This window comes from Daucus carota, chromosome 6 (assembly GCF_001625215.2).
Source record: "Daucus carota subsp. sativus chromosome 6, DH1 v3.0, whole genome shotgun sequence".
Taxonomy (NCBI): domain Eukaryota; kingdom Viridiplantae; phylum Streptophyta; class Magnoliopsida; order Apiales; family Apiaceae; genus Daucus; species Daucus carota.
The window spans coordinates 12,409,042-12,481,130 of record NC_030386.2 but is presented as its reverse complement, the minus strand read 5'-3'; the positions used below and the strand labels follow the sequence as shown (position 1 = coordinate 12,481,130).

Below are 72,089 nucleotides of genomic sequence, written 5' to 3'. Positions count from 1 at the left end.
TTTGATACTACACGCTCACTTCAGTGACCAATTTGAGATTTTTCCCTTTTGTAATATGTTTTATAATTTTTATTTGTAAAGTATTCTATTCACTTATATTAAACTAACATTAAAAATATATCATAAAAGAAAATTAAATTTAAAACAAATGCATTCAGGAGGCCTGTATAATCAATGTATATCTATAACCTACCTTTAGGGTTTGGTAAAATGAAAAGAATACATCCAAAAGCTAAATAATAATGATATAACAAGAGTAGGATTTAAAGACATCAAATTAGCACTAACGTAGCAAGCAATAGTACTAAATAGACATGCAAACTGACGGAGAAAGAATAACCAATGCCTAAACCACCAAACTTCCCAATGAGTAACCCTCCTACTCTCTCCTCTCATCTCCACACGGAAATCAGCTACTCTGGTCTTAAACTACAGCTCTGACTACTAAAAGCAAATAAGTTCGAATATATATTGCTGACTAATGTAAGGTTGTCTTCAGAGATATAAGACAGCGGTTAATATAGTATAACCACTATTGGCTCCATGCATACTACTTTGTCAAATTGGGTTGAATGTTGTCATCTATGACTATTCATTATGATTTCTAAATGACATAATCCCAACCATTTTCTTAAGAAGGTGAACACAGTCAACATGCATACTTGAAACTGATAGTCCTAAATGACATATATACATTAAGGAGATGAACTTGACCTTGATGACAGGAGTAGAACCACTTCTTGTATCCCACAAGATAAGGCAGGAATCATCACCAACACTGCAAAACTCCTGAGCACTTTGGGATAGAACAGTTACAGTCAAGTGAAGAAGCATTAGACAGATAGCTTAATAATAAGATTTACAGGGCTACTGAAAGTAGCAGACCAACAATCATTATTTCCTGCTCACCATATATTTCGAAAGTGTACTTTCTATTATGAGTTATGACGCTCAAAAGAACAAATCATGATTCTTTTTTTCCTTTATTGATGTAATTCAGAGTGATCATGCCAAATACCTTGAGGGGCAAAACTGCACATCTTCTACAGTATCTTCATGCCCTTGGAAAGTTCCTCGAGCTTGTACATAGGGGCTGGAGGATGGCATGTCATCACTTCTATCACCCTTGGAGGTCTTGATGCTACCTGTTTTAGAAGATTTTGCCGATTTTGGATCTCCTGCTAGAGTGGATATGTGATCATGTATACTCCATAGTATCACAGACCTGTCCTTCCCTGAAACAGAAATCAATACTAAGATACATATAAACACACACACACACACACACACACTCACACACAAACGTAATAGGACGGTAATACTAGTTAATAGCTTCGCTCGAAATTGCGGGCTATATAGTTTTTATACTCTTAGTTTTAGAACATATTTTTATGCGTAATGGTTATTTCAATGTCAACAGTTTTAAAATTTTAAACTTGGGAAGTAAACATGTCAATGCACATATTAAGCTAATGGATGTATAATAATACAAATCTAATTTTATGTGGCAGACATAGTAAATAGTTCAGGTGTAAAAAGAGACAGGTATGCACATAGCCATGTGCAAATTCAGGTTTGTGTTCTCTGTCCATTGCAACGATTTTGGAACATTTAAAAGTAATACGAGCTGCAAGGGTAGGAGATTTAGTCTCAGCATAGTTTCTTGCACATTGTTGATGTAAAGGGTTAGTCTGTACTTCTTCAATATGCAACATAAAGTCTTACTAAAATAAAATACCATATAGTAATAGCATATACTTGTCAAAATTGACAGGACATGTAATTAAATAAAATTTTAAAATTTGTGTAAACCAGATACGACACTAATTAATATCTGTCGGCTGTAGGGGCTCCGCAATAAATTATATCATGTGACTGGAAACAGGACTTTTGGAGTAGTAAAAATTATTTACCTCCAGAAAGCACAAATGGTTCAGTTGGACACATAGCTAGTGCATATTCAGCATTATCCTTATGCCCAGTCAGTATCTGAAGAACGACAACTAAGAGGTAAGGCAAGAAACACCAAACAAAGGGGAGTACATATTTAGGCGGTATCATATTCAATAAATTTGCACAATTAGAGTTATAGCAAACCCCCAACAGACCATAACTATAGAAAGGAAACTGAGCTGGCAGCAAAAGTGCTGCTATTGAGTGAATTGAAGATATTTGCGCACCAGATCTGGACGAGAGATGGGGCTTGCCAGGTTAGCTTGACGATTAGGTTGACTTTCAATATCCCAAACGAGGACCTAATTAGGTATTCAAGAATTATAAATGACAATATGGTATCTCAATTATCAATAGCTGTGTAAGCATCATGTCTTAGAAACTGCAACTTCACTGAAAATAGTATATGGGAAAACTAATTTCATACATCAGGACTATCAGTGTGCGTAGCCACGATGTTGCTGTTATGAGGAAGTTCTCTAATCCGATTCACCTGAAATAATGTTGTGGAATGCTTATCATAATACCAATTACATATGAGCAAACAGAATATCGTAAAATGCCAGTACAACCATAGGTGACTCTTCTAAGACCAACAGAATTGATTTGCAAATGACAACGTAAAGAAGTCCAAGTGTGAGAAACATATGCAGACTTCTAAGTTGTAACAAAGTCCTTATTTGTAGGACACCAAAACACTTAGATAGGTATACTCAATGTTGTAGATAAAACATATTTTCCGTAATTATTATTCAGTTGTAATTTATACTTATCATGTAACTCTACCTTTCTATAAATAGTGAAAATCAGAGAAATCTCAGCAAGTTCCTGGAGGTTCGGTTGTGGTTGCGGTTTTCAAATTTAAAAACCGAACACTTGCGGTTTCGGTTGTGGTTTTACCCTAAAACCGCACCGATCCGCACCGTGCTCTCCCCTAGTTATACTGAATAAAATAAAGGGCATTAATATGATAAAGAGTTGTATAAGTGGTAGATACCTCGCCTGGATGCAAAATGGTCTTAAACTTCTTTATAAAGGGAGAACGCGACTCTTCATTGAACTATAAATTGAAGCGAATTAACATAATAAGATAAAAAGATACTTAACATAAAATTATAAAGAAGCAAATTACATTGATACAAAACTAACCTGAGAAATGTGTTCTGCAGCTGCAACCCTAGGTTTCACAATTTCACAATTTGCAATAACAAGTGTATTAGGGACAGTGCCGTCTGTCTGGCAGACCGACGAAATCAAGTAATTAATAAATTAATACAAAAAAAAACACAAAGGATCATCAAACAAAACAATTAAGGAAAGCATAATAAAGTCATTACTACCGTAAAATCTCGATAAATGAATAAATTTACCCGTTCGGAGAGGTAAAGACGTTGACGAGTCTTGTAAGTGGCTTGTTCAATGACAGGGCCCCATCTAAAGTAAATTAAACAATATTAGTAAGAGAAATTAAGTGAAATGAAGTGATGAGATTGAGAGAGAAGAGAGAAGAGAGAAGACCGGCAAGATTGGCAAGGCCAGAGAAGACTGTGATTGGCGAGCCAGTCATAGAGAACGGGTACTAGTGATTTCCACTGAGTGTATCTTCTCTCTCTCTCCTCCTCCGTCGTCTCGGTATCCTTCATATCTCTCTCGTCTCTCTCTCTCTCTCTCTCTCTCTCTCTGGTCTCTTCCCCGCCTTCTTTCTTTTCCGTATTCCCGCCCTCCAACCAACGCTTTTCACTGTTTTCTGTACTATCAGGGTCATTTCTGGTAAAATATAAAAATTGACTTCTTAGGTAGGAATTAGGTCATTTTCTTAATAACAAAAATATTTTCTTTAGAAAAAAATAAATTTTTATTTCTAAGATTTTTTTTGAATAGTTAATATATTAATTTTTATAAGATATGCATGTAATATTTCATACACCAATGAGTATATGTGTTAGACGGTATTTAAATGAAATTTTTCCTGAAAATATGTAATACAATTTCGAAAATAATTTACTATTTTCAGTTAATATGACCTATCTATATTAATTGATAAAAAAAAAAGTCCAGATGTAACATATGTTTGTTTACCAAAATTGATTTTCTTAACTAATATTATATATTATGTATGTAATATTTATATTTATACGATACGTGTATTGTATATTTGATATAATATGTGTGTTATATTCGTAATAGAATAAAAAGAATGTCTTGGATATTGTTAGATACAAGCGACTGTAAATTATTATTTATTTTATAATGTTTGAATATAATAACATCATATCCAGGTCGGTACTTTATTTTTTTAATAGACAACGATATGTGTTATGGTTCTCATAATAAGTCAAATATTGTAAAAGTTCAAATATTTATTTAAAGTTTTCATTATAATAGTAAAGAATTGTTATCATAACATAACAAAAGACAACATCATGAAATTCGTGAAATATAAATAAAGTTAGAAATTTTGGCGCTGCATAAGATATTGACAATAAAATTGTTAACAGACACTACGTAAATATTAACTGTAAAACTATTAACAACGGAGTTGAAGTTCATGATGATATAATTGACAAAAATTGTGACTGTAAGATCTACGTTATTGACAACAGACTTGAAAGGAAAGTTTTGAAATAATACTCAGACCTTGACTAGCATAATATGCGGATTGAATTTATTACTACTTGAATGAAGGCATAGTAGTTACTATCATATAATTTCAGCTACATCAGATAGAGACGTTCAAAAATTATGGTCTTGTTATATTGAAATTACACGTGATATGTGATTTAGACAAATCTGCATGACTATGACTAGTACTGAACGAGATACAAGACAATTATTACCCTCTCGAGGGCCACGAGCACTCAGCATCAAGAAGATAAAATAGAATGAATCTGTGTTGCTTTAAAAAATTTAAAAAAATTGTCGGGTTACATTATCAAAAAAAATTATAAGTGATTACATGTGAACTTAGATGTTGTCAGTCGAGTATATAAATAGTATCATCGCACACTTGTAAACAATCAATCAACCAATCAAGTCAAGCATTTCATTTATTCATACACTCCAATCTCCTGAGTAGAATTTGTAATTATAAATTTATTTTTTAAATAAGTTCTCGCGACTGAAATGGATGAAAAATTAATTATGGTACGTAATTACTATTTCTGGATTATTCTTTTCGTTGTGATTAACTGCATAAAAAATTGTATTCAACCTCTTTAAAAACATGACCTAAGAAATATAATCATATGTTTTTTTTTGTTACTAGTATCATTACTTTATTTATTTGTATTTATTCCTGGGTGACTATGTACATAATGATAATACGGTCAAAAACTGTTGGCTCTTGATACTAACGAAGATAGAATTTTAGTGTAATTGATTGTAATAATGAGTTTTTTTGAAGTAAGTTCATCATTTAATGAAACGAGTAAAATATCTTATTGAGAGAAAATTGAGTACTTTACGCTTCTCTTCACAATGATTAAAATATATGATGTCTTCCTTATATGTGTGTGTGGAGGGAGATAGAGTGAAATTCCGGCGAAAACTGAGTTATCAAGAAAACCAGGTAACCATATTAGATACTATTAATTATTTATGCAATATATAACCATTTCCAAAATTGAAATCAATCAAATATATTTCTTAATCTAACATACACAGTGGCAAAATCACAAATATCTATTATTGACTAATTAAAAATTCCTATTTTTCGAATCTGTTAGAATTCAATCGAAGAACAAAATAAATTGAAATCATTATATATATCTTCGTCTAAGAAGAATCTTTATAATTGTTAGAACAAAACAGTCACGAGGTCGTTAAAGCACCGAGAAATATATATCGATTTCATCGATTGAAACAAGGTTTATACTGCTCAACTCATTATCGTAATTATTCATCAATTTTTTAAAATTTAATTTGTTAACACATTCATATAACCTCCAAAATCAAATATTCTTTTCAGAGATTCAATAGAGGAGAGCACCAGCCGTTTGTTGGTTCGAGTGAAACCTATTTATCTCTGCAAAGAGAGTCCTGGACAATCTTTCAGTTGCACAAATGCAGTGGTTTGTGGAAACTGGATTCTCTCTCTCTCTCTCTCTCCATAGAACTTATATATATATATATATATATATATATATATATATATATATATATATATGTTAGGTCCTATAAATTCACTATATAATCTGATATAGTGATCACAATCTGTAACACAGTAAGACAATATAAGAGATTGAAAGTAATAAACTCTTATATTCACAAAGCTTTAATGGTTACAAAAACTCTCTCAGTGATTTATAATGTATCACTAAGAGCTGCTAGGGTTCTTAACAATGTACTCGATAACTCAACTCATCTAGAGTAACCCTAATCTGTGTTTATATAGACACAGTTACAAAATCAATCTATGATTTGATATCCTATAAATCTGCTATGAATTCTATCAATCAAAGATTGCTCCAATTTTCTGTTTAGTTTCCATAGCCAGTAAATCACTCCTCCGCTTCTATCCTTCCTTGAAGTATATCCGCTTCTGAGCTCTTTCCACGTGTAAACTCTGATGAATCTTGACTATGTAAACTCTGGTCAGACTTTATTAAACTCTGTCAGACTTTATCAAACTCTGTCAGACTTTACTAAACTCTGATCAGCTTCCAGATTAAACTCTGATGATCCCTGTTCTAAAACAAACTTTAAGAACATTAGTAATCATCAATTATATCTAACAATCTCCCCCAACTTGTGCATAAATAAGTTATGTGCAAGTTAACAGATAATTGATGATGTCAAAACATTTAAGTCAAAAGCAACAGAGTTTAACTATATAACAGAAAACTTTTAAAACTTACAGATACTTTACTCCTTAGCTGCATAGACACCATTTGCTGTCTGTAGATACCCTCTGAGGAGTTCTCTTTCAGCTTCTTCAAGCACTGTAATCATTTGTCTCTTGATCTCTCTCAGCTCTGGATCTGAAACTCCAGTTTGATAAATTGCAGCTCTGAGATCATAAATCTTGTTCTTCTTCAAGTCCCTATCCAGCCTGATATTGTAAGCTTTATCAGACTCTTCATTAAATGCAAGAGTTCTGATTCCACCTATTGTTTCAATTTTTGCTGAATTTTTCTTCATCTCCACCAGCTGTCCTTTATGATTGAGGTATTTAGGAATAAAAGGTCCAGCATTTTTATTTCCTGTAATCCCCATCTTTCTTCTGATTTGATCCTTAAGCAGGTTGGAGATGTGTTGGCATGACTTGTTCTTTACTTGAAATATGTGTGATACATATCTCAATTCCTCCCAGTGTTTAGCATAGAGATCTGCTTCAAGTACTCTAAACACTGTTCCATCAGACATGAAGTAGATAAGAATATTATCTCCTCTGTCATTCTTCACCAACTGGACTGAATCTAATTTGTCCATTTTATGTTGCAATACTCCAGTCTTGGGAGCACAGAGAGATGAGGGGTCATCTGGTCTTGATCCTATACTCTGATCAAATTTTTCATATTTGGATCCCAGCCCTCCTTTATCTCTTCCTGCCTTACGATGAGAGATTGGTTGAATTGAGCCCTTTTCAAAGCTTATCTCAGTCATCAGAGTAGGCTTTGCAAATCCAGCCAGTGGAGTAGTTGTTGGTTTGAACACAGCTTGAGCCTTGTCAGAGGTTGTGTCCTTCTTTGCATCCTTATTAACATGAGCTATGTCAGAGGTTAATCTTTCTTTTTGAGGTTCTGCAACATGAGCTTTGTCAGAGATTGCAGCTTCCAATTTCTTTTCCTTTACAACTTGATCCTTGTCAGAGGTTGTAGACTTCTTCTTTTCCCAGCCTTTTTCCAGACGTTCATCTACTTTGCTCTTGCCCTTGGAAGTATATTCATCTTCAGAGTATACCTTTTTGACTGGTAAACTCTGATCAGCAACAGTAGGTTCCTTAATCAATATCCCTTTCTCTTTTGGCTTGGTAGTTGACTTTGCAGGCTTTTGGATCTTTCCAGAGTTTATAGCTTCAACATGTTCCTTTTTCAGCTCAGCTTCCTCTGCAGCAATCAACTCCAAATCCAAATTTGCTTCTGGATTTTCTTGTTCAAAAATCAATCTAGCAAGCTCTTCATCAGTCATGGGTTTATCTGATCCAGCCACTGGTCTGTGCTTGGATCCAGATGTAACATTATGTGCTAGAGCAGACTTTGTGCTTTGCTTAGATTGTTTTTGACTGTCAGAGTTTGAAACTCTTCCACCAGTCCCTGCTTGAAATCTCTTGTGCTTGGTGAAATCATCAGCATCATCAGCATCATCATCATCCTTCTTCTTCCTCTTCAGAGTTTGAGTAGTAGACTTGCATTTGACTTGAGCTACTCTCTCCCCCTTTTTGACATCATCCTCATCAGGAATCAGTATGGATGTGATCAGAGAAAGTGAAGATTGGATGGCTTCAAGCTGTTTGGACATCTTCTCCTGAGTTGATTCAATGATAGTCATCCTCTTGTCCAGAGATTCATTGGCAGTCACCAGCTTCTGTACATTCTCTTTCAGAGGAAGCATGGTCCTTTTCTTTTCCAGATCATTTGTCTCCTTGACTTTTGCCACCTCTGTTCTTAGACTATCTATTGATTTAGATGTCTGAGTATGAGCAGGATGAAATGTCTTCAGATAGAGAATTGTGCCTTTGAGGCTTGACATAACATCAGAGTTTGAAATTTTATTCTCTGCCATAGATAAGAATTCTTCAGCTTTAGTTGGCTCCAGAGAATGCTGATGGCTAAGCCAGAGTTTATCCCATACTTCATTTGGAGGATCAACCTGAAGATCCCTGGGAAGTGGCTCAGAGTCTGTATTCAGAGTTTGTAGCCTTGCATTGTACTGGCTAGTAGACTCCCACTTTTGTTGTGTCAGAGGGACTCCATCATCTTCATCCTTGTCAGTATCTGAACTGTCATCATCATCAGTATCAGCATCAGAGTTTGCTTTGTCAGTTTCAGGAATAGGATCAGCAACTTTTTCCACAGTATCTTGAGCAGATTGTACTTGAGCTTCAGACTGTGATTTGATAGACTCTTCACCAGTCTGAGCAAGAGACTGTAGAGCTTCCATAGCTACCCTGTCAGATTCATCAACTACATCAGACCTGTAGTTGTCTGGAGCTGTATCATGAACTATGGCACCCTCTGGAATTTTCATTGGAGAAGTAGGAATTGGATTGGAGGGTCCATGATCAGATACTGGAGTATGAAGATCAGACATATCTGCTCCAGCTTCAGCTGTGGTTGGCTCCTTGCAAATAATTTCTTCATCTACTTCAGATGAAGTTGAAGATGCTGTAGGAGATGTCAGAGGAACAGCTTTGATAGGAAGCACCATCAGAGCTTGAGAACTTTCAGCTACTGGAGTTGATGGTGTTTGTTCTTCCTCAACTGTGAAATCTGTGATTTCAGTAACTGGGACTTTTGCTCTTGCAGGCTTTTGAGCCCTCTTCTTGAATCTGGCTGGTTTCTGAGGACTGGCTTGAACAGGTTCAGGTTCAGAGTTTACAGCATGTGCAGGTTCAAGATCATCGTAGTCATAAGCTGCAACCAGTCTTCTTCTTTTCTGCTTTTGAAGAGTTGCAGCTGCAGTGTTTTCTGGGATCTCAGAGTTTGGAGCTTCAGAGTTTAAGTGAGCCTCAGAGTTTACTGGCTCATCAGTGTTTGTCGGCACTTCAGAGTTTGATTTCAGAACATGTGTAGCAACAGAGGTTCTTGTCCTTTTGGCAGTATAGGGGGCTGCATCAGACTTTGCAGCCCTTTTGGACTTAGATGCAGAAGTTCTGGGTTGTTTGGGGATTGTAGGAGAGACTGGAGGTTGAGGTTGTTGTGGTTGTGGTTGTGGGTGTACTGGGGGCATATCCATCCTAGCTCTAACTTGAGCTGGAATTAAAAGAGGTCTTTGCATTGGATACTTCTCATCCTTGGAGATGAGGTCCTTAAACACTCTTTTATGAAGCCTGAATGGCTTGATCTCATCATCAACATCAAAATCTACCTCACCAACAGTAGCATTAAACAATAATTGACAGAATCTTGAGAAATATATGACGTTTATATTCTCATGCATTCTTTCACCAATATTTCTAAGAACTAATCTACCAAAATCAAAATTAGTAGAGTAGATCAGAGAATACCCAATCTGCAGCATGTCCATTGGAATGGCATCCCAGTTTGTAGACTTCTTTTGAAATGCCCTGGTGATGCAGTCGAAAAAGAAACTCCATTCTCTTCTAAGCCCTGGGCGCTTTAGTTGTCCCAATTTGTCAAGCGATTCACTGTAGCCCAAATCAGTCATCATTGTTCTCAGATTTGCATCCCCATTTGTGATATAAGCAGTGTCGAGTTCTGGCAGATTGAAAGCAGTTCTGACTGTGGCTGGAGTAACAAAATACTCCTCCCCTTCATATGAAAACACAATCGATGGTGATCCATCTTCACCACCATTGTCATACTTACCCGTCCTCCAGAAGTTTATGATCTGGCTTCCTGAGAGTCTGGCAGGAGCTGTGAGAGCGGTAGCAATGGCACTTTGTGCCAGAAATTGCTGCATAGGATGATAATCCCTTGGAGCGTCAGCAGTGTTTAGGATAGCAGCATGGTTATTGGTGACAAATTCCACACCTGCAAAGATGAATGCTGTAGTGGCCATTATAACAGAGTTTGTGAGTAGAGAAAAGTGTTTGAGAAAATGTGTGTGAGAAGATTTGAATTTCAGAGAGAAGAGAGTAAGAGTTTGTTTAGAGAGTGTGTGTGGAGATTAGGTGTAAAAGTGAAGAAAAGAGAAACAATAAAATCTGATGATAAACTCTTCAGATTTTGTGTAGCTGTACACGCTTGGACTCTTTGTTCACTTGGACACCTGTCAGATTTTAACTGGTAGTTGAATGTTAGTGGGATAGAGAAACGAGAGTAATAATCATGAGCGCAGTAAAACATGTGCAGTAATAAATGCTGATTACACGTTCTCCTATTAAAATGTTTTTCATGTAAGCCCACTAACAATACATCCGTTTGAAATACTCCCTTCATATTCTCTGAATATTTTGTACTCCTGAAATGTACAAGATTTAAAAATCAAGATTAAATCTCTCGAATTTTAAACTCTGAGATTTACATCAAAGAAAATAAATTTCTAAGTACCTCAGAATAAAGACATGATTTTTAGAAAATTCATCAGAAAATCAGAGTTTGTCACAAAATCCATAGCTCAATAATGTGCTTGTGACAGTATGTGTGTGATTTAACATATTAAATCAGAGACTAGGGAATTTCACAATTTCGTAATTATAAGGTAGACAAGAATAATTTATTTAAACTCTCAAGACATAGACAAAAGATATACTCTGCTGGAGAAGTATATAAAATAACCCAACCCCCCCCCCCCCTTTTTTTTTTTATCAAGGACGCTTTTCAGTGTAAATGAATCACGACCTTTAAATATTCTTTTTGCAACAGTATTTCTCCAGTAATCAGAGATTGTGACTGGTCACCATAGATTACAAAATCTTGGCAATTACTTAATACCAGTAAGTGTTTGGGTCTTTCCAGTCACTGTCATATAGACATCTAAGATCTCAAAGGAGTACCATGCTTATTTGCAGGGGTGTATATATCATCAGAGTTTATAATCACTGTCTAATTTACTGAGAGAAAATGCAAATTAGTCAGTCTCACTTATAATTAAGATATGTGAAGTAATAGAGTCTCAATGATATCAATATGCATATAGTGTTAAGTAGTAGCACAAAATTGAGATCAAGATTAAAGAACTGAACTGAGATTCATGATTACTAATTCATATCATGCTTCATAGTATCTTCACAGGTTTGTTTTCTCAGAGAAATAAAAATGAAATCATTAATCAAGATTCAGAGTTTACAAAATCAGAGAATGACGATCAGAGAATATCATCAGAGTATAGCACACAGAGTATATCATCAGAGAATGTCATCAGATTTTAACAATCAGAGTATAGCATGGCAAATTTGTGAGCAATACATATGGTAATTTGAAAGATCTGACCAGTATGTTTACTCAGTTCCTGATATCATTCCTAGCTCATTCACCAGTCTAGTGAAGGTTGCTTCACTTAGTGGTTTGGTGAATATGTCTGCTAGCTGCTGTTCTGTGGGAACAAAGTGAAGTTCAATGGTTCCTTCCTCCACATGCTCCCTTATAAAATGATATCTTATACTGATGTGCTTTGTCAGAGAATGTTGAACTGGATTTCCTGTCATAGCAATAGCACTTTGGTTATCACAATAAATAGGAATTTTAGAAAAGGATAACCCATAGTCCAACAGTTGATTCTTCATCCAAAGAATCTGAGCACAGCAGCTGCCTGCAGCTATATACTCTGACTCTGCTGTTGATGTTGAAATAGACTTCTGCTTCTTGCTGTACCAAGAAACTAGTCTTCCACCTAGAAATTGACAACTCCCACTTGTGCTTTTTCTGTCAATTTTGCAACCTGCAAAATCTGCATCAGAGTATCCAATTAGACTAAAATCTGATTCTCTAGGATACCATAATCCCAATGATGTGGTTCCCTTGAGATATCTGAATATCCTCTTTACTGCAATCAGATGAGGCTCTCTTGGATCTGCCTGAAATCTTGCACATAGACATGTGGCATACATGATGTCTGGTCTACTTGCAGTCAGATAAAGCAAAGATCCAATCATTCCTCTATAGTTTGTGATATCCACTGATGCACCAGTGTCTTTGTCTAGTTTGGTTGCTGTTGCCATAGGAGTAGTTGCAGCTGAACTGTCTTGCATACCAAATTTCTTCAAAAGATTTCTGGTATACTTTGCTTGATTTATAAAAATCCCATCTTCAGTCTGTTTAACTTGTAAACCCAGAAAATAACTGAGTTCCCCCATCATGCTCATTTGGTACCTAGACTGCATGAGCTTGGCAAATCTTTGACAGAGTTTAGCATTAGTGGAGCCAAAAATAATGTCATCAACATAGATTTGAACTAAAAGCAGATCATTACCATGATTCAAATAAAACAAGGTTTTATCTATGGTACCTCTAGTAAATCCATTCTCAAGAAAAAATTGAGCCAGAGTTTCATACCATGCCCTTGGAGCCTGCTTTAGTCCATAAAGTGCCTTGTCCAATCTATAGACATAGTCTGGATGCTTTGGATCCACAAAGCCTGGAGGTTGTTCAACATATACCTCTTCATCCAGTTTCCCATTTAGAAAAGCACTTTTGACATCCATCTGAAATACCTTGAATTTCTTGTGAGCAGCATAGGCCAGAAAGATTCTGATTGCCTCCAATCTTGCAACTGGAGCAAATGTCTCATCATAATCAATACCTTCCTGTTGTGAATACCCTTTTGCCACAAGCCTTGCTTTATTTCTTGTAATGACACCCTCACTGTCAGTTTTGTTTCTGAATACCCATTTTGTACCAACTATAGATCTGTCTTTAGGTCTTGGTACTAGGGTCCATACTTTGTTTCTCTCAAACTCATTCAGCTCTTCTTGCATTGCTTGTATCCAGTCAGCATCTTGAAGAGCTTCCTCCACCTTTTTAGGTTCTGTTTGTGACAGAAAGCAATGATGTAAACACTCATTTGCTGTAGCTGTCCTTGTTTGCACACCTGCTTCTGGATTGCCAATTATTAAATCAGGTGTGTGAGATTTTGTCCACTTCCTAGCATGTGGAAGTTGACCATTTTCATCATTGGATCCTCCCCCTTGATCCATGCTCTCCTGATTCTGTTGATTATTCTCTGTAGCTCCCCCTAAGTTTGTGCTATCAGAGTTTGAATCAGTATTCTCTGATGAGTTTGAGTCAGCATTCTCTGATGAGTCTTGGATAGAGTCTGAAACATTCTGATGCTCCCCCTCAGCAAGTGCTTCATCATCATGAACTTGTAAATTTTCATCAGAGTTTGCTGTATCTTGTTCACAGTCAGATTTGACTGTTCATCAGAGTTTATCGAATCAGAGAATATTTCTTCATTTTCAAAATGCAGTTTTTCATGATCATCCATATCTGTTAAGCCCATGATTTTCTTGTCATCAAATGACACATGTATGGATTCCATGATCACCTTGGTTCTTAGATTGTAGACTCTGAAGGCCTTTGTTATCAGAGGATAACCTACAAAGATGCCTTCATCAGCTTTTAAATCAAACTTGGTAAGCTGTTCTGGATGAGTCTTCAAGACAAAGCATTTGCACCCAAATATATGAAAATACTTCAGATTTGGCTTCTTTTTCTTCACCATCTCATATGGGGTCTTGCCATGCTTATTAATCAAGGTTGCATTTTGAGTGAAACAAGCTGTTTGAACAGCTTCTGCCCAGAAATAAGTAGGCAATTTAGCCTCATCAAGCATAGTTCTGGCAGCTTCTATAAGGGTCCTGTTTTTCCTTTCAACTACACCATTTTGCTGTGGTGTACCAGGTGCAGAGAATTGTTGCACTACACCTCTTTCTTTGCAGAACTCTTCCATTGTTGAATTTCTGAACTCAGTTCCATTATCACTTCTAATGATCTTCACTTTGTCTTCAGATCCATGGTCCAGTTGTGTCACATGATCCATCAGATGCAAGGCTGTTTCATCTTTAGAGTGAAGAAAATATACCCAAGTGTATCTGGTATACTCATCAACAATGACAAGAGCATATTTCTTCCTTGCAATGGATGGTACATTAACTGGTCCAAATAGATCAACATGTAGAAGATGATATGGTTTCTTTATTGAGAATTCAGTCTTACTCTTGAAGGATGTCTTTCTCTGCTTGGCCTTTTGACATGAATCACATAGTCCATCAGATGTGAGTAGTGATTCAGGGAGTCCTCTCACAAGCTTTTTCTTTATAAGCTCATTTATAGAGTTGAAATTCAGATGTGAGAGCTTCTTATGCCACTTCCAGCTTTCTTCTGCAGAGATCCTTGTAGACAAGCAGATTGCTTTTCCTTCAGAGTTTGTAGGCAAGTGGATTTCATAAATATTCCCATGTCTGTGAGCAATCACTGCCACTTTGCCTGTTGACTTGCTTACTATCTCACTGTGTTCTTCATAGAAATCAACATGATATCCTCTGTCACAGATTTGACTGACAGAGAGTAAATTGTGTTTTAGCCCTTGAACAAGAGCTACATTTGATATGATGACATTTCCAAGATTGATGTTGCCATATCCCAGAGTCCTTCCTATGTTGCCATCTCCATAAGAAACACTTGGGCCAGCCTTTTCCACAAACTCTGACAGCAGGGCCTTATTTCCAGTCATGTGTCCTGAACAGCCACTGTCCAAGACTAGAATATTCTTCCTGTTGCCCTGCAATCACAAAGACCACTAATTGTTAGTTTTAAGGACCCAGACTTGCTTGGATCCCTTGGCCTTATTAAGTTTGTTAGCTTTTGCAGCGGTATTATTATCAGAGTTTGAGCTAACAGACTTTGCAACAGAGTTTGTACTAGAAACAGATTTTGTACTTGCAGAGCTTTTATTAAACTTCTTCAAAGAAGGTTTCAATTGATAATAATCATAATACAAACTATGATATTCTTTGCAAGTATAAATAGAATGCCATAAACTACCACAATGAAAACATGGATCTTGTGGTTTATATCTAATACTACTTTTTCTAACTCCAGACTTTGTAGGTAAAGAGTTAATGTCCTTGTTCTTCCTGCAAAAATTAGCAAGATGATTAGTATTACCACAGTTATGGCATGTCTTCCTAGGTGCATTTGGAACAGGCATGTAGTTATTACTCTTGTCTATTCCAATCTTGCCATTTCTGTTTTTCCTAGGCTCCTTGTTTTTGTCATCAGACTTTACTTCTTTAAGCTTGTGTTTAAGCTGTTTCTGGGTCATCAGTCCTATGTTAACCTGTTTGGGCTTATCAGATTTTAAATTTTTGTTAATCTCTGATTTTGGTCTACTCTGTTTAGACTTAGAGGATTCAACAACAAATTTGACAGGTTTAACCTTAGGTTTTTGAGTTTTAACAAACTCTGTTTTTGATGACTCAGCTTCAGAGTTATCAGTGTAACCTAGTCCTTTCTTCCAGTTTCCACTACCTAAGATATCTTGAGTAGTTTTGCCTGAATTAGTCCATGTCTTTATGATCTCCCTTTCCTTAGCAAGTTCTGATTGAAGAGATGCATACCTCTTTAATAATTCATCTTTGACAATGACAGCATCATCTCTTTCTTTCTGAACTTCCAACATCTGAACTAATTCTTTTTCTAGAAAATCATTCCTTTTCTTTACACTCAGAGTTTCAGATTTTAATCTTTCATTTTCTAAAGTCTGATCTCTAAAGCTGATATGCAAAGTTTTAAGAAACAATCTTAACTCAGTTATATCTTCAGTATCAAAGGCAAGAGTAGAATGAGGTACCTTAGCAGGAGATTCAGAGTTGTTGTCAGTGTTTGCCATCAGAGCATAATTGACTTCTTCTTCTGAATCAGATGTATCTGTCCAGTTTCCTTTCTTGGTGATAAAGGCTTTTTCTTTTTCCTTCTTGGCTTTCTTGCATTCAGATGCAAAGTGTCCCTTTTCACCACAGTTGAAACAGGTATACTTGTCAGCTTTTCCAGCTTTTCCTTCTTTGCCCTCATTCTTCTTAAAGTTCTTCTTGTCATAAACTCTGTCAGAGTTTCTGTCTTTCCTTGAAAAACTTTTGCCTTTGTTGAACTTTTTGTAGGCCAACTTCTTGAAGCTTTTCACCATCAATGCTGCTAACTGCATCATCTCATCATCACTTTCTTCAGAGTCTGAGGGAACATCAGAGTTTGAGTCATCAGAGTTTGATGACTCAATGTCAGACTTTGTGACATGAGCTTTTCCTTTGCTCTTAGCAGCTTCCTCTTGAACTTTCAGAGCAACAGACTTTGATTTTCCTCCATGACGTTTGCTCCTTTGCTCCATTTCAAGTTCATGAGTCTTCAGTCTTCCATAAACATCATCAAGAGACATTTCTCCAAGATCAAGATTGTCTCTTATTGTGGTGACTTTCAAATCCCATTTTTCAGGAAGAGCCAGAAGGAATTTGAGATTTGAGTCTTCAAGATCATATTCCTTGTTTACCAGAGATAAGTCATTCAACAGTTTGACAAATCTGTCATACAGATCTGTCAAGGACTCACCAGATTTTGAGTCAAAGTGCTCATACTCCTGTGTAAGGATTGTTTTTCTGTTTTTCTTTATGGCCTGACTTCCCTGACATCTGGTTTCTAGAGCATCCCAGATTTGTTTAGCAGTTTTGCACCCAATCACCCTATTGGACATTGCATTATCAAGGGCACTGTGCAGAAGGTGTTTCACCTTAGAGTCTTTACCAATTGACAAGATGTCCTCAGGGGTGTAATCTTTCTTTTCTTTTGGAACCATCTTCTGAGGTTCATCTGCAATCCCAACAGAGAGCTTGGTGGGCATATGTGGTCCATCAAAGATCCTGTCAAGGTATTCTGGATCAACAGAGTCTAAGAATATTATCATTCTTTCTTTCCAGACTGGATATTCAGATGCCTTAAGGATTGGAACTCTAAAGGATGAAGCTTGTGATTTTTCAGACATGATTGTGTTTAAGATCTCACTGTAGTAATCTTAACAGAGCTGGCTCTGATACCACTTGTTAGGTCCTATAAATTCACTATATAATCTGATATAGTGATCACAATCTGTAACACAGTAAGACAATATAAGAGATTGAAAGTAATAAACTCTTATATTCACAAAGCTTTAATGGTTACAAAAACTCTCTCAGTGATTTATAATGTATCACTAAGAGCTGCTAGGGTTCTTAACAATGTACTCGATAACTCAACTCATCTAGAGTAACCCTAATCTGTGTTTATATAGACACAGTTACAAAATCAATCTATGATTTGATATCCTATAAATCTGCTATGAATTCTATCAATCAAAGATTGCTCCAATTTTCTGTTTAGTTTCCATAGCCAGTAAATCACTCCTCCGCTTCTATCCTTCCTTGAAGTATATCCGCTTCTGAGCTCTTTCCACGTGTAAACTCTGATGAATCTTGACTATGTAAACTCTGGTCAGACTTTATTAAACTCTGTCAGACTTTATCAAACTCTGTCAGACTTTACTAAACTCTGATCAGCTTCCAGATTAAACTCTGATGATCCCTGTTCTAAAACAAACTTTAAGAACATTAGTAATCATCAATTATATCTAACAATATATATATATATATATATATATATATATATATATATATATATAGTTTTACTCCAATAGAAACCTCTTTAGTCTAGGAACTAAAAACCAAACTGAAATATCACTAAATCCTAAAACAGATACCACTAAATTCTTAAACAACCCCATCTCCATCTCCATCTTCACCAACCCCACCTCCATCTTCACCAACCCCACCTCCACATCCGCCACTGCCACCACCTCCGTCTCACCTCCTCCATAACCACCACCACCTTTATGCCGCCCGCCCCCTCCATCTCCACCTCCATTATTTCTCTAACAACACAATCTCCACCTCCATCTTCACCAACCCCATCTTGGTCGATGCTTCAACCTTCTTCAGCCCCGTTCATACTTCTTTCTCCACCTCGGCTCAACTTCAAAACACGGCGGAGCCGCCACTATTCCGGCAATGCTCCAACCCCTACTTCAAGCCACCCACACCTTCGCTACAATCATCCTTCCTCCATCTCCACCTTCACCTCCACCATCTCCACCACCGTCACCACCATCTGAATCGAAAACGTGAACAGATCTGAAGATTTGAGCAGTTTTTGAAACATATATGGAGATTCTGGGCTGTTCTGCAAGTTTTCACTAATTCTTGCAACACAGATCACTAAATTCTAAAGAGAATATCACTAAATTGTACTGCGAATATCACTAACTTGTATTGCTTTCTAGTTTTTATTTTAAATGTGGTTTCTATTTGATCATGAGCCTATATATATACATAGGCAATTTTTAAAATACAAACCACTAAAATAAAAATCAAGAGAAACTAAACTTAATTGACATCACCCCCTCCCTATATATCATCACTCACCCCCTATATGTCATCACCCACCTAGGGCCCACCCTCGGCCCCACCCAATCTACCCGGGGCCCGTTAGGGCCTTACTAGGACTCTAGACAGGCTCCAGACAACTTTAAGAGCCAAAACTTGGCCCCACTTTGCCCCGCCCCGACTCTACTAGGCCTCACTCAGACCCCTTCTAGGCCCATCTTGGGGTGTATTCCCAAAACCCTTACCATTCTACTTAATCGCGTTGGTTTATATTAAGTTTGTATCTTAGTAGTTTGTATTGGAGTAGGATCCTATATATATACACATGTATTTATATTCAGAGGTTTTCAGATTTCGGATTCTGATCAGGTTCGGATAAGATTTTAAATTTCCAATCGGCATATCTAATATCCAAATCTAAAAAATCGGGTTCCGCATCTAAGATCCGGGATTATTTGAGATCATGCGTGAGAGGGTGAATTTTGGGGCCGTTTGGGTGAGCTTAAAATAAGTGCTTCTTGCTTAAAATAAATAAGTGGAGTAGAAGTTAGAAGCAAGATAAGACTTATAAGTGATTAAAGTGTTTGAGAAATAAGTAAAAGCCCTGAAACAAAAGCTAGCATTCCTAGCTTTTTATAAGTGCTTCTTGACTTATTAAACAAACGGTACGAATAAGTGCTCATAACTTATAATCCAGAAGCTGGACTTATAAATCCTAAACAAAGACTCAATTTAATTGTTGACTTCTACATCTATGACCCTAGATTAAATTTGTAATTTTTAGTCTAATTTGATTTGTACCTGAATAATATATATTAAATATATACAACATGTATGAACTATTTTAATAAAAAAAAATAAAAAATACACAAGTTGTATTTTTTTCAGAACCACGGTGCAACAATCTCAATTATAACTGTTACAACATGAAAAACAACCGTCTTTAATCAACACTAAAACCACATATGCATTTTTGACAGATAATATAAACATTTTTGTAAATCTCTATTTAATAAATATAAATTTGTAAAAATATTCATGATTTCAGTTTTTTCAAAAATATGATTAAAATTATATATGTAGCTGTCATGAATTTTTCTTTTTCAAAGTTAGAAATATATGTTTATGACATACAGGAAGTGTGTGTAATCAGAAAAACTACAGAAATGTACATGACACTCCTAAATTATAGTACAATTACCAATCAAAACAAAATTTCGATCATTCACTTTTAGAAAATTAGTACAAGGAGAAGTTGATGCATGTTTGGAAATAATACTGCTACTACTTTTTCATCATTTCCCAGATAGCCTCTATCCATGGCCGGTACGTCATCATTCCGTCATGCCCTTAAATTCGATCCCACATTTACATGAACACATTGCATGCATACGTATAATTGTTCCTTTTTAAACACATAATTTATTTTATTGTCCCAAATTCGAATTGGGTCATATGATCCGCTTTTATTAGGATTCTTGTCTATTATTAATGTGCATTGTTGTTGGGATTGTTAGTTTATGTAATGTGATCTTGAACCTGTAATAACCTGTGGATCTCTGACGATATATTCGGGGAAAAAGTATACTAGACATGGCTAAAAGGTTCTTGGCAGTGGCGAAAATAATGAAATGAAGTGTGTGATCAGGCACTTTGAATTGCTATTGGTGATTTAATCACAAGTGTACATAGTTATTATTAGGAATGACCAATGTCATGATATGCTTTCTCTATGATTTTTTTTCCCGCAGATTGTTGTACTAGCTATGAAATGAGGTTTGAAGAAATTTCAGATTTTTAATGATATTGGTCCTTTGGGATTAAGTCTTGTAAATTTAAAGATATTGATCAGCTCGCACGTGTTTACAATTTCAGATAGCGAGGACTGTTGTTCAACTCACCTCATAGATGGGGATGGTACTTTTAATACTTCTGGACTTGAGGCTTTCATGAAATCAGTGAAACTGTCGGAATGCGGACTTTCATATGCTGTAGTTTCCATTATGGGTCCTCAAAGCAGTGGTATGCTGGCATTTCTCTGCAAGTGTATTGTTTGTAATTTTTATGTTTAAACGTGAAGAAGTATTGTTCTAAGTGGCTCAACTTTCATGATCACGACGATATACTGTAACAAATTGTCATAATTCACCTCCTATTAAACATTGTCGTTAGCCTTGTATAAATGTTGTAAATGATCCTGATCTATGCAAGCTCATCCATCAGTTTTTTCTAGCCTAGAGACTTTGAAACATTTCTTCCTTTTTACGGTTCACTTGACAAGAATAGCTGCTCTCATCTGAAAATACTATTTGTCAGATGTTTCTTTAATACATTACTAGACCTATGAACTTGTTTCTTCAGTTCATGCTTGCTGACTTCTCTGTTTCTTCCAGGAAAAAGCACATTGCTTAATCATTTATTTCACACCGACTTCAAAGAGATGGATGCTTTCAAAGGAAGGCACGTAATAATAATAATAAATTAGTACTGTTATTTTTCCAATTACTGTCCAAGGAACTGACACTATGCAGTTCTAAACAGGACTCAAACCACAAAAGGTATTTGGATGGCAAGATGTACTGGTATAGAACCTTGTACTATTGTAATGGATCTAGAGGGTACTGATGGAAGAGAGCGAGGAGAGGTGCTTTGCCAAATATCTTTGTGGCTAACTCATTTCATAATCTCCGGAAGTACCTATTGTTATTTTATTATAAATTTGTTGTATTGATGTTCAGTTGTCAGAATCCCAGGATAGTTAACTGTGCTCTGCCTAAACATGTTTTCTCCTCCTTAGTTATTTTTTTTTTATATTAGCAATATATTGTTTCTGAAAAAGTCGGTCAAAATTTGATCCCTCTATCACTCTACTAGCTCATTGCTTGTCCAGCCCTGTCATTAGGTATTGCATTTCCTTTAGGTGTACATTGATGCTATGTATTTAAATGAGGGGGTAATATAAATTTTAACACTTATCAACTAGACCTCGTTTCCCTTGGCAATTAATATGTGCAAATCATTCATGAAGTATGTGTCCAGATGCTCCAAAGTCTCGATATCCGGCTGTCGACTTATAGTAGGTCAAAGCACTATGACGATTTAAACCAGCCTTAACCATTTTATGCCTCTTTCATCTATGTTCGCTGATAATTTGAATAATATAGTACCTAGCCATGTGTTTTTCATCTCTTCATCTTGCCTTTCTTATATCTCTTACATTCTTATCTGGTTTTATTATCTAATATGTTGTTATGAAGATCACTGTAGTTCACTTCTGTCTCCTTCAATATCTTTCTATGCTGATTTTTTGATTTCAATACCAAACAACACACACCGTTACCTCACTGGAAAGGTACGGGGGTCACTTAGAAGTGCATATAATTATATAAAATAGCAGAAATTCATAGTTCTAACTCTACTGGTTTTATCTCGAGGCTTACATGGTTGTATCAATCAATAGGATCTAGGAATTCTGTAAATTATTTTCGTTGTTTTATCATTTTTACCAACTTATCAAGTCTTCTTCCATTTATCTTATGAACAATTGTTTGCAGTTGCATGTTTCTTACAATGAGTCTTGCATGCTTGCGTTGATCTTAAGCTCTCCAGATCCCGTTGCTACTTGATGATCAGTTTACTATCCATCCTCTTTTTTCTCTTTAAAAATGCATTATTTCACCATTGACCTGAAACAATTATGTAGCTTGAAATAATTAGTAGTCAAAGGGATGATGATAAGCAAAGTTGCACAATACCTAAGCCTATAAAAAACATGCCCCGTGAAATTGTCATTCTATAGTAATATTCTACATGCTTTAGAGGATCTATAGTCTTATCTAGAACGTGTAAGCTAGCAGATATATCTTGCTTTCTCTCAGTTATGGTCTTTGTGGGCTAATCTAGAAATTTTTATTTGGTCATATGAAGTGAACCAGATTGTTAATATGATCCATGCGCTATTAGACAATGTGACCCAAATGCTTGACCTGAGCTGTAACACAATATACATGATGCATTAAACAGCTTGTGGATCCAGCACCAATAGTATCATTACAAGAATCATCTTTTTTCATTTTTCCCCTTGCCCTTCGGATTATAAGTAGAGTTGAAACATATCTTTGCTTGCTGTTCCTTATTCATTAATTTTTATTGCCAGGATGATACTGCATTTGAAAAGCAGAGTGCACTTTTTGCCCTTGCTGTTTCTGATATTGTGCTTATAAATATGTAAGTTTATTCTCATAATTTGAACTATAAAAAAAATTCTAAATGGATTAAAGCTTTGGTGTTTAGGAGTACCCTCAGTTGATAATTTTACTCCTCAGGTGGTGTCATGACATTGGCCGTGAGCAAGCTGCAAATAAGCCTCTTTTAAAAACTGTATTTCAGGTAGTCTTGTACCCATGACCTTTAGTTTCTGAATGCTATGTTTCGAGAGTTGAGTGGCTTTATAATGGTCATTTACAGGTCATGATGCGATTATTTAGTCCGCGTAAAACAACTTTACTGTTTGTCATACGTGATAAAACAAGGGTGAGCTTCCTCTCTTTCCTAGTATTTCAAATAATATTTACTACAATTAGTAGTAGGCAGAGCTCCATAATCGATTAATGCTTGGGAAAAGGCTTTATATGCTAATGGAGTTTGGATGTGATTATTTTTCGTTTCTGTAGACACCTTTGGAAAATTTGGAACCTGTTTTAAGGGAAGACATTCAGAAGGTGACCTTGGTTTGACTTTTTCACATATGCATATTGTTGCAGTTACTTTAATAATTTTTCTTGCTTACAGATATGGGATTCTGTTCCTAAGCCAGATGCCCACACAGAAACCCTACTAAGCGAGTTTTTTAATGTGAGTACCTTGTCCTTGCATCCACTTACCTCGATCTTAATTAGTTATACTCGTCAAAACAATGTTAATTTATGGAATTTCCAGGTAGAAGTTGTGGCCCTTTCTAGTTATGAAGAGAAGGAAGAACTATTTAGAGAGCAGGTACGGATCATATGATTAAATAGGAGTGTGTATTGACTTATTTTTTATGAAAGGAGGATAATGTAAAAGATTGCTGAATATCAACCCGTTTATGACATTCATTCTCAGCCATGCCAGTTTACTGATAATTTATTTGAGTGTGTTTGGTAATAATAATAACATATGCATCAGAGAGATGCTATTGTTTGAAGTGTTCCACTGGCACATGATATGCCAACTATGTGATTGCAAAGTCCGTATCCAGTCTTGTATATGTCACAAATACCCATGCTTGATTTTTGTTATCCACGCTTGTACAATTAAGGTGGCTAGTTTAAGGCAGCGGTTTAACAAGTCCATAGCACCTGGTGGGCTTGCCGGTGATAGGCGGGGTGTAGTTCCTGCTTCAGGGTTTTCTTTTAGCTCTCAGGAAATTTGGAAAGTCATCAAGGAAAACAAGGACCTCGACCTGCCTGCCCACAAGGTAAATGGCATCATGATATCCTCAGTGGCATATGTTAGAAAATTTTAATTACCAAATTTTTTTTATGAATATCTCTTATTATTTTTTAGGTCATGGTAGCAACTGTCCGCTGTGAAGAAATTGCCAACGAAAAGTTTGCATCTTTTCTTATGAACGAGGTACCACAATTTCATTCAGTATCTATTATAACATTGTCACTGTCAAGCATTGCTGCTACTCTACATATATATTTGATTAATGTAGGAATGGATTGAAGTGGACGAGACTGTAAAGTCCCATCCAGTCACGGGCTTTGGAAAGAAGATTAGTTCAATTCTTGACACCTGTTTCTCAGGGTAAGTACATATCATGAGACTTAGTTCACCATATTATATGACTATAATGCCACTTGTAAGATTTACAGTTAGAATCAGTTATACTAAACCAGTCAGGACAGAGAGATGTTGACATGGTGGTCAACTTGTTACTGCATTGTGAAGGAACGTTTATCTGCATAGTTGCATTACAGGATTATGCTTCAGATGTTTGGTTTGTTTTTTAACAAATGTGGTTCCCAAGAACTTAAATTATCTTACATTGTCGTTGTATATGCAGAATGCTCCTGTGGGATTCAAACAATAGATTTTTATGACAAAGGTTCCTTTTCAGGTATGATATGGAAGCTGCATATTTTGAAGAAGGTGTTCGGTCTGCCAAGCGAAAGCAGATGGAAGAGAAATTCCTGCAGGTAACGGTTACTTAGTGGTTCCCTTCTTTGAGATTTATGATAGAGATAATGTACTTGCTGGATACCAGTCCCTTTGTCCTGTATTATATTTTCTCTTTTTCATTTTATTGTGTTCTCCCACCCCTTACATAGGACTGGGTTCGATTCGAAACGGGGAACGAAATCGGGTACGTGGAACATTAGTTTTAGTGAATCTGGTACGATGGAATGTATAGGTACGATGGAACGTATGGGTACGATTGGTCCTTTTAAAAAGAATTCTATAATCATATATATAAATTCCATTATAATATACAATTTTAGTTGATAATTTATACATTTATAATTTTTATAAAGAAAAAGATATTGAATAACAAATAAAAGTGCACATTTATTGATAAAATAAATTACTTATCATATGACATAGACATGGATCTATTGTTCAAAACAAGAATGAAGTGTGTTCTTGCGGGTCGTCACTTCCGGCGATCTGGGTCGCGACCATGAACGTTTCCGTTCGCGTTTCCGACCGTATCGGGTACGAATGATCTAGATCGCGGTACGTGGCAGCGTACCCGTTTCCTTGTATCTATGCTCCCACCAATTGTATTGTAACTAAATAGTTTAAGTTATGTCCATCTCTTAGTCAAGTTTATCCCTATAACACAATAAATTGTACTCTAAAATCATAATAGGAAAAAAAATTTAATAGCATCTCATTTTGACTATAAATTTTAATTACTTGTGAGACATAGAAACTTGTCTATTACTGGGTATTTGGAGTAAAATCTCTTCTTAGTGTCAATATATGCACATATTAGTATATTTTTAATTCAGATTCGTGTGGTAGTACTTTATATCCTACCCAAGGTTGCATGATCTGCACTCTTTGAGAGATGAAAACATCTCTTACAATTTGAGAGGATTCAAAGATAAGATATGTTTGGCAAAGTGCTTTATATTATATTGCACCAGACGAAAAGTAAGGACCAAACGTGCAAAAGTTTAAACAGGTCATACTGATTTTTCTGAAGTTTATGCATATATTATATATAGGCAATTGCTCAAATACAAACCACTAAAATACAAACAAAGGAAGCCAACTCTAAACGACATCACTCATCCTCAATATGTCTTCACGCACCTAGAACCCACCCCCGTCCCCACTCAATCCAGCCCGGGCCCATTTTGTACAGGCCTTTGACAGGCTCCAAACAACTCTAAGAGTCAAAACTTGTCCCTACTACGGTCCCACTAGGCCCTACCATGACCCTACTAGGTCCCACCCATGCCCCATCTAAGCCCACCTCGGGGTCCATCCCCATCCCCGAAACCCTTTCGATGCCACTTAATTGCACTGGTTTGTATTTTAAAGGTTTGTATTGGAGTGAGACCCTCTCTTTTTCCCTCTCTCTATATATATAAATATATGAGCTTCGAGAATATCAGTTAGATGATTAAGTTTCTAGTCATCTTGTCGTTACAAAATTACATAGATTAATGTGTAAATTAGGACTTTGATATAAGCTTGTGTGTGTGTGTCTATGTATATATTTCCTGTATTAATTCTTCTCTTGTTGTAATTCATTAGGTTATCCAACCAGCCTATCAATGCATGCTTGGACACATACGCTCTGCAACGCTTCAGAAATTTAAAGAAGCCTTTGATAAGGCTTTAAGTGGAGGACAAAGTTTTGCTGCTGCTACCCAGAGTTGCTGCGCGTCTTATATAAAACAATTTGATGAAGGATGTGCAGGTATAGTCACAAGTAATAAATTGCCATTTACCTTTCATGTTCCATCTACACATTTATTCACAAGCAATGTTGACTTATATTATTATCTATTATCTTCCAACTAATATATGTGACTTCTAGAATATAATATGTTAAATGTAAATTTCTGAATAGTTTCTAGGAGCACATTCAACATTGTGTTCATACTTTGTAATAGTTTCTGGTTGTGCTTGAAAAACTTTAGTCCAGTAGTAAACTGCTGTTAGTAAATAGTAACAATATCAGTTTATAAAGCAATCCCCTATCCCGCTCCCGCCTTTTCTTAAACGAACTGGTACAAACGATCTTAACACAATCCTTAAGTCCCCATTTTCTTTTTTGTTAACTTTGTATGATAAAATCTAAATAGGATAGATGAAGGAGATTGTAAAAATGCAACTATGATAGTTTCGGGTGCACAGTGCCTGAAAAATGTAACTTTGAATATCTGTTATTCTTACAATCGCCTACTTCATTCTTCTCATGTTCAAAGAAAGTTTATGGTTTTTTGATGTCAAGTTGATTATTGTTCGAAAAAGGCAGATAGATGGTAGAATCATTGCATAATAATTTCACGCATATGGATGGAAGTTGGTCACTAACTTATCAACTTTACAGATGCCTTCATTAAACACACGAACTGGGATGCTGCCAGAGTAAAGGAAAAATTTCGGCGTGATTTAGATGCGCATGTTACTGATGTGCGTACTGCAAAGCTTTCTGAACTTAAAGCATCATTTGAGGTATTGATCACTGTGACCCAGACCTTCATAATCAGTAATATCTTGATTAAACAGATTTCTAAGCCTTGCAAAAATTAATGTAAAATTTATGGTTTCACTTTATTATAATTCCTGAGGGTTGAACTTGGTTCCTCAGAGATATGAGTTTTGGACAGCAATATTATAAAAAAGAAGGGATATAATGGCATTTTATTAAAGGACAAAGTTGTATGTATTTGTGACATTATTAAAGTGAAAATCCCTGATTGTACACAGTATATTCTGTCATATATAGCCTGACACCTTCTGTAATTCTTTGCAGAAAAAATTAAATGATGCACTTACTGCCCCGATAGAGGCCCTTTTTGATAATGCTGGTGATGACACCTGGCCTTCAATAAGGAAACTACTCCAGCGGGAGAGTGAAAAGGCTGTGTCAGGGTTTTCTACAGCTCTAACTGCATTTGATCTCAATGAAGAAGAGAAGGATAAAATGCTTTCAGGGTTGAAGGATCATGCCAGAGATGTTGTTGAAGGGAAAGCAAAAGAAGATGCTGGAAGAGTTATAATACGCATGAAGGACAGGTACTAAATTCTTAGGTCATGAATTTTGACCCTGGGCATTAAGTTCAATCCAGTTTTTTATTTAAGACCTATAGGGTTTAACTATAAACTACACTCAGGTTCACAACATTATTCAGTCATGATAATGATTCAATGCCGCGGGTCTGGACTGGGAATGAAGACATTCGGGCAATCACAAAAACTGCTCGCGCTGCAGTATGACATCCTTCAAATTCTTATTTCTATCTTTTTTGTAACAACAATATATTGTGATTTGATTTATTTGACTAATTCTTAATTTATTTCAGTCGCTGAAGCTGCTTTCTGTTATGGCTGCAATTCGTTTGGATAATGTTGCTGATAATATAGAGAGTACGCTAGAGCTTGCTTTGGTTGATACCAAAGCTGCTTCTAAAGCCCTTCAAGATGCACTGGCTTCAAGCTCTTGGGAAAAGGTCATTTATGTCATGCCATGTTATTTTAATATTTCTGGATACGAAATTGTTAAGTTGTCTGAAATAGGAAGCGACTAGTAATATACTTTGACGAACTGAAGCCATCTAAGAGTATTACAGAGTTTGGCTATATCATTTTTGTATGACCCGCGTAATTTTTCTGGTCTATGGCATATAGCAAAACAATATGTTATAATAACATTTGTGTAATTTTATTTAAAGTCACTCTTAAAGGCATGCATGTGATGTTGTTTACTTCAAACAATGCAAAGAACTTCATCACATATACAGTTGTATCACTTTTTAAGTAAAAATCCTGTAATTTCTAACCACACTGCCCCAGAGAAACTTGTTTTCAGATTTTGTTCCCATGATCTATATCTATAACTTTGCTTAATGTTTTTATCTAAGGACCTTTGTTTAGTGTTGTTTATTAATATATTTTTTGTTCTCAAATCCCAGGTGCCAGCATCGCAAACTTTGATTACTCCTGTTCAATGCAAATCTTTATGGAGGCAATTTAAGACGGAGACAGAGTACACAGTCACTCAAGCCATCTCTGCTCAGGCATGATCTACCTACTACTGTTCTGCCAAAAATGCTTTCCTTACTATGTTGCTCGTTACTGATTGCATCTTTTTTCTCATCTGTACTTTCAGGAAGCTAGTAAGCGTGGTAACAACTGGTTACCACCTCCGTGGGCTATTATTGCTTTGCTGGTGCTTGGATTTAATGAATTTATGACGCTTTTACGGTAGCTATCTCTAATTGTGCACTGATTTCTTGTTTAACTCTTGCTGGATGGGCAAGAAATTTCTTTTGTATATTTTTTGAATTTATCATCAATAATACCAGCTTCAAGTCCTGCGACTAATGATATATTTCTTTGATCATAGGAATCCTCTGTGGCTTCTCCTCATCTTCGTTGTTTATCTTCTTGTCAAAGCCTTTTGGGTGCAGTTAGACGTCTCTCATGAATTTCGCAATGGCTTTGTGAGTTTTAGTATATATTTTTGAGCTATTGGGGTCCTTTAGACTAGACTCTGATTTGGGAACACCCTCTGGCCTTCCATTTACTTAAGTTGAATTTTATTATATATCATATAATGCGGTCCAACTCCTCGTGTCACATATATCCTGTGGTTAAGAGTAATGAGAAGAAACTATAATGGAACTTTTGAAAGACATTTTCTCTTGTGTAATCTGAGTATCTCATGTACTGCCTACACTATACACTTGAACCTCAACCAAGTAATAATCGACAAATATAACCTTGCTAAAGTAATATAACTTTCCAGTCCCAACATAACGGAGCCAGTATGCGTTCCACTTATTCATTACTTTAAAGAGGTTCCGCTCTATCATCTAAGGTTGTCAGACTGACAATCGAATTAAGCAACTGGAAATATTGTTGTCAACTTGCGTTGCATTCTCCGCCTATCTTAATCTTTTTCCTCGTGTATTCTTGCAGCTTCCAGGACTTTTCTCTATATCCACTAAGTTCCTTCCTACGGTGCTGAACATTCTCAGAAGATTATCTGAGCAGAACCAGGGGCCTGCAAGTAATGATAGCCGGAGAAATCCAGCATTAACGTCGTCGAATAGCTTTGCCAGTGACTCACCAAGTGCTGCACATGCAAAAGCTCAGTAAACTGTTTTTCCTTTTTTGTAAGAGCTATGTAGTCTATGATGAAGCTGATTTTTGGCAGCTACTACTAATATTATAGAACATTTTGAGTATAACTCTGAGCTTGGTTAGAGGCCCAATTTTTACCGCGCGGCACTGCACCACACCGAACCGAACCGCAAAACAGCAAGCCCCCGTCCGCCCCCTAGTAATGGTATTTACTACTGGTATTTCTGTTGTGGAATCTGTCTTCTACTGATCCTGGTCTCATTTTTGGCTGAGTGAAAAGCTCACATTCCACCATTTTTGCATCATTAACCTTGTAGATTTTCATTTGTATTTATTGAAATATTTTTCATGTATGGGATGTATAATGGACGTAGATTTTGTTGCATTTATACCTGGTGAATTGCACAACAATAATTCAACTCACATCCATCTGGCAAGAAATTCCAATTCAGGATAGTTTGTAACAAATAAATAGGCTTGAACCTTGTTCTTGCATGACCCCGATCAACTCGGCTCAGAAATTGGGACATTCAAAACTTACAATCATTTTCTGCAAAACCTGAATCAATCCTCAAACCAAATGTATTTTATTTTCAGAGGAAAACATTTGCAGAGTACTATTACTATATAATTAGCAAACTAGGGTTAGTTGAGTGAAAGCAATATGGCTGACTTTGTTATGGTCAAAGTCGAACAAGAATGTCATCTTAAATATAAAAAACTTAGTTCGAGCATTTCCGAGTAGCTAAAATAGTATAAATATTTTTGAATCTATATAGTGTTGTACCACTGTGCTGAGAATTAAAATAAACCAGATATTCAAGTGAGTGAGTATGTTCTCTGTTGTCCCGATGTATAAAAAATTCTTACCATGTTGTGGACGAATTATATAGCACATGGTTTCTGGCATCCTAACGGGCAGGATTATGATTATAACATACTTTTAACACGTATAGTGTTGTTTAACCGTTGTATGGGGCAAATGACCCTGCTCACCAAGTCCCGGTACAACGGTTAAAAAACGTTGTACATGTTAAAAAAGATGTTATAATCCTGACAGCCTATCCAACAGCTTAGAAAGCATGTACTATATAACTCGTCGACCGTCATTGGTGGTTGTGGACCGCGACCCTTAAAATCAATTGGATAACCCAAGTGATTGAGTTTATTCTCTGTTGTCCTCTTGTGTAAAAAAATCTTACTATTTAGCGGCACATGAGTAATTTCAGCTAAAAGGTGTTGGGCGTTAGAGTTACTCTTAGTTCCGTGCTACCCAGAGATGTAACTGATTTGAATTCTGTTTAACATGATTAAAAGTATAATCATATGAAATCAAATTTCATAAAAAGGTCATGTCAACTGCACTTCGCTTCAGCTTACTGGTAAACAACGTTGGTTAATGCTAATCTCGTTTATGATGAATAGTTTATTTACCCCCGCTGGATTAAACAATAACATGTTGATCTGTTCTTCGTCAAACAAGTTATAATACGTCTGAAAAATCTTACCGAGATGTGTATAATCAATATAATAGACTGCTACTTTATTACAACACATAATATAAGTACTCCATCTAACTAGGACAAATCACAGATATGAAGCAGAAGCTCAAGTGCATGCAGCAGTTTCACAATCTGATGATGATAATCAACTTATTTCTCCTTTTATCCTCCTTCAATTTCTGCCAAAGTACGTAATAATGTTAAATTTTAAAGGTCAGTCGGGGCTAGAGCCTAGGTTCACGCGAAGAAGATTAATGTGATCTTGTTTTTATATGGTACAGGTAAGAAGATCAACACATGGGAAGAAGAATACCCTTTCATAAAGAACGCAAGCTCTTTTTCGTCGAAAAACAGAGAATATGACTACATAATAGTTGGTGGCGGCACAGCAGGCTGCCCTTTGGCTGCAACTCTTTCACAAAACTTTAGAGTTTTAGTACTGGAGAGGGGGGGAGTCCCTTTCGGAAACAAGAATACTTCACTCAGAAACTTCCACATTAATCTGGTAGATACTTCACCAAATTCTCCAGCACAACCCTTTGTTGTGGAAGGAGTTTTTAATGTGAGGCCTCGGATTTTGGGTGGAGGTAGTAGCATCAACGGTGGATTCTATAGTAGACCAAGTTTAGGGTACGTGCAAGCCCTTTCGTTTGTTCTGAAGCAGTGTGCATATATAATTTTGTTAGAAATGTTCTGATGTCGATGTTATTAGTTTATCAGTTGAAATGTTTAGCTTTAAAACTTTAGTAGACAAATCTGTCAGCAGCGGTTAATATTTTAACTTCTGACGACATTGTAATACTGTATAAACAATAGCTGTCGTAAAATGTGAATGGTGTTGCAGGAGTCTTAAGGAACTCGAATTAGACCCAAAATTGGCTTATAAATCATACCCGTGGGTTGAGAAACAGATTGTTCAATGGCCAGTACTGAACCCCTAGCAAAGGGGCGTAAGGAATGCTTTGTTACAAGTTGGTATTACTCCAAACAATGGTTACAGTTTTGAACACTTGAATGGAACCAAAATTGGTGGCACCCTTTTTGACAAAGATGACATCCGACACAGTGCTGCTCAACTACTCAAGTCTGCAAATCCCAAAAATCTTGATGTTTTAATTCGTGCAACTGCTCAGAAGATTGTGTTTGATCAATCTTCAGGTAATGGTTCTTGAATAGGCTACTAGTGTGGAAGAAGCATTTTTCAGAATTGTTATTGATAGAATTGCTTAAAGAATCCTTTTTGTATATGAATATGTACAGGGAAGCCGAGGGCTGTTGGGGTAATATTCAAGGATGAAAATGGGGAGCACCATGAAGCGGTATTGTCAAAAAATAAAAGGAGTGAAATTATATTGTCATCGGGTGCAATTGGGAGCCCTCAACTGCTGCTACTCAGTGGGATTGGACCGAAGGCAGAGTTGGAAAAGATGAACATTTCTGTGGTGCATAACAATCAGTTTGTTGGCAAAAGCATGGCAGACAATCCACAGAATAATTTAATTATTCCCTTCAATAGGCCAGTGAAGCAATCACTGATTCAGACTGTTGGGATTACTAGAGAGGGTGTTTACATAAAGGCTATCAGTGGATTTGGTCAGTCCCCTAGTTCAATTCATTACACACATGATAATTCATCCCTCGAAGAGGTTGGTTTCTAAAATATGAAAGTATTACTTAAATCTTGTTATATGTGTGGATACATAAAGTGACTTTACACGTTTGAAAATTTCTTATTGTTTCTTGACTAACAGCAAAATAAGGAGCTTCCATATGAAGACTTTAATGCCGGTGGTCTACTTTTTAAGGTTTCTGATCCATTGTCAACAGGAGAGCTGAGTTTGAACAGCACTGATGTTGATGATAATCCGAATATCTCTTTTAACTACTTCAGCAATCCTCAAGATCTACAGAAATGTGTTAATGGTTATCGCATCCTTGAGAAGCTTGTCAAAACAAAATACCTAACAGAGTTCATGCAGCCTGGCAATAACACATTCCAAAAGCTGCTCAACTTGACTACCACTGAAACTATTAATCTTATCCCGAGAACTGCTGATGTTACAGAGTCTTTGCAGAAATACTGCAGATAAACTATGGCAACAATCTGGCACTACCATGGCGGATGCCACAAGGGCAAGGTCATAACCTCTGATTATGAGGTTCTTGGAGTCCATGGCCTTCATGTGATTGATGGTTCGACATTTGTGCAGGCCCCGGGAACTAACCCTCAAGCCACTGTGATGATGATAGGAAGGTAATCAACTATACATACCACAATTATTCATTTTTATGCACACAATTGATGATGCATTTTGTGTTAATAGTGTTGTTGTATGCACATATATAGGTACATGGGCATGAAAATCCTGAGAAAGAGGTTGGGTAAAGCAGCTGGTGTATAATTGTGACCTACGTTCTCGTACAAGAACTCAGGCTGTGTTAATACTCACAGTTGTTGCAGTGCCTTGCTACGACTTGTGAAGAGATAAAATGACCTGCAGACAAATAAGCATAATGCAGCAAAGTCCTTATTGTATTCACCTAGTTATAAACTTATAATCAGTTCTAATATAAAAGTGGTACAATTACATTGTGTGTTTGCACCAAAATAAACTCAGCAACACATTGATTTTTTAGCTGCACAGGATAATAAATTGAAGATTTACCAGTTCAACTTAGTTTTATTTTTAACAGAAGTGGTGCTGACATTGAACATAAACTAACTATTGAAGACTACACAGGAATAAATTGTCGAAATAATTCAACATGTGAACTGACCATATTTCCAAACACTTTAGAACCTTAGAAATCTGTGATCAGATTATTTACAATCCATCCTTCTGCTATCTAATATGCTTCATTCACCAGATCTCTCATGTTCCTTATTTATTCTAAGCTGAAAAATGTCTGTTTGTATAATAAATCAGAAGTCGGCTTAAACTTAAAAAAAGTCATAAACTGGCTTAAAGACAGAAGTTAGTAGGATGTATGTTTTTAATTAACCGGCTCCTAATTAGTCAATGTATGTTTAATAGATTATAAGCACATTACAATCTGGAGTACCGATCTGGATAATTGGCCTTGTTTTGGGCGGCTAACACTCAGTATAATATAATTATATCAAAATCATAAGAATTTTTCAAGTGTTTATATTTATCAATGACCGCTGCAGATCTGGGGAACTTATAGTCAACGATATATCAATTAATCTACCAGCTACATTCTTATCTATACATGATGGTATTATACTCAAGTCAGCTATATTAGTTTTATCAGTTCAATTTCAAGTTACACTTCTGAGCACTTGTATAGAACCAAAGTTAGCAGCACATTTTGTCCTTGTAATAACTCAACCATTAAAAGTTTATTCTTTTCGCATTTTTGCTAGCAAAATCATCAACCAGGCATTTGAAATTAAAATTGATATCATAACTAACCCATTCAATAGTTCTATTGACATACTAGATCGGAGGCAACATAATCAATTTCAACTTCAAAAAATTCCGTTCTCAATAATCACAAGTCACATTTTCAGCCTCAATTTCAACAAGAGACATATTTTCATCATTTGCATTTTCACTCTCAATTTCAACATAGGTCATAATTTTATCCTTGTCTACGATTTCACTTTCAGTTGCATGATCAATTAGAATATTAGATCCATATTTGCATCATCTCCGGTTGCTCTTTCTCCATCGATATTATTTTCAGCAATTTTTATAGGTTCCACAAACTTATCGAATTCACCGTCTTTTACATATGCAAGGCGACTTGTGCGGAAAATTTTGTTATCAAATGAAATTAAAATAATTATAAATTTAATATTATTTTAATGTGATTATTAATTAGATTATTTTATATATTATATATACAAAAATGTGCTCGTTACACCGTAACAGATACGGATGAATATTATGTATTAAAACTAATTAAGTTAAAATAATTGTATTTAGTTTTATATATATTACAGTTACTTTTCTTTATATATATGAAACAAAAAAGAACGGATTATTTGATGTAACAATCGTTTTGCAGGCACTAGACTCATAAAATTATAAGTTTAAATATAAAAACAAATAAAAATACTTTTATATATTAAACCCCTGTAATTTAGATTTGTATGGGTTCCTGAGCCTGTCATTTTAAAACTCCTATATAATATAATTTTATAAATTATTTTATTTTTTATATCTGAATAAAATTAAATATTTAATTTAAAAATAAAAAATTATATTATATTATTATACATTTTTTTTGATTGAATATACATTTTAAAATATGTTAAGAAATATAAGAGACAAAACAAGTAATTTATGGAAAAAAGTATTTCGAAAAAGCACAGAGGGAATAACCGAAATTAATTCACTAAAAGAATCTAAACGAAACTAAAAGAATGGGCGTTGTCACTGACTCGCTGTTAATCTTTCAAACCAAAACCTGAAATGGAAATCAGCGGCGAAGACGCTTTAAAGCTCCGACTCCAACCGGGTCAACATGTACACTTCGGCAGAGCAAACGGGTCCGACCCGACTGACCGAACAGTTTCTCGTCGCCACGTAAGCTTTCAACTTGTCAATTCAGACGATGAAATCAGGGCTCGTTTTCAAGTTCTTGGCAAGAATCCCATGTGGGTACATTACAGAAAAACTGATGAAATCAAAATATTTAGGCTTCTTGAAAATGGTGAAATGGACAGTGGTGATATGTTTTGTGTGTCTGCTGAAAAACCCATTTGGTTTAAGTTAAAAAGATTGGAACTTGATGATGAAAGTGGAGATTTAGGGCTTGAGAGTCAGTTGGGTGAGGCTTTGAATGTTGAAGAATTGGATGTCGATTCGATTGATGTTTCGGGTTTCGATCCTGTCAAAGGTTTGATCTTTAACTTTTGGATATTGTTTTCTTGGAGTTTTTTGTGATTTTTGTGGTAGTTAAGTTAATTACATGTTCGGAGTCTTCACGGAAACAGTTTCTCTGGTATTTTGTATTTTGACTACTTGTAGGAGTAAGAGCATGTATGCATAGGTATCACTTTTTACGGAGAATATACAGTGACCATGTTGTTCAAGTTAGATGAGAGTTTGTTGAATTAGGAATGCAGTTACTATGGAATTTGAAAGTTAGTGTTCTTGTTTTTGTTAATAATATGTGGAATTATTGTAGTATGGAAGATGAAGTAAAATTTGAATTTTTTTGGAACTGCAGAGTTTGGTTTTGTTGTTATGGGGCATGAGTTTGATAGCTATACCAAGAAAATGATTCGTGATATCAAGAACTGGGATTGGTTTATTGATGAACCTGGAGAAGAAGAAAGTGAAGACGATGAGGTTGGTGGGAGTAAAAGAAAGGGTGGTGGGAGGAGAAAGAGGAAGAAGAGTGGAGAGGTTGAAAATGATGATGATGAATGGACAGGTGAGAGTGACGAGGATAAAGAGGTTCTTGCCAAATCAAGCAAGGTTAAGAAGCCTAAGTATTTGACTAGATCAAAGAGTAGTGACAAACATACTAAGGCTGTGACAATTCGCAGCAATTCTCCACAAATTGATGATGAAGGAGAAGACGAAGATGACAATGATGAAACGCTGGGAGGTTTTATTGTCGATGAAGATAGCGCAGGTGAAGAATTGGAAATTGATGATGAAGAAGAGGAAGAGCTTAAGGAAGAAGACGATGAAGAAGAATAGAAAGTTAAAACACTGATGACAAGCCTTTAATTGTAGGATGTAAGTTGCTCTCTTATCTGTTTAGGTTCAGTAATGGGTAACATATCATTTGCTTCTGATTCCGGTTCCTTCCTTTTCACCATTGATCTTTCTTTCTTTTAACTCTCTGATAAACAAGTGCAAATACTTTGAAAATAAATAAGCTAGAACCAAATTATCGTAATATATTAGTTGGGATGTTTGTGAGGTTGAATAGGATGGAGATTGTGGAAGAGATTTGGGATGATATGAAAGTGAGTGGGGCATAGAAAGAAAAGTGGAAAGAGCTTGCCCACTTTTTGTTCTTCCGCAAATCTCATGCATGGCATGTCTGTACAGTAGCTTGCCAGTAAGTCTACAATTGCAATGAACCGCAAGTGCACAACAAACACTGCATTGTTGGGTTATTTTTCTCATTTGTGGTTGGGAAGTACTATTGTTTGAACTTGCATTGTATGGGCGAACCGGTTTTCTTAAAACATTCTCGTTTGTGGTCAGGGAGTACGATTATTTGAACTTGCATTGCATGGTCGAACCGGTTTTCTTAAAACATGCATGGTTAGTGTGTACAATGAGCTAAACTTCAGTGACAGGAAGGTATTTAAGTCAATTTTTCTAGCTTCATTCTGCTTACCCTGTCTTTTCCAGGTTCCAGACTAGTACAAGGTTGGTGTTCTCTTGTTACATTTTCAAGTGATAATACATGTAGGCAGCGTGAAGCTTAATATCTGAGCATATTAAGTTTAAAATTTAAATAATAATATCTGAAATTTATTTATTAAATTTTCCTTTTCTATTCCTCTGTTCAGATATATTTGATAGTTTTTTTCCGTGTGTGATAAAATTTTATCTCTGCGTTCAAAGGAAATACAATCAGACTTAACAAAAAGTGTGTGAGCAAGGAGTAAATTTTCCCGATGAAAAAGAAATTCCTTTCAATTTTTCAGTTATAAAATTGTACATAATAACATTATTTCTCACAATTTTAAAACATTTCGGCTCATCATCACTCCATAAATAAAAGTGCGAACGTATAAATAAAAAATAATTAATGAAATACCGCTTTTCATTGTCAAATTACCTGGATATCAAATTACCTTTTCAAATACGAGTTTATTAGCAAAAAATAGTCTATATTTAATTATCTATATTGTCGTGGTCCATGGTAATTTCTAGAGACATTTTAAGTAGCATATTATTTTTCGGTTGTTGGATGAATATCCGGTGATTATGATTATAACATTTTTTAATTGCTGTGGGAACTCATACGTCACTTTTTAACCGCCAGACGTGTCATTTTATCCGTTCGGGGATCAAAAAATTTTGGACCTATTAAAATTTTGTCATAATCTTCATCATTGATATTCATCAATTCCAAAATTGTATGTTACTTAAAAGATTCCTGACAATCGTAATAAGATTACGAGGGAACAAGACCTATCTATGTTTATAATATAAAATTAACTTTTAAACAATAAACAAAAGTCTAGTCTGCAAATTTTTATTTGCTATAAAAAATTTTAATTGCTATACGAGGACTCATCCGTCACTTTTTAACCACTAGACGGGTCATTTTATCCGTTCAGGGATTAAAAAGCTTTGAACGCATTAAAATTTTGTCGTAATCTTGATTGTTAATATCCAGCAATCCCAAAATTACATGTTACTTAAAAGATTCCTGACAATCGATTACGAGGGAACAATACCTATCTATATTTATAATATAAAATTAACTTTTTAAACAATAAACAAAAATCTAGTCTGCAAAATTTCTTGTTAATTTACATTCCCTCACATTTTTTTGGGTGCCAAATCTGATAAGGAAAACCAAATATTTATTAAATTGGAAAATAATTTTGAACTGAGTGACCAAGCGACACCGTTCTGAGTATAGACCATAGTACTATTAAAATACAAGTCTTGAGGGCAAAAGCGGCGTGAGCTAGGGTTCGTTTGTTTCTTTCTTGAAATCCCAAACTCTCTCTTAAATCAAATCTCTCACTCCGAAATCACATAAACCCTAGAAACCCAATTGAGTTCTCGCAAAAGGGTCATCAAATATATAATTTCTGCTCACAATGGACAGTGATGGAGCTCAAATACACATCAGTAACGGCGACGACGAACAAACGCAACATAACAATCAGTTCATGTACGGCGAAGATGAGGACGCTCACGGCGGTGGCTATGATTTTGATGGCGGTGATAATAGGCGGAGAGATGATATAGCACAGCATTCTGAGGGTCATATTGATTCTTCTGCAGGGTTAGTTTTGTATAGCTTAATTAGTATGTTGTTTTAGGATTAGGGTTTTGTGTTTTTTGTTGTTTAGATTTAGTGTTAGATTGTGAAAATTATATGTTCAGATTGTAGTTTTCTTGACGGGGTTGTTGGTGAGAGTGTTGTGAAAAAACTTGTGATTTTGGAGAGGAATTGAGGGGAGATTAGATAGTGATAGTTTGTTAATAATTGTTGGTTTTGTTTCTGTGATAGAAAGCTCTTTGTTGGAGGCATTGCTTGGGAAACTAGTGAAGGTACATCGCCTTTTTTGCATACATTTTTTGTTCTGTTTTTACGGGATTGATTATTTTATAATATTCGATAACTTTTGTATGGAATGGTATTTGTGTTTTGTATAATTTATGGTGGTTGTTATTTCTGTGGTGTCTTTTAGGTCTTGAATGTTCATATGCCTGTGTGTTATAAGCAGCTAAAAGTGTTGGCATTAATGAATGTGTCATGTGTGCACTCTGTTTGGTTAAGTTTTAGATCGAAGCATGTTTTATGGATGTGTTCTGTTGGTTTATATACTGTGGTGAGATGTTGAATACTCAATTTTTTTGAAAAATTTGGAGTGGAACTATTTGTAGCATTGTAGTTTAGTGGATACCTCTTTTTGTGGTAACAAGAGGACAATAGTTCGAGTGTCTGTGACTGGGCGAGGCATGGGCATGAGACTTTGCGTATATTTAAATTCTATCGTTGACAAAAAAAACAACCAACAACCATACCCAAGGAAGTAGTTGTTTGTTTGATAATAACACTCAAGGCCATTGTATTCGTATGAATATGATGTAGTTTCACATTAAACTCGATAGTGTCTGCATAATATTGAGATGCAGATAATGAATTTGATTGGAGTTATTATTAACTTATATATATATATATCTACACACACACACATGTATGGACTAAGATATTATAATATAATTTACATGTGAAGGGATACAGGGTTTTCGGATATGGAGATATATATATATATATATATATATATATATATATATATATATATGGATGGATGGATTAAGCAGCAGTGTTATTAAAAGCGCGCATATGCGCAATGCGCACGCATATGCGATATGCGATGCGATGCCCACCTGAAGCGCATCGCTTTGGAGATGCGATGCGCCTTCAATGACGCGCTCGCTTTTATGTGCATCGAGCGCTTATGCGCTGTTCAAAAGCGCAAAATAAGCGCGCTTCTTTTAAAATGAGTCATTTTTAAAATTAAACTCATCTTCTTTTATGATTATTGCATATAGATACCCATATATAAAAGATACACATATCTTGTATATACTATTATATATTTATACATACAAGTGTTGTATATACACATATGACTTGAGTATGATGAAAAAGACTTTGTTAAGGATCCGAATTATATTAGTAAAGATGATGATTTCCTGAATAATGATGACGAAGAAGTGGAAGAATGGACTAAGTTTGGAATTCTTTGCTACCTTGACTTCAGAAGAATTTGGTTGCTTTATTAATAAATGTCATCTTATGTGTAAATTAACAATTTTCTGCTTATATATCATTTATATATGTATATTTATTTGTCTTCGATGAATCCGCGCATTTCGCGTTGTGCGTTGCGCTTATGCTCTATGGGGCCTTTGCGCTTCTGTGCGCATATCGCGTTTAATAACACTGGGATACAGGGTCTTCGGATATGGAGCTTACTTAGAAAGAAATATATGTGGATGGATTAAGATATTATAATATAATTTACATGTGAAAGGATACAGGGTTTTCGGATATGGAGCTTACTTAAAAAGAAATTTTCGGTTGTACTATTACAGGAATAGACGATAAATTTAATATAAATGGCTCCGTAAATGCCATCTATTCGGACTTGAACACAGCTCTGTTTGTCTTATTTTCATTCACTTATTACTTGATAAGTGATTATGCTAATTATATAAGTTGCCTACATATTTCCTCATGTTAAATATTGATATGTGCCTTGAGAGTTTGTTATATTTGTAGTTATTTGGCATCTTCTTGTTCCTCAAATTGCACTTTGCTTCGCTATTTGTCATGTAGAGACTCGTTCAATATCTTCTCCCATGCGTAGTTCAACTATTTTGACTTTCATCATCACATGTATATTTTGTTGATTTACCAGAGTCATTCAGCAACTACTTCAGCAGTTATGGGGAAATCACAGACTCCGTAATAATGATGGATAAACTAACGGGAAGACCAAGAGGATTTGGGTTTGTTACATTTGCGGACTCTGAGGTTGCAGATAAAGTTCTGAGCAAAGAACATATCATAGATGGTAGAGCGGTAAGGGCCTTGAACTTGGCAATTTGGTTGAAAGACAGATTGTACTGATTATGCATCAAGTCTACATGCAGAAATATTTTATTGAACATTCAAATAAATAATATGTGTATATACAGATGGAGAGAGTTATTTTAATCTTTTGCCCTCTTTTCTTTTTGGGTAGATATTTATTATTGCAATTTTATTATATCTGTGCCTCAGGTTGAAGTGAAAAGAACAGTCCCTAGGGAGGATATGCAGGTAAAGGGAGTACTGAAAACCCGGAAGATATTTGTTGGTGGTTTACCTTTATCATTGACTGAAGGTAAGTGATTACCCTTTAATTTTTGTACCTTTATAATGTATCATCTTTTATACAATATATTTCTTGGTTTTGTAGATGAGTTGAGGGAGTATTTTTCTGCTTATGGTATTGTTGTGGAGCATCAGATCATGTTGGATCATACAACCGGGAGATCAAGGGGCTTTGGATTTGTCACTTTTGATGATGAAAATTCAGTGGAGAAAATATTTTCTGATGGCCAAATTCATGAACTTGGTGGCAAACAGGTAATTTCTCTAGGCAATTTTTTGAGGTTTGGCAAACACCTTATCCTGTAATCTTAAGGCGCAATATAAGCTGAGCACTGCAATTTTAATCTTCGTAGGTTGAAATAAAGAAGGCTGAGCCAAAAAGAGCTATTGGTGATTATGGAAACGATAGCCGAGGGCGCCGTGGTGGTGGTAATATGAAGTCATATGGTGGTGGTTTTGGAAGAGGTGCATCTGGTTATGGAAGCGGTTATGGTAGCAAAGGTGGCAGAGGTTATGGAGGACAGAGCGGCTATGGTGGTTATGGTGGTTATGGCGATTATGGTGGCTATGATAGTTATGGAAGGGGGTCGGCAGGTCTTTATGCTGGTTTTGGTGGATTTGGATATGGGTATGGATATGGTGGACCCATGTATGGTGCAGCTGCATATGGTAGTTACGGAGGTGCTGGTAGTTATGCTGGCGCTGCTAGCTATGGTGGCAAAGGTGGATATGGTGGTGGGGGTGGTTATGGTGGCAAAGGTGGATACGGCGGCAGTGGGGCTGGATATGGCGGCGGTGGTGGATATGGTGGCGGAAGCGGGGGTGGATATGGTGGCGGTAGCAGCAGCGGGGGTGGATATGGTGGCAGCAGAGGTGGATACGGTGGCAGCGGAAATGGATATGACGGCAGCAGCGGTGGAGGCGGCAGTGGAGGCAGTGGCGGATATGATGGAGGCAGCAGTGGAGGTGGATATGATGGAGGCAAAGGATATGGGAACGGCAGCACTGGCGGAGGAAGATACCATCCGTATAGGAAGTGAGACTTCTCGACCACAACAATTATTAGTATTGAAATTGCCAACTTTGAAAAATGAGTGGATTGTTTCCTAAAATACAGTTTGGTTTATTCTAGTATTTGTTTTGTGGATCGTTCTTTGTAGGCTTCATTAGCAAACCCGGCTCTAATTCTGGAAGAATTAAGTTGTACTCTCGTTTGTACTGTCATATGTATAGTACCTTTCATTAGTTATTTCAGCTTCAGTTGCTAGACAGAATAGAGAGCCAGGTAGCCAAGCAGTTTTACAGTTGATATTGTTAAACATACTCAAGTTGAACACTCATTATATGGATAGCACTGCTTGTCTGGACTGGAAATTGGTCGAGCTAACTTTGGTAAACAAGTTATTTACTTCCTTTAGATTTTTTGTTTTTTTCGGGTTTGAAAGTATAAAATTGCATACTGAAAATGAGCACATAATTGTGCAATTCACAGAATCAATCTGTCAAACAACCGATCATGGCTACTTTGGGAACTGCACGAGCTATCCTTGGAGTTCTTCTTTTTATAGATTTTAGCTGGTTTTAATTCACATTTTAATAGATCATAAAGATCAATAATGATATCTTCTACTCCCTCCATCCCAAATTAGATGACCCCGTTGACTTTGGGCACACAGTTTAAGGTCCATTGACCGCATAGCTACATGAGTTATTTTTAAAATTTTATTTTTGCAAATAAATATTTAAATATGAAATTTTTATTTACAAAAGAAAAAACAAAAAAATAAATTTCGGAAGTAGACGGTCAATGCACCTAAAGTTACGTGCCCAAAGTCAACGGGGTCATCTAATTTGGGATGGAGGTAGTAATATATTAATAATAATATATGTATCGTAATAGATTAAAGCTGATTATAATTAGCCCGGCGATTCGTTCGAATCGTGTACTTTCGTGTCGTGTACCTTTTGACCAAACACAAAACCAACCTCCTGTTTGGCGTTAGTGTATTTTCATGTCGTATACCTCCGTTTTCGTGTCGTGTTTCGTGTAAAATTGAACTTATATATAAATATAAATAAATATATAAAAAATGTAAATATTTGATTTCTAGGCAAAAAATTTACAAAATTATATGAAATATGTATATTTAAATCATTTATACTTACAATATTATAAACTATGAATTATTTTAAAAGAAAATATACATATATTTATCATAAATGTACATATTTATAATTAAATATTAATATTATTATAAAATCGGTCTTTCTAATGTGTGCCCAAGGGCACACAATAAGCACAAACTTTCATGAAAATGGCTTGTTTTGATTGGTGGAATTGATGTGAATGCAGGAGGACATTTACATTTATTATCCATCCACCAATCAAAAGCTAGAATTCTCATGGGAGTTAGTGACTATTGTGTGCCCTTGGGCACACCATAGAAAATTCGTTATAAAATTATATTTATTTCGTGTAACTCGTGTCGTGTCGTTCACGCAAAGGGTAAACACAAAACCCACATGACATATCAATAGGATATTTTAAACCCACATGACATATCAATAGGACATTTCAGTCGTGTACTTCGTGTTTGTGTATTTTTCGTGTCGTGTACTCAAAATGCAAACACAAATACTAAATTTTCGTGTCGTTTTCGTGTCGTGTGAAAAATTGTCGAGTCTAATTATAATGGTATGCAAATTTTTAAATCGATTCAGTTCTCATTGATTATGAAAAAATTTCTATAAAATAAACTGAACAATCTCATAAAATTCATTATTTAATTAAGTTCAAATTTTTTTATCAGAATTATTAAATTTTATATAGTTTAAATTGAATATTATCAAATTATTAAGCATTCTTTTTGAAATATCATGAAATTTTAATAGAATTTTATCATTTAAATTGAACACCATCCAGTTATTATGCATATTTTTAAAATCTAAGTGAATATCACCATATTTCTAAAATTAATTTAAATTTTAATTAAATATTCTGTATATTTTGATACATTTTCTAAAATCAAGAATACAACTAAATTTATGTTCGAAAAAAAGATTTCTTAAAGTTTCATCCGAAAGTACATCCCTAATAAATAGCCAAGACACATCTATCAGTTGACTTGTTTCTGACCGATTCAAACAATCAAAAACTAAAAATTTATTACTTTGATGAAGACGGCAAGCACCGTAAATTAATATTAAATAAAATATCGGTTTTTTTATGCCGTGCCTAGGGGTGAGTAAAAAACCGAATAAATCCTAAACCGAAACCGAAACCGCTAAAAACCGCAATAAACCGAATCGTATAAAACCGAACCGGAACCGGAACCGAAACGAAAATTTAAAAACCGAACCCGAAACCGATGATGATTGATGCGGTTCCGGATATAACTAGGAACCGATCCGAAAACCCGAACCAATCCGATATTTAAAATAATTATAATATTTTTAATTTATTTGGTGTTGATTTGGTGAAGCAACCCAGAGAACCGGAGCTTACTCTTGATTAGTGTCTAAACTATAAACTGCTGTTGTCTAAACTTAAGATGTCTGTGCTGTCTAACATATCCGGAGAACAATGATTTAGATTGAGGAACTAGGAATACTTTTTCCTCCCTGCAGGATTTGGTTTAACAGACTGATCATTAAGTAAACTTATATAGAGCGAGCACCTCATTTATTTTGCAATTGTTTGCTGTTAGTACAAATTTCTGAAAGTCTCTTTATACAAATGTACATAGAGTTAAGACCTGATGATTTTACTGTAATTTGTAACTACTGCTAGACTGTAACTTTGGAAATGATTGTTGGAGTAATTCAAAAAAAGTGATTTTTTTATTTAAACTAGCTTTTTTGGCCCGTGCTACGCACACGGTATTCATTCTCTGATTTTTTTTATCAACTAAACCTATACTTTCTGTCGTAATTAACCTCAAATCTGACGGGTAATCGGCGCAGTCAAACAATTTATTATAAGTTTTAAGTTATTAAATTTTACGTGTTTATTTGCATTTTGGTCCATGCTACGCACACCGGTATGATTTTTTGTTTTTTATCTGATTAAACTAAACATTTTTTATTAACAAACAGTATGATAAGAAATATAAAAAAATTTAGGTGATTATTTCTAAAATATTTATAAAAGACATGAAAATAGTAATGACTATATAATTAAAATTTCTCAGCGTCGCTTAACGCCGACCCTTCGTATCTTAAATAAAAAAATTATTATAATTGTATGTTAAAATTTTATTGTAAAGCTATTTATAGAAATATGCTCATTTATCAAAATTTTATTTAGATTAAAATATGTTCATAGCATTTTGACTCGTGCTACGCACACAGGTATGAATTTTTTTTATTTTTTTTATCTAGTTAACCTATACATTTTATATTAACAAACAGCATATGATATGAGATATAAGTTATGAAAGGCAACGCATGTAAGAGTCAAAATACTCGAGTTATATTATTGGCAATCCGTACGTCGTAGATATCAAAGATAATATATACGAATGTCGATTAAAAAAATAAAATCACGCAACAGTAATTATAAGGACACAGACTATATAAATATTTGTATTTAGAAACATAAATAATTGTAAACTTAACCTGATTATGCGAATTATAAAACTTCCAAGTTCCATCCATTCCTTAATTATAAGATTAAGGCGAATATGCTGATGATAGAATTTCCTCCCGACCTTAATAAAAATTGATAAATAGGTTAAAAAATAATTAATCTTAAAGGAATACATATCTAGTCATAATTCAGTTATATTACGAAAATTATATGCTACAATTTTTGCATGTATTGAAAATTGATAATAAGATGATATTCGTTATAAATATCTATAATGGAATATATTTTGTCTTGATTTTATAACGGAATAGATTTTTCATTAGTATCATTAATATAGCCAAATATTTAATATAATAATAATAATTTATGTTTGGAATAAAGACTTATAAGTTTATGGATCTATTGTCAAATCATTATTTGTATACTTAAAATAATAAAAAATATTAATTAATTTTTTCTAAAATATTTATAAAAGACATGAAAATAATAATAACTATATAATTAAAATTTCTCGGCGTCGTCTTACGGCAACCCCTCGTATCTTAAATAAAATAACAAAAAATTATAATAAACTGTATGTAAAAAATTTTATTGTTAAGTTATTTAAATGAAAATATGTTCATTTATCAAAATTTTATTTAAATAAAAATATGCTCTTAGCATTTTAGCCCATACTTCGCCCACGAGTATGACTTTTTGTTTTTTTATCTAGTTAACATATACATTGTTTATTAACAAACAGTATATGATATGAGATATAAGTTATGAAAGGCAACGGATTTAAGAGTCAAAATACTCGTGTTATGGTATTGGCGATCAATACGTTGTAGATGTTAAAGATAATATATATGAATGTCGATTTGAAAAAAGTAAAATAATGCAACAGAAATTGTAACGACGCGGACTATATAAATCTTTGTATTTAGAAACATAAGTAATTATAAACTTAACCTAATTATGCAGATTATAAAGCTTCCATTAATTCTTTAATCATAAAATTAAGGTGAATATGTTGATGATAGAGTTTCTTCCCGTCCTTAATAAAAAATTGATAAATAGGTTAAGAAATAATTAAGATTAAAGGAATAGATCAATAAAGGAATACATATGTAGTCATAATTCAGTTACATTACTAAAATTATATGCTATAATTATTGCCTATATTGAAAATTGATAATAAGAAGATATACGTGATAAATATCTATAATGTAATATATTATGTATTGCTTTTATAACTGAATAGATTTTTCATTAGTGTCATTAATATAACCAAATATTTAATATAATAATAATATTTCATGTTTGGAATAAAAATTTATAAGTTTATGAATCTATTATCAAATCATTAATCCTATAGTTAAAATAATAATAAAAATATTAGGTAATTATATGTAAAAATAAGTCTTACGGCGACCCCTCGTATCTTAAATAAAATAACAAAAAATTATAATAAATTATATGTAAAAAATTTATGGTTCAGTTATTTATGGAAATATGCTCATTTATCAAAGTTTTATTTAAATTATGATATGCTCATAGTATTTTAGCCCGTGCTACGCACACGAGTATGAATTTTTTGTTGTTTTGTCTAGTTAACCTGTACATTTTTTATTAACAAATAGTATGATATGATATATAAGTTATGAAAGGCAACATATGTAAGAGTCAAAATATTCGAGTTATGTTATTGGCCATTAGTACATTGTACATGTTAAAGATATGATCAGGAAGGGCTTGGAGAAAAATATTAATACATGTACGAATATTATATATGAGATATATTAACAAATAATTTGAAAAATAGAGTGCGAATTGATTTTATACGTGCTATACTATAGAAAATGCATTGTAAATTTAAAACATATAAATCGTTATCATATTTACCAACTTTGACAATGTGAAACATATAATTTTATAATAATTGTACTAATAAATTCCGAATCAATAAAATCAAACAAAATTTGACAACATTTTGTTATAATTTTCATATGAGTTATAACTGCCTAAATTCATGTACGAAAATTTAAAAAGTCTAATATATAAAAACTTCCTAATCAGAAGTTAAAATTGTGGTTTGAAAAAATACTCTATTAATCGAAAATCATAACTGAAAGTCTTAATTTGAAAATTGAATGTGGTGATATGGAAACTGCACAAATTATACGAAAAAACATTGTAGTAATATATACTAAAATTTGTGGAAATCAAAATAAGTTTGATTACGTTTTTTTATTTGCATATGAATTATAATTTGCTAGATCCATGTATTTGGAAATTTAAAAGAATCTAATATATAAAAACTTCATTATCAAGAACTAAAATTGTGGAGTTAAAAAGTGTTCTGTTAATATGAAATTATATAAAAAGAAGTCTAGATTTGAAAATTGAATGCGGTGAATATAGAAACCAGACATATATTAGAAAAAAAAAGATTGTTATAATAAATGTCAAAATCAGCGAAAATCAAATAAACATTGACTACCTTTTCATATTTACATATGAGTTATAGCATGCTAGACCTATTTATCCGAAAATTTGAAAAGTGCAATATGTAAAAACTTACTTATCAAGAGCTAAAATTGTGGAGTGAAAAAATATTCTATTAATAATGAAATTACAACAAAAAGCATTGTAGTAATAAATGTCAAAATCAGTGGAAATCAAATGAAGTTTGACTTCCATATTCGCATATAAGCTATAGCAATACATATCCATGTATCGAAAATTTGAAAAATCTTGTATATGAAAACTTCCTTATCAAGAGCTGAAATTATGAAGTGAGAAAAGACTTCATTAATTTGAAATTATAACAAAAAAGTCTTGAGTTGCTTATTGAATATAGTGTATATGGAACCCACTACATTTTATACAAAAATGGATTGTAATAATAAATACCAAAATCATTGAAAATCAAATAAACTTTGACTATGTTTCCTTATTTACATATAAGTTATAGCAAGGTAGATTTATGTATCTGAAAATTTAAAAAGTATAATATATAGAAACTTTCTTATCAAGAGTTAAAATTGTGGAGTGAAAAATACTCCATTAATTAGAAATTATAACAAAAAGTCGATTTTAAATTGAATATGGTGAAAATGGAAACATCACTAATTATACGAAAAAGATATTGTAGTAATAAATGCTAAAATAAGTGAAAATCAAATTATATTTGACTACGTATCCTTAAAAACTTCATTATCAAGAGCTAAAATTGTGGAGTGAAAAATACTCCATTAATCGGAAATTATAACAAAAAGTTGATTTTAAATTGAATATAGTGAAAATGGAAACATCACAAATTATACGAAAACTTATTGACGTAATAAATGCTAAAATAAGTTGAATCAAATTATATTTGACTACGTATCCTTACTTGCTATGAATTATAGCAGTCTATAGTCATGTATCGGAAAATATAGAAAAAATTAATATATAAAAACTTCATTATCAAGAACTAAATTTTGGTGTTAAAAAATGTTCTATTGATTAGGAATTATAACAAAAAATCTTGATTTGGATATTGAATGTATTGAATATGGAAACTGGTATATATTATACAAAAAAGAATTGTAATAATAACGGCCAAAATCAGTTAAATCAAATAAATTTTGACTATTTTTCCATATTTACATATGGGTTATAGCAGGTTAGACCCATGCATCCAAATATTGAAAAGTCGAATATATAAAAATTCCTTATCAAGAGCTAAAATTATGGAATGAAAAAAAATACTCTATAATTTGAAATTATGACAAAAAGTCTTGATTTGAAAATGAAATATAATGAACATGGAAACCGCAAAAATTAAATGAAAAAGCTTTTTAGTAATTAATGTCAAAATCAGTGGAAATCAAATAAAGTTTGACTTTCCGATCCCTATTTGCATATGAGCTATAACAGTCTAGATCCATGTATCCGAATATTTAAAAATCTAATATATAACAAACTTACTTATTAAGAGCTAAAATTATGGAGTGAAAAAAGAATCCATTAATTTGAAATTATAACAAAAAGTCTAGATTTGAAAATTGAATATAGTGAATATGGAAACCACTACACATTATACAAAAAAAGATTGTAATAATAAATGCTAAAATCATTGATAATCAAATATATTTTGACTACTTTTCCTTATTTACATATGAGTTATAGCAGGCTAGATTGATGTATCTGGACGGAAATTGCGTCATATTCATTTTCGGTGGCTATTGTCAAAAAACAATGGCACACGATAAGAAGTAAACAAAAAGTCTAGATCAACAAAGCATATGTTGAGGAAAAGTAAATATAAATCTTCACACGATGAGCATCCGATAGTAGCCTGGACGAACCATCTTTATTCAACAGCTGCAAGGAAAAGTCAATAACAAAAAGAGGTTCAATAAATACAGTGGAGGACTTATATGTAACATAATCACTATCAATACGAAGGGAAATTATGCAAAAATAATGTAAAAAAAATTAATTACAAATTATCATGTCATCTATACAATGTAAAAAAAACTCAAAAACTGAAACAGAAATACAAAAAAGAGAACATAGACCAATGCTAAGTGACAATCCTATATGTGTAGATCGTATACTTTCATAAAAGCCTCTCCAGCTTTCCAAACTTTCACCCGGTGGCTGCCTTAATACAATATCAGGTGAATCAAATTAGCGCCTCACATGAGAATACCTATCAAATAACAGACACAAACTTATTACAAATTGCTGTATATCACACAAATGATTCTGCATGAAGATGTTAACAACAAAACGATCACAACCAACACTTTCTAGAAAGCAAGACCAAGAGTACTGTATCTTGAAAATAAATGCGTATGGAATCTTTACTCTAGTGTGAAAATCAATTATGAAATTATTTTGTAATACTTGAACCGATTTCACTCTAAGATCTTCATTCATTTCTTTTAACATTAATCTGAAACACAAATAGAGTTTGAAGAGATTAACATGTTAGAAATAAAAAATATATTAAATGAATCAAACAACACAAAGAATAGACAGTTTGGTTTAGGCATTCTAACAAACACTTTATAATCTTTGAATTATACTAACCATAAATCAGAAATCATACATGACAAACTATAACAAAATTAAAATAAATTGAATCCAAAAGAATTAAAAGACAAAACACTAAGATTATTTTTTGCACAACACAAATCCCAACACGAATAATTAAAAATGATGTTCAAAAAATAATCCCAAATTCTATATCACAACACATATCTTTCATTTGCACAAAAGTGTTCGAACCTTTTCTCAAATTCCTGGAATTTGAAATCAATAGAAATCGTGAGACGGATCTCTCAGCTTTGCTCTATAGCAAATTATCGAACACGCTAAATACAAAATCATGTACTGATTATGATACCTATAGTGTTCAAACAACAAACTTCAGAACCCGTTTGAGATTGGAGCCAGGAAAAGTAACACTGCTTCAGAATCCGTCCGAGATCGGAGACACAGTTGAAAAGCCATAAGATGCAGTTGGAGCCAGTAGAAACCATAAGATTCAAACGGACTGCAAAACTTGTTGACGACATTGAATCAGTCTCCATGCTAAAAACACGACCACCATTATCACTGCAATATAAAACAAATGTTACTACCAAACACTATGCAAATCGAGAGAGAAAAAAAATGATCAATTGATTACAGATGCAAACGGATTATAAGAATTTCAAATAAAAAAACAACATACAGCGTAATGGAGGTGGAAGAGATTGATTGAGATAATTAAGCATGGATATGTTATGATTAATTGTCATGATTGATTGAAATAATTAAGCGTAATGGAGTGGCATGATCGAAGGAATTGTATTCAATGCTTCAATGCTATTTCAAATTCTGAAATGGTTGGAAAAATGCTGTAGATCCAATCCAATCCGGTTCGGGTCACATGAAGATCCAAAATTTGATAGCATAGTGTTAATTTGAATAAGGAAGATATTGGGTCGAACGAAAGCTTAACGGGTTGATCCAAGAGCATGTGAAATTACTATATCAGCCTTAAAAAATCACTCATGCTTTAAGAAGTATATAGATATATAGATTATGAAGTGGAGTAGAAGTGAGAATTAAATAAGTTAATAAATTATTTGAAAAAAATAAAAGCTAGAGAAGAGTTAACATACTTCTTAAAAGTGTATTTATTTATTTACACAAACAGCTGTAAATAACACTTAGACATCTTATATCATCGGGATTATTTTCACGAAAAATGGTAGAGAAGAGAATTACAATTCCTATCAGTTGTGTATTCTTTTCAATATTCTTCTTACATTTAAGCAAGTTTTTATCTTTAACCGCCTTCTCCAAAAACAAGAAAACTGCATAATACTCGTATATATTTAGTAATAAAATATATACTTTTAATTAGTGCCTAGCAAAAATGTAAATTCTATTTATTATACACATGAAGAAACACGGAACCATCCAGCTCACCATCCGAATTCTTATTCAACATTTATAGGAATTTTATGAAATATTTTTCCAAGAACAATCGGTTTTCCAAATTTCCCAAAAATGATATATATTCCAAATCCTAAATATATTACCTTAATAAGAATACCGGCCTAAAAACACACACATGACATAACCCAAGGTAAATAGAAAAGGTAAACTAAAATTATTAGTAATAAATTATAATAAAGTGGGTAAAAAAAGAATACAAAATGTTTACTACTAGTTACCCCAAAAAACGCTTCCTGCTTAAACCCCTTTTCTACCTTGTTTCCTGTCTGAACAAACACATAAAATTTCTCTATATCACCTATTTTTTCGCTGGTCTTTACTTGATCTTATTGTTTTGCATTTGGGTTTGTCGGAAAGATTGGCTATGCATGATTTTAGGTACCCTTTTACTCTCTATCTCTATGTGTCAAGATTTTTTATTTTTTGGTTGATTTTTGTTTAGGTGATTAGATGGTATCTTGTTTGATTATGATTTCTACAGATTTTGTTTGGTTTAAGTTATGTTTAGGTGGGAAAATAGTGTGATTCTTGGTGTGTGACAGTGTATGATATAGACTGGTGCGGAACTGTTGACAAGTTATCAGCTTTTCATGGTATTTTTTTGCATTTTTGTAGCAGGTGTTTTTTCTTCATTGCATGGTTCTGAATATCGAAATTTGTTTTCTAGAAGTTTTGTGAAATTAAGACAATGGGTTTAAGAATTGATAGGATCACAGGTGACAGGACTATGATCGCTTTGTTTGAAATTTGATGTTGTTCTGTTGTAGAGGATAATGAATTTTGCAATAAACGAAAGACTATCTAGTTTCAGAATTGACTGAATTATGAGTTATTTTTAGTTGTGTTTGAATTTTGATGTTGGTATATTTTAGAACATAGTAATGTTTCAGCTCGGTTTTAATTATAATTGGTTTTGGGAAGGTTGTGCTTTGTGGATCAGTTTATCTATTATTTTGATAGCCTCCAAAAGTTTGAATTAAATCTTAGTGTATGAATTTACTGATTTTTTTTATTCCTGGGTGTGGTAAAGGCTTCTGGTGTTTGTGAAAACACCAATGAGATAATTTTCACTGTGTCGAGCTGGTACCTGAGGAGATGGCACATGGAAGGATCCGGTCTAAGCTCCGGTGGAGCAGTCTTTACACATTTGGGTGTATGAGATCTCAGTCTCAGGATGCAGAGCAACCCCATCAATTCCAAGGTCCTGGATATTCTCGAACAGTATACTGCAACCAGCCTCGTATGCACCGCAGGAAGCCTTTTAAGTATGTCTCAAATTACATTTCAACCACAAAGTACAATATCATAACGTTTCTACCCAAGGCTATTTTTGAGCAGTTCCGTCGAGTAGCCAACCTTTACTTTCTTTTGGCTGCAAGTTTGTCACTTTCACCTGTTACACCATTTAAATCTGTTAGTATGATTGCCCCTTTGGCCTTTGTTGTCGGTCTCAGTATGGCAAAGGAGGCGATGGAAGATTGGCGGAGATTTATTCAGGATCTAAAAGTTAATCTGCGAACAGCTAGTGTTCATAAGGCAAATGGGGTATTTACATATAAGCCATGGTTTAAGATTCAGGTTGGAGATGTGGTAAAAATAGAGAAGGATCAGTTTTTTCCTGCAGATTTATTACTTTTATCATCTAGTTATGAAGATGGGATCTGTTATGTGGAGACCATGAATTTAGATGGCGAAACAAACTTAAAGGTTAAAAGATCTTTGGCGGTAACTTTGCCCCTGTACAACGAAGATGCTTTCAAGAACTTTTCAGGTACAATTACATGCGAAGACCCCAACCCAAACCTCTATACCTTTGTTGGTAATCTTGATCTTAATCATCAAATCTATCCTCTTGATCCCAGTCAGATTCTCCTCAGAGATTCAAAGCTTAGGAATACAGCTTATGTATATGGAGTGGTAATATATACCGGCCCTGACAGCAAAGTCATGCAGAACTCTACGGAATCTCCTTCCAAAAGAAGCAAGGTTGAAAAGCAGATGGACAAAATTATATACGTTCTCTTCACCCTTCTTGTTTTGATCTCAGTAATTAGCTCAACAGGCTTTGCTGTGAAAACCAAATACCAGATGCTAGATTCGTGGTATTTACCTGCAGGTGATAAAGGTTTATATAATCCTAATGATCCTGACAGGTCTGGTTTTTATCATCTGATCACTGCTCTGATCCTTTATGGATATCTAATACCCATCTCGCTTTATGTTTCTATTGAGGTTGTCAAGGTCCTGCAAGCAATATTTATTAACCAGGATTTGCACATGTATGATGAAGAGACAGGAACTCCTGCTCAAGCACGGACTTCAAATCTAAACGAGGAGTTAGGCCAGGTAGACACTATTCTCTCTGATAAAACTGGAACTTTGACTTGCAATCATATGGAATTTCTGAATTGTTCCATAGCTGGAACTGCATATGGCATCTCTTCTAGTGATGTAGAAGTTGCAGCATCAAAACAGATGGCGATGGACCTTAACAAGCAGGATCATGATTTAGCAAAAAATTATTTGCACAGTAATGACACAGGTTTTTTAAACATTAGTCGTGGTTTTCATCCATCAGAAATTGAGCTTGAGAATATTGTTCATTCTAAGCTTGAAAACCATCACAAACCTCTAGTCAAAGGGTTTAATTTTGAGGACAGCCGCATCACAAATGGTAATTGGTCAAAGGAACCCCATGCAGAGATACTTTTGTTATTCCTAAGGACACTTGCCATTTGCCACACAGCCATCCCTGAGCTAATTGAGGAGACTGGCAGCTTTAGTTATGAAGCAGAGTCACCAGATGAAGGAGCTTTCCTTGTTGCAGCAAGAGAACTTGGATTTGAGTTCTGTAAAAGGACTCAATCAAGCATTTTTGTGCGTGAAAGACATCCTTTCTCTACAGGATACATTGAAAGGTCAGAAAGTATATCTTTATTATTGTTGTCCAGTCTTGGATCCGTTGATTGACACATGACACATGTTCTGACAATATTCAGGGAGTTTAAACTTCTCAATCTGCTGGATTTTACTAGCAAAAGGAAGAGAATGTCTGTAATTGTAAGGGATGAGGATGGGCAGATTTTTCTGTTGTGCAAAGGCGCAGACAGGTATTGTTCTGCACTTCCTATATTATCTCAATTTATTTCTTGTCAAACGGAAATCATGGTTGATGATCTGTTTTAAATAACCGCGTCTGATACACAAAATCCTATTAAGTATAATGGACCATGATAAATATATCTATTTCACAATATAATATTAAATTATATTTTACTCCTTATAATAATAAAATTCCATACGGAATTCTTAATTTTATCTGAATAGGAAACGTTATAGTAAGTAGATGAATATCAAATATTATATCATCTTGTCTTAATATCTGGTCCCGGATAGAGAGGGTTTATCTCCACTTTGTGGTAGTCTCACTCTTAATATCAATTTCCAAAACAGTGAAGTTCGAACTTCTGTTGAATGTAGTTTTTTTCCTAGTTTATCTCTAGTTTACTAGTTGTAAATAATGTAGCGTCATCTTTGAGCGGTTATCAAAGCATGGAAGTATGTTTAAGGAAGCTACTACACGACATTTGACTGAGTATGGGGAAGCTGGTTTGCGTACACTAGCACTTGCTTACAAGAAGATTGAGGAGGCCGAATATGTTGTTTGGAATGAGGAGTTTCTTAGAGCAAAAACCTCTATTGGTGGTAATAGGGAGAGAATGCTTGAGCGCATATCAGATATGATGGAAAAAAACATGATCCTTCTTGGCGCTACTGCTGTAGAGGACAAATTACAAAAAGGGGTAATATAATAATTAATTAATCACATGTGTGCTGATCTATGCCAGGTTCCTTAACTTACTTACTCTATCTCAAAATCAGGTGCCTCAGTGTATAGATAAACTAGCTCAAGCTGGTCTCAAGATATGGGTTCTAACAGGTGATAAGATGGAAACTGCAATCAATATAGGGTAAGCTTGAGGGTTGCACTCATTCAGTATCATTTGTTATTTTTACTTTAAGCTGGTCCTGTAACTTAAGCACAATTTTTTGCTACATGATATAGATTTGCATGCAGTCTACTTCGACGCGGCATGAATCAAATCTGTATAGCCGCAAGTGCAGATATGCTAGCCCAAGAAACCAAAGAGGTACTTGTTATCGAAGTAAAAAAATTAATCTCTGTTCATGTTTGGACTAATATCCGCTATATAACGTTACTAATTAGGTAGTAAAGGAGAACATTTTGATGCAACTCACTGATGCATCTCAAATGGTAGAGCTAGAAAAAGATCCTCATGCAGCTTTTGCCTTAATAATTGATGGTAAAATGCTAAGTTATGTGTTGGAGCCTGATATGAAGCATCAGTTCTTACATTTAGCAGTTCAATGCGCCTCTGTGATATGCTGTCGTGTCTCTCCTAAGCAGAAGGCTCTGGTAAAATACTTCATTCGATTATATAATTGTTATCTGAAATTCTTGTTTCAAATAATAGACTTTTTGACAGGGTATTATTGTTTTCACATTATTTGTATTTTATTACTACCTGGTCTTCCAGGTAACAAGATTAGTAAAAGAAGGAACTGGAAAGACCACATTAGCCATTGGTGATGGTGCAAATGATGTTGGAATGATTCAAGAGGCTGATATCGGTGTTGGCATTAGTGGTGCGGAAGGAATGCAGGTGCTTGATGTTTTAACAGGGTCGTAGCATCCATTTTGTTGACATGATTTTGTTTGGTAATAAATATAAATATGTAAAAACCAGGACAGCTTCAAGGTAGATAATTTATTATCTCAATTAAAGATATTGGGAGCGAAACGTGTTCATTTTATACATCAGCGTAGTTGAGTGAACATTTTTATAGATGCAGTTATTTATGTTATGCATCAGGCTGTGTCTTCCTTGCTTGGAATTTCAAGTTTATTTTCCAAAAATCATTTTTTTTCCAAACCACAGCAAATATTGTCTGTTGATAGTCGTAGGAAAATACCGCAAGAGTTCTTGTGGTGTGACAGCATATAACAGTACTTCAGGATTTTGTCTTCTCCGATATTGTCATCATATGTAGTGAAGAGTATCGGTTCTTGCCTCTTGGTCTTTTTCGAGTTTCTCACTCTCATCTAGTTCTCAACTTCTCACATTTTGCAGGCTGTGATGTCTAGTGACTTTTCTATTGCACAGTTCCAGTTTTTGGAGAGACTCTTAGTTGTCCACGGACACTGGTGCTATAAAAGGATCGCTCAAATGGTACTAACTTAGAAGATACTATATCTGTGGTGCTTGTTACTGTTTGGAGTGAATTATTAAATGCTTAGGTTTTTCAGTAGATAAGAAAAGTAAATTTATATAAACATCACCAAAACTGGTAACACTTTCTGTGTATGCTTAAGCACAGGTACCCTGTTTACTTTTGTGCTAAAGTTGGCAGTTTAAATCTATTCTCATGGATTTGCAATTCTGTGCAGATATGTTATTTCTTCTACAAGAATATTACCTTCGGGCTTACGCTGTTCTACTTTGAGGCATTTGCCGGCTTTTCTGGGCAGTCAGTTTATGATGATTGGTATATGTTATTATTCAATGCTGTTCTTACGTCATTGCCTGTCATCTCACTTGGAGTCTTTGAACAAGATGTTTCATCTGAAGTCTGCTTACATGTCAGTTCCCTGATAAAATTTCGCTTCAAAATTTTTATGTACACTTATTTACTAGTGTGTTTGAACTTATACTCACACCTCAGAGATTGTTTTACAGTTTCCAGCATTGTATCAGCAAGGACCCAAAAACCTGTTCTTTGACTGGTATCGGATATTTGGATGGATGGGAAATGGAATCTATTCTTCCCTTGTGATCTTCTTGTTCAACATCTTCATCTTTTATGATCAGGCCTTTCGTAGAGGAGGGGAGACTGCAGACATGGCAGTTGTCGGCACCAACATGTTTACCTGCATCATTTGGGCTGTCAACTGCCAGATTGCTCTTACAATGAGTCATTTCACATGGATACAACACTTGCTGGTTTGGGGAAGCATCGTAACTTGGTACATACTTCTATTTCTATATGGCATGGTATCGCCTGTTACTTCTCGAAATGCCTTCATGATTTTCATAGAAGCCCTCGCTCCTGCTCCACTATACTGGATCACTACACTGTTGGTAACGACTACATGTAATCTCCCCTACTTTGCTCACATATCTTTCCAAAGAGAATTCTTTCCGATGGATCATCACATCATCCAAGAAATCAAGTACTACAGAAAGGACAAAGAAGACGGAAACATGTGGACAGAAGAGCGGTCCAAAGCGAGACAAGAGACAAAGATAGGCTTCTCAGCAAGAGTAGATGCATCTATTAGACAGTTGAAAGGGAGATTACATAAAATATCCTCTCCGATATCTCCCAGCTTATAGTGTCTGCTGTTACATTGTCATTATTCTTTTGCTCCCCGGGACTAACGTATATATATTTTATTGGCTTTGGAATTTTGATTAATCAAATTTTTTCAAGTTGGTAGTGTTGTTCAAGGTATTCTTATAAACTTATACTGTAATATCCCGTAATTTTTAGAATTATATTCACTGATTAGTAATAATAATAAAGGATTAAAATTAGATTATAATTAGGATTTAAAATTGAATTAGGATAATGGAATTATAATATGGATCTTGTATTCGGATAACGGGTAGGTATAGAATTAGGGTTCGCAGACTCTTTATATATTGATTCGATCCCTCATCATTATTTTATAATCTTGTGAGAGCCTCCTAATCTTTTCTTCGTTTTTCTTACAAAAATTCACAGGCCTTTATTCATACAAATAAGTTTTCTTGTAAAATTCGTTGAAAATCAATTCTTATCGGATTTCGATGATTCTTGATGTTTTGGAAAGTTCTTTCAATTGTATACAACTTTCGTTCACAATGTTTTCTCAGATTATTTTTTGAACTGTTCTCAAAATTACAAAACATATTCAGGTCCTGTTTTTCGCTTTGAATCTGAATCAGCAGACGTTTTATTTAATTTCCGATTCGTTATGAGTCCGTTTTTGATGAGCCATACCTTTTCGGAAAGGTCTTTTCATACTCTAACTCTTTTGTGTTTTGAGTTTTTCCGAAAAATGTCGTTTAGGGGGTCAAAATATAGTGATCTGGGCAGATTGGAATCATGGAGGCTTTTGGAGTTTTAAGAGGATGTAATTTTGATTGGTTGCTAAGGATTGATTATATGATCTATGATGGTGTTGAATATTTGATTTCGGTGTTGAGGTAAGTTTCTGACCGATCTTTCTAGTGTTTTAAAAATTATGTGTTATATGTTTATATTTGATTGTATAAATTTGGGCTAAGTGATCATATTTTGAATTGATTTTCGTTCTCGTATATGTGCGGTGTTGACGATAATTTCGGAACTCTTATTTATGCCATGGTTTGTGAAAATAAGAATAAGAATAAGGACCGAGTCACCGGGTTATAGTGACAGTTTTCAGAAAATTCAGGACCGTTATCACCGGGTTGTAGTGGTCGTGGTATAAACTATGAGTTCTGAGTTATTGTTCACCATGTGATTGTGGCATCGAATAAGAACATGAAAGTGTTTTGTAAGTATTTGTTGCGTATATTGTTATCGTATAAAAAAATATATTTTATCTTATGTGTATACATGTTACTTGGCCCGACTAGTTGGATCGATTAGTTGCTTGCTGGGCTGTATAACTCATTACTTACAATTTTCAGGTTTGATTTAAGAGCGAGTTGATGTGCATTGGAATTGGAGTTCGAGGATATTAGATCTGGAGTAGCTTGACGTTTGGATTTCCGTTAGCTGCGCTTTGTAATAGTCACCTTTGTAATAGAATTTCCGATTAATTACGTTGTATTTTAGTTTTGTATTTAGTATTAATATTCAGAAAATTCGGGATTTTTGAAAGGCACATGTTTATCCTATTTGTAATTAAAGAGGTACCAACTCAACTCTGATAAGAAAGCAAAGTAAATAGCAAGTACTGTTGAAGGAATCCGTACGCAGAACGTCAAGTGATTTATTGAAATTATATGTCTAAAGAATTTCAGGATGCTGCTGCACACCACTGGAAGAAGTTCATTAATATGTTCAAGCCTCAGTGTACAAATAATCTTTTGTAGCATGTCCAGAAGTCCAGAAGATATAAAATTTTAATACTTTATTTATTCAGAAGATTCCATACTATTGTTACTTATGAAGAAGAACTACGAAGACAAAGACTCAACAAACGAGCCACGTCTCAAATGTTTATTTGATAAAGAATATTTAATTCAGCTAGATACAGATGAACCAGACAGTACATTTGTGTGTCAGCTACTCAGATTAAGTGTTCTGCATCAACTATAAGTGGCCGTTCAATCAAGACAAAGATCTACAGCGTTCAACAATGTCAGAAGTCTCTGCTGCTGAAGGGATATAATTTTATAAGTATTTATTTAATTATTTCACTTATCAAAATAATTAAATTAGTTGTATAATTTATTTATTAAATTGATTCACCTTCGAATTAATTTAATTTATGAATTATATAATTAATATAATTAAGTGAGTAATTATTGAATATCTATTCAATTAAAAACAAGTCTTTTATTCATTAAACAACTCGGCATGACATTATCAAATAATGTCATACCGTGTCATGTAAAACGACTTTAGCAGGTGATATGACTTTATCAAATAAAGTCATACCGTGTCAGTCTATATGACTTATTTAGACTTGGTTATGTGGCATGACATTATGTCATACCGTTTGTCTTTGAATGGCATTCAGTGGTATGACTTAAAAAGTCATACCGTGTCCTCCAGAACGACTTTCTTTGTGTATGTATGTCTTGTGCTTGTATGACTTTAATAAGTCATATCGTTTGAGCCCATATGACTTAATAAGTCAAACCAATTGTTGGTGTATGACTTTGGCTAGTTAAGTCATGCCAAATGACCCTTGAAGGCCAAGGAATTAATGTGACAACCCAGGTCAAATCCTGAGTCTTTTTCGAAAATCGGGTCAAGTCCCGAACTCCAAATCCGAAAATAAGCCGAAATAAACTGGCCCAATTGCAGCAACTTGGGTAATCCACAAGCCCACCACAGGCCCCCAAAAGATCATGATTTGTTGGTGCAATTGGTAGTAGTACTTATGCTTATAAACTGAACTAAAGTCTCCACACGACTCGATGTGGGACTGGGGTGTTACAAACTCCCCCACTTAAATTCCTGACGTCCTCGTCAGGCCGAAACGGATAGCCCATAGGCCCAGACCGAACCTCTCTAGCCATTGTGGGATAATACCAGCTGGCTTCGTGTCCCCGCCTCTGGATCTCTTTCCATCGCGGGATAATACCACCAGCCTTCGTGTCCCCACCTCCGGCAACTTGACGAATCAAGTTTTCGAGAGCCTGCTCTAAATACCATATGTGACAACCTGGGTCAAATCCCGAGTCTTTTTCAAAAATCGGGTCAAGTCCCGAACTCCAAATCTGAAAATAAGCCGAAATAAACTGGCCCAATTGCAGCAACTTGGGTAATCCACAAGCCCACCACAGGCCCCCAAAAGATCATGATTTGTTGGTGCAATTGGTAGTAATTATGCTTATAAACTGAACTAAAGTCTCCACACGACTCGATGTGGGACTGGGGTGTTACAATTAATGTCATACCGTGTATGGCAGAATGACATTCTCAAATAATGTCATTCCCTCCTTCCTTTTGGCATGTCTTTGCTTTGAAATGTCATTCCTAAGCTAGAAAGTCATTCCTTTCAATGTCATACCTAGTTCCAAGTGTTTTGCCTATATATATGGCTTCACTTCTTCATTTGTAAAGTGTTCAAGCATTGTAAAAGCTTTCAAGTTGTTTGTAACTTGCAATTGTTATATCCACAGTTTCTGTGCTTTGATCACTCGGTTGTTTTAATCACTAAGTTAGAATACATCCTGTCGAATTTATTCTACGAACTTTAGTGGATATTAAAACGAACCATATTAATTATATAACGACTTAAAACATTGTTATATTAATTAATTAAAATCTGATTAACAAGTTATATTCAAATCATATTATTCCGCCGCAATTTTTTAGTGACGATTGTATTCAACCCCCCTTCTACAATCATTTCAGGACCTAACAATTGGTATTAGAGTGGTTGATACCATTTTTCCGTATTAGATCCTATACACACTCTGTAACGTCCAAATATTTTTTATTCGAATTAATTTTATTCCAAAAATTAATTTTGATTTAAAATATTTTCTTTCAAAAATCCAAATCTCATCCAAACACTATTCACTTCAAATCCTTAAACATGAGCACACAAAATATTTGTAGCATTAAAATCCCACCGTTCAGCAAAGAACACTTTGGCCTATGGAAGAGGCACATGTTACTATTCCTCCGCACTGCGAACAGAAAATACATCGGGATTCTGAACAAGGTGTTTCTACTCTGATGAAGCTAATAATAGCACACGAAGAGGATGGTGTGTTAATGCCTCATAAAACTGTTCCGAAAGAACTTCATGAGTACACAGATGAAGAGAGTGAACAAATGAACCTAGATGATGCTCTTCAAGTGATCTTAGTTGAATCCTTAGATCCTGTCATGTACAATGCTGTTGTTAATTGTACAAACACAAAGCAAATCTGGGACACTCTGGAAATCATAAACGAAGGCTCAGATGAAGTTAGGGAGAACAAGAAAGAGATACTGATGGCTCAGTATGAACAGTTTGGTTCCAATCCCGGAGTAGTGATTTCAGAAGTATTTATCAGACTTAACAATCTGATTAATAATTTAAATCTGAATGAGAAATACTACGACAATAAAGAGGTTAACATGAAGTTTCTCTTAACCCTTCCTGAACATCTGGAACACAAAATCACTGCTATCTGGGAAAGTAGAAATCTGAATGAGATTTCTCTGGAAAGACTCTACGGAGTTTTGAAAACTTATGAACTCGAGCAAGTTCAAAGTAAGCAGAGATATAGCTGAGGTAAAACACTGAACCATTCGAGAGCTCTAGTTGTTGAATCACCTATACTGGAAGAAAAGAAGGATGTTGTTGTTCCTTCTAAAGCCACTCAGGAATTTGTTGTACCTGAGATGGGTCAGACTGCTTCTTCCAGTGGTGATGAAGAGTTCTATACAATGGAAGAGCTAGAATAGTTAGAAGATCAATCTCTATCACTGTTTGCCAAGAAATTTGGAAACATGAGATTCCGGAAGAACTCCTCCTACAAGTACAAGCCTACTGCTAACAGGTTTCAAAAAGGAGGTTACTCATCTTCTACGAGCAAAGGAGGATACAAACTGGGATGGTGGACAGAAACAAGTTTAAATGTTTCAACTGTGGTGAACCGGGACACTTTGCAACTGAATGCAAACAGCCCAAGGTTCAAGGAAAGAGAAAAGATTCCTACGACGAGCTGAAGTAGAAGTATGATGCATTAGTGAGAAAGCATCAGGGTACTTCTGGAAGTCAAAGTTTCAAGAGCAAGTCCTATCTAGCAGAAGGGAAAAGCTGGGATGATACAGACCGTGATGAAGAAGAGCGGATTGGGAATGTTGCTCTAATGGCTAATGCTGGATCATCTTCACCTCCTCCTGTTGGAAGCTTTCAGGTAGATCCTACATGCCCTAAACTTTTTATGCAATTAGGACTAGAAAGAGATGATGCTATTAAAAAGTTGAAAGCTGCCAATCTTAAAATTGATACTTTAGTCTTAGATATTCATGCTTATAAGATGAATGAGATGAACGTATTGAAACCTAAAATTGAACAACTGACTATGGATTTAGGATTACAAGTTGCTAAAGTCAGAGTTCTAGAGAAAGGTGAGATTGCTTTAAGACTTCAGCTAGACGAAGAGAAAATGAAATGTAAAGCCTTTAAGGATGCCTCCACTATAGTCAAAGAGCTTAATGATAAACAAGAGATCAAGAGAACTGTTGGAATAGGTTTTGACTATAACAAATCTGTAGGTAAGGCTAGTAACATTACCCCTTTAAGAAGAGTGCTGAGGAGAGAGGAATTCCTTTTGTTTTGAAGGATTCCCCTCAACCATTGTTCAAATCCTCAGAAGCTGAACCTCTGTTAGAACATCCTGTTGTCATTAAATATGAACTCAAACAGGAAGACCTTAAAATGAAAGAGAGTAATGAAAAGAGAGATGAGATCCTGACATCACTGAAACCAATCAAAGTGAAAGGCAATGTTAGGTTGCCTAAAGCTGGTTTAGGTGTCAACTCTGAGAGAACTAAATTCAACAAGCCCAATAATTTTGTGAATAGTAAGAACAAGAACAATAGATGTCATTCTACTGAGAACTTTAAATCTGTTAACAAGGTTAGAGTGGAATTTATTGATGTTCCTACTACTGTGACTGATATTCCTGTTGTTCTTGCTTTTGATGCATGTCATAAATCTTGTAGTGTTGATAACTGTATAACTTGTGCTTTCAATATGATGTCTGCTTATTTTAGAAATTTGCATGCTAAAAATGAAAACACATCACCTAGACAACACACAAACAACAAGCATGCTAGATCAAAGACTGCTAGTCCTCCTCGTGTTAGGAAGGAGACTTATGTTCCAAAGCCTAAAACCAAGGTTTATAAGGCTGTTGTTAAGGAAGTAAGTTCAGTCAAATCAGAACCAAGTATCAGTCCAAGAGGCTCTGTTGTATTACCTGATAGAAATCAATTCTTTAAGTTTGCTGGACCCAATCAAGTGTGGGTCCCAAAGAAGGTTTAATCAAGTTGTCTTTTGCAGGGTGCCAGTGGAGTTGTTCGAGTTGCTTGGGTGCTTGATAGTGGAGCGTCAATGCACATGACTGGTACAAGATCCCTGCTAGAAGAAATAAGAGAAGCAACTGGTCCGACAGTTACTTTTGCTGACAATAGCAAAGGCCGTACTGTTGGATATGGCAAGTACAAAGTTGGAAGGGTCATCATAGAGGATGTTGCCATAGTTGAAGGACTTCAACATAATCTCCTGAGTGTCAGTCAGTTTTGTGACAAAGGATATTATGTTCATTTTGAAAAGGAGATATGTATCATCAAACATATCAAGGATAAACGTCCTTCACTATGTGGTATAAGGAAAGGCAATATATTCGTAGCTGATTTGTCTTCAGGACCAGGAAACGAAGTTCACTGTTTCTACACCAAAGCGTCTGCTGAAGATAGTTGGTTATGGCATAAGAAGCTCTCACATCTCAACTTCAAAACCATGAACTCTCTAGTCAAGAGAGATCTAGTGAGAGGTTTGCCTTCCCTGGAATTCTCAACTGATGATCTCTGTGAAGCTTGTCGGAAAGGAAAAGCGAAGAGAGCATCTCACAAAGGCAAGACCATCAATACCATTACAAGTCCACTTCATTTACTGCATATGGATTTGTTTGGCCCCGTGAATGTTGCATCAATTGATGGAGGAAGATATGCCTTACTCATTGTAGATGACTTCTCGAAATTTACTTGGGTTTACTTCCTGGCTTCTAAGGATGAAACCCCGATGACAGTGATTGATCATATTAAGTCAGTTGAATTGGATAAGGGTGTGCTAGTGAAAACAATAAGGTTAGATAATGGAACAGAATTCAAGAATCAAACTCTAATCAACTTTTACTCTGAAAAGGGAATTAGAAGGCAGTATTCAGCACCAAGGACTCCTCAGCAGAATGGAGTCTTCGAAAGAAAGAATCGTACATTGATTGAAGCTACGAGGACTATGATTGCTGAGGCAAAGCTTCCACTGTACTTTTGGGCTGAAGCTGTGACTACTGCCTGCTATACCCAGAATTGAACCTTGATCAATAAAGATCATATGAAAACTCTATTTCATCTGTATAACAACAAGAAACCATATGTCAAACATCTTCATGTCTTTGGAGTCAAGTGTTATGTTCTCAAGGATGGAGAAGAGAACTTGAACAAGTTTGAGCCAAAGGCATCTGAAGCAATTTTTGTTGGTTATATTAATAATGCTCATAGAGTTTTTGTAATTGATACTCTATCAGTGAAAGTTAGTGTCAATGTTACATTTGATGACACTAAACTTCCAAGTTTACAATCTGCTAATCCATCTGAATCTCTGAAGTTTGACAACTATCCAGATTCTGATTCAGATGAGGATGTGCCACCTGAGGTTGCAACAGGTCATGACAACAATGATAATGATCCAGGCAATGGTGGAGGAAATGGCAATAATGCTGGAGATTCCACTGATGCTAGTGGTGGATCAACAAGTCAACCTAGCAGCAACTCAGGGGGAGCTGGTGGATCAACTAGTCATACACATCAGCTTAATGATAACACTGCTAAATCATGAAGGACACAACTTCCAAGGGAAAGGATTTGGAGCAGAGATCATCCCTTTGATCTGATTATTGGTGATCCTGATGTTGGTGTAAGGACTAGAAGTGCTACGACAAATGAATGTCTATTCTCTGGTTTTCAATCACAATTAGAACCAAAGAAAGTGGATGAAGCACTTGCTGATCCTGATTGGGTTTTTGCCATGCAAGAAGAACTCAATCAATTTGAGAGACAAGAAGTCTGGGCCCTGGTTCCAAGGCCTAAGGATAAATCTATAATTGGAACTATATGGATCTACCGGAACAAGTTAGATGGTGATGGCATTGTTGTGTGGAACAAAGCCAGACTGGTTGCAAAAGGTTATTCTCATGAAGAAGGAATTGATTACGATGAAACCTATGCTCCAGTTGCTCGTCTTGAAGCCCTCAGAATATTTCTTGCATTTGCTGCACACTCCAACTTCAAAGTTTAACAAATGGATGTGAAAAGTGCTTTTCTGAATGGAAAGCTGGAAGAAGAAGTACATCTGGAACAGCCCCCTGGCTTTGAAAATCCAGAGTTTGCTGATTTTGTATACTTCCTATTCAAAGCTGTCTATGGACTCAAGCAGTCACCAAGGACTTGGTATGACACCCTCTCTGAGTTTTTAATTGAAAATAATTTTACTAGAGGTGTCATAGACAAAACTCTCTTTTACAAATTGCATGATAATGATATGATATTTGTTCAAATATATGTTGATGATATTATATTTGGTTCTACTAACGATAACTTGTGCAAGAGATTTGCTAAGTTGATGCAGAGTAATTATGAGATGAGTATGATGGGTGAGCTATCCTACTTTCTTGGTCTTCAAGTATGCCAAAAGGAAGATGGAATCTTCATTTGCCAGTCAAAGTATGTCAGAGATCTTCTAAGGAAGTATAATCTAGAAGACTGTTCCCCGGCAAAGACACCCATGGCCACTGCCACTAAGCTTGACCAGGATAAATCTGGTAAGAAAGTTGATATTTCAAGCGATCGAGGTATGATTGGCTCATTACTCTATCTCACTGCTAGTAGACCAGATATTATGTTTGCAACATGTTTGTGTGCTAGGTTTCAGGCTGATCCTAAAGAATCACATCTTATAGCCGTCAAAAGAATCTTTAGATATCCTAAGGGTACACCTGGTTTAGGTATTTGGTACCCTAAGAATACTGGTTTTGACTTAACCGGCTATATAGATTCTGATTATGCAGGTTGCAGGATTGATAGAAAGAGTACGTCTGGAAGCTGTCAATTTCTAGGACGTCGGTTGGTTTCCTGGTACAGCAAGAAGCAACACTCAGTGTCCATTTCTACTGCTGAAGCTGAGTACATAGCTGCTGGCAGTTGCTGTGCTCAGATTCTCTGGATCAGAAACCAATTAAATGATTATGGTATTTCTGTCGACAAAATTCCAATATTTTGTGACAACACCAGTGCCATAGCCATTTCAAACAATCCAGTGCAACACTCCAGAACCAAGCATATAGATAGCATGTATCATTTTATTCGAGAACATGTCATGAATGGTACTGTGGTGTTACATTTTGTACCCACGACTGATCAGATTGCTGACATCTTCACTAAACCACTGGATGAATCCACTTTCTCTAAGTTGGTTTGTGAGCTAGGGATGTTAAATATGCCATGATTCTCTTTGTATATATTTAATATGTATTTTATATATTATTATACATTTTTTGTGAATTTTTTGTGTAATTATATCTATTTTATTAGATTTTATATAATTATTTGTAAATTATCTGATAATTTTCAGTGTAATTATGCATGTTCATATAATTTTTCTATAATTTTCTAAGTGCTGCATACTCCCCTGTAATATTCTTTGTGCATTTAGATAATTATATGTATTTATTTTGTATTTTTCAAAATTCATTAAGTATAAATATTTGATTTTAAGTTAATTCACTTTAATGAATTAAAGTTAAATTCATAAGTATTTATATTTAATTAAAGTTGAATCTTACAAAATATATGTGTAATATATTATATATTATGTGGATTAGATTTTTGATTAAATGTGCAAAAGGTTTTATTATTTTTAATTAATCAAAAATCCTTATATTCTAGTTTATTTTATTAAAAATCTGTTTTTATAGCTCGGTATGACTTTTTCAGAAAAAGTCATACCGGCTGTAGCTTCTACATCACACTTCACACCACGGCATGACTTTCCAAAAGAAAGTCATACCGTAGTCCTCACCTACCCCTTTACAAAACTCGGTATGACATTTTATTTAAATGTCATACTGGATGTTTGAAAATGCCATGCTCATGAGTTCGGTATGACTTTTCTCAAGAAAGTCATACCGACCAGTTAATTCCGTATGACATATGTTTAGAATGCCATACCTCCATCTCACTTCATCATTTTCATTATACATACACACTCACGAACCGCCATTCTTGCTCTACTCGATTTTTTCAAGTTTTTGTGATAAAACTTGCTGGTTGCGATTTATTCAAGCCTAAAAAGCTTGCTGGTTACTCCTAATCGTGAATTTAAGTCGAATTGCTGCCCGATTTTACCGAGTTTCCAAACCCTTTTCGACTGAGTCGACTGAGTTTGTCCGAGTTTACACGAGTTAGTACCGGTTCTGGGAGGCTTTGTCTGTGTTGAACCCGTTTGCAATTGATTGTTCGTGATTTGGATCAAAAGTTTAGAAACCCCTTTTCTAATAGTTCGAATTCTAGGGTTTTGAAGGCATTTTTGGGGATTTTTGGATTGTGTGGAGATTAAGGCCGTGTTTGGGACCTTGTAAAGCCATTTTACGATTAATTAAATTTTAATTCGATTTTACTCATTTAAATTGAATTATTAATTAATTAATTAATTGATATTTAATTATTAATTGAAATTTGTGAGAAATTTGAGAATTAATATTTTATTTGAAAAATTCTCACTTAATTCAATTTTTAATTCTAAAAATGACCGGTCGTTTCGTTATTGAGGAGACGAATTTGAATGGATTCTTCGACCTCGAGGCCAGTTTGGCTCGCTTTAGACCGTGGGTCCTTTTTCTGAATAGTCAGTCGCTCGTCAGCACTACTATTACAGCTCCTTCAGAACTCCAGATTCAACCTATACAAGATTTCTACTCGTCAGCATTGAATACTACGTTGTTGGATAATTATCGTATGTCTGGAGAAGTACATGGTGGACGTACTATTCATATCAACACTGATGATGTGAATAGAATACTTGGGTTTCCGAGGGAGAATTTTGCTGAACTACCCACTGAAGATGAACTCTCCCAATTCTTTCAGACAATCTTGTATCAGGGAGAAATTAATTTGCCTAGGATGTTGAAAGGCAATCTGAAGCCCGAGTGGGACCTTTTCTTCGACACTTTGGCTAAAGTGTTTGCTCCTACCACTCGCAAGAACTTTAATGTAATATCTTCCTTGCTTCAGAAGATTGGGTTCTGTATTGCTCATAATCGCCCAATCAACTTTGGTAAACTCGTACTTCAAGCAATACTTACAAAGTTGGGACCACTAAGGAGCAGACCAGTCGAGCAGAATGCAAAGGTTGCATGCTTTTATCCAAGATTTATCATGTTATTTTTGAATGATAAAATGACTGATGCTGAGAAGGAACACTACATCAACTCTCCAGTGGCACCAGTTCCTCGTGCCTGCACTAAGCTGATGACTCAGCTAGATAACAAGAATAAATTTGCAGCTGTTCCTCTTATCACCACTCCTCATATGCTGCAAATGTTCAACGCTCCCCTGCAGCCTTATCAACTTTAAGTGGTTCCTCCACAACAGCAACAACAGCAACAGCAGCCGCAATCACCTCAACCCCTGCGGATTCAACAACCACAACAACAACAACAATCACCTCAACAATCTCAGGAAGCACAGTCATCACACCATTCATCCAACCAATCATCATATCACTCCCCTACTCATCAACAACAACCTATCCCTTCATTTGAAGATCAACCACTAGAATATGATTTCTTCGAGAATCAACCGTCTTCATCTAAACCACTACCACACCAAACACACTCCCAAATCATACCACAAACACAATCAACCTCACAACCTCTTCAGTCTGACTCTCCTATCAACCAGGAGCTACAGTCCTTTCGTCAGGATCTACAGGTAACTCAGGTACTTTCTAACTTCTCATCTAATTTTAATGTTGATACGTCGGATTATGTTCGTGACCTTGATTTTGTTTACCAGCTTGCCAGCAATGAACCTGACAACACACAGGTTCATAACCTAGCTGATGATTCACTTCAACCTACTC

The 72,089-nt window shown here is 35.0% G+C and overlaps 5 protein-coding genes and 1 pseudogene across 6 annotated transcripts in view; 5 read left to right on the top strand and 1 right to left on the bottom strand.

Moving 5' to 3' along the window:
• Positions 1 to 3,693, bottom strand: part of LOC108224760 (WD-40 repeat-containing protein MSI4) — an 11,402-nt gene extending 7,709 nt beyond the window's left edge. The window contains exons 1-9 of one of the 2 annotated variants that reach the window (XM_064080371.1): positions 3,472 to 3,693; positions 3,324 to 3,387; positions 3,103 to 3,189; positions 2,951 to 3,013; positions 2,381 to 2,446; positions 2,181 to 2,255; positions 1,914 to 1,989; positions 1,019 to 1,235; positions 715 to 796 (exon numbers count right to left, since the gene is read on the bottom strand). In XM_064080371.1, coding sequence (XP_063936441.1) covers positions 715 to 796; positions 1,019 to 1,235; positions 1,914 to 1,989; positions 2,181 to 2,255; positions 2,381 to 2,446; positions 2,951 to 3,013; positions 3,103 to 3,189; positions 3,324 to 3,387; positions 3,472 to 3,596 — 855 coding nt within the window. In that variant the 5' untranslated portion in view covers positions 3,597 to 3,693. The remainder of the gene's footprint in view (positions 1 to 714; positions 797 to 1,018; positions 1,236 to 1,913; positions 1,990 to 2,180; positions 2,256 to 2,380; positions 2,447 to 2,950; positions 3,014 to 3,102; positions 3,190 to 3,323; positions 3,388 to 3,471) is intronic. The other variant, XM_017399482.2, reaches the window with a different exon arrangement.
• A 16,470-nt stretch (positions 3,694 to 20,163) lies between these two features.
• Positions 20,164 to 30,677, top strand: LOC108226587 (protein ROOT HAIR DEFECTIVE 3). Its single transcript, XM_017401567.2, has 23 exons — positions 20,164 to 20,305; positions 20,855 to 21,001; positions 21,373 to 21,439; positions 21,521 to 21,623; positions 23,136 to 23,206; positions 23,305 to 23,368; positions 23,447 to 23,512; positions 23,653 to 23,700; positions 23,771 to 23,833; positions 23,918 to 23,974; positions 24,279 to 24,437; positions 24,527 to 24,595; positions 24,681 to 24,772; positions 25,086 to 25,164; positions 26,735 to 26,900; positions 27,537 to 27,661; positions 27,963 to 28,225; positions 28,324 to 28,420; positions 28,513 to 28,659; positions 29,122 to 29,226; positions 29,319 to 29,413; positions 29,556 to 29,652; positions 30,131 to 30,677. Exons 1-23 carry the CDS (start codon positions 20,299 to 20,301, stop codon positions 30,308 to 30,310), a joined length of 2,367 nt encoding a protein of 788 aa, XP_017257056.1. The 5' UTR covers positions 20,164 to 20,298; the 3' UTR covers positions 30,311 to 30,677.
• A 1,148-nt stretch (positions 30,678 to 31,825) lies between these two features.
• On the top strand, positions 31,826 to 34,460 carry LOC108227103 (protein HOTHEAD-like; annotated as a pseudogene).
• Positions 34,461 to 36,180: 1,720 nt separating this feature from the next.
• Positions 36,181 to 37,613, top strand: LOC108225557 (uncharacterized). Its single transcript, XM_017400450.2, has 2 exons — positions 36,181 to 36,666; positions 37,000 to 37,613. The coding sequence occupies exons 1-2, from the start codon at positions 36,240 to 36,242 to the stop codon at positions 37,476 to 37,478; spliced, it is 906 nt and encodes a 301-aa protein (XP_017255939.1). The 5' UTR covers positions 36,181 to 36,239; the 3' UTR covers positions 37,479 to 37,613.
• A 1,746-nt stretch (positions 37,614 to 39,359) lies between these two features.
• LOC108228153 (uncharacterized) lies at positions 39,360 to 43,623 on the top strand. The gene is made up of 6 exons (XM_017403655.2): positions 39,360 to 39,762; positions 39,991 to 40,031; positions 41,912 to 42,075; positions 42,277 to 42,379; positions 42,455 to 42,624; positions 42,723 to 43,623. The coding sequence occupies exons 1-6, from the start codon at positions 39,575 to 39,577 to the stop codon at positions 43,407 to 43,409; spliced, it is 1,353 nt and encodes a 450-aa protein (XP_017259144.1). The 5' UTR covers positions 39,360 to 39,574; the 3' UTR covers positions 43,410 to 43,623.
• Positions 43,624 to 53,646: 10,023 nt separating this feature from the next.
• On the top strand, positions 53,647 to 59,963 carry LOC108224881 (probable phospholipid-transporting ATPase 4). The gene is made up of 11 exons (XM_017399624.2): positions 53,647 to 53,818; positions 54,471 to 56,358; positions 56,440 to 56,550; positions 56,967 to 57,243; positions 57,323 to 57,411; positions 57,507 to 57,591; positions 57,669 to 57,878; positions 58,000 to 58,125; positions 58,594 to 58,692; positions 58,911 to 59,102; positions 59,200 to 59,963. The coding sequence occupies exons 2-11, from the start codon at positions 54,536 to 54,538 to the stop codon at positions 59,854 to 59,856; spliced, it is 3,669 nt and encodes a 1,222-aa protein (XP_017255113.1). The 5' UTR covers positions 53,647 to 53,818; positions 54,471 to 54,535; the 3' UTR covers positions 59,857 to 59,963.
• The last annotated feature ends 12,126 nt before the right edge of the window (positions 59,964 to 72,089 follow it).

Coding starts and splice junctions, on each gene's coding strand:
- LOC108226587 (XM_017401567.2), top strand. Junction 23,701..23,770: donor TAAGGGAAGACATTCAGAAG/GTGACCTTGGTT, acceptor TCTTGCTTACAG/ATATGGGATTCTGTTCCTAA. Junction 29,227..29,318: donor CTCAAGCCATCTCTGCTCAG/GCATGATCTACC, acceptor CTGTACTTTCAG/GAAGCTAGTAAGCGTGGTAA.
- LOC108225557 (XM_017400450.2), top strand. CDS start 36,240: ATGGAAATCAGCGGCGAAGACGCTTTAAAGCTCCGACTCCAACCGGGT. Junction 36,667..36,999: donor GGGTTTCGATCCTGTCAAAG/GTTTGATCTTTA, acceptor TTGGAACTGCAG/AGTTTGGTTTTGTTGTTATG.
- LOC108228153 (XM_017403655.2), top strand. CDS start 39,575: ATGGACAGTGATGGAGCTCAAATACACATCAGTAACGGCGACGACGAA. Junction 42,076..42,276: donor ATATCATAGATGGTAGAGCG/GTAAGGGCCTTG, acceptor TCTGTGCCTCAG/GTTGAAGTGAAAAGAACAGT. Junction 42,625..42,722: donor ATGAACTTGGTGGCAAACAG/GTAATTTCTCTA, acceptor TAATCTTCGTAG/GTTGAAATAAAGAAGGCTGA.
- LOC108224881 (XM_017399624.2), top strand. CDS start 54,536: ATGGCACATGGAAGGATCCGGTCTAAGCTCCGGTGGAGCAGTCTTTAC. Junction 57,592..57,668: donor TAGCCCAAGAAACCAAAGAG/GTACTTGTTATC, acceptor GTTACTAATTAG/GTAGTAAAGGAGAACATTTT. Junction 58,693..58,910: donor ATAAAAGGATCGCTCAAATG/GTACTAACTTAG, acceptor AATTCTGTGCAG/ATATGTTATTTCTTCTACAA.